General features: G+C 34.6%; 1 pseudogene; it reads left to right on the forward strand.

Annotated features, from left to right (window-relative positions):
- The first annotated feature begins 44,478 nt into the window (after positions 1-44,478).
- LOC100735356 (chromobox protein homolog 3-like) lies at positions 44,479-45,031 on the forward strand (annotated as a pseudogene).
- The last annotated feature ends 27,058 nt before the right edge of the window (positions 45,032-72,089 follow it).

Here is a 72,089-nt window from a genome sequence, read left to right on the forward strand (position 1 = left end):
CCTAGAGCCCATGACAATGCCTCCCACAAGTTCAACTGGAGGTCTAGAGCCCACAAGAAGGACTCACACCAATCTGTTTTACAGATCAATGCTGGGAAGGCCCAAAGGTCAGGGGTGGAAGCTAGAAAGTCTGTGTCAGCAGGGTGAAGGAGCTGTGCTGGTAGGTTGAGTGTTCTACACTGGAGCTGAGAAATCATGCTCATAATAAAGACCAGGGCTGTCTTGAAAAGCCCCACAGTCACTCTCAACACAGAATTCTCAAGCTCTTCCAACAGTAAGAAAATTGAGTACATAGCAGAAAGCCAGCATGATGAGTTTGTCCTGGAAATTAAACAGCAGGTGTCTTCCCCTCAGGAGCCAGGAAATGATGCTTGGTATAAGGACCAGAACTCCCCCAAACTGAATCACATCCACTTTCACCAACAGGTCTCGAGGTCCTCCAATAACAGTGGTCGAAATCACACTGGAGAAGTTAACCATGACAAGCTCCTCCAGGAGGACCAATGGCTCAAACAGCAACACAAAGAAGTCACAACGCTTAGCTTCTCCTCCACCTCTTTATTTATGTTGGCAACTTTCCTAGGGGGACCATCTACCAGAGTACATGGTGATTTAAACGAGCTGGCCCTAAGTTGACAACCAGTTTTTAATCCATAACACCTGCAAATAATGATAATTTAAATTCTTTCTTTCCTATTCTTAGTCCCTTTATTTCTCTCTCTTACAAATTGCTTCAGATAATATTTCTCAAAGCATATTGAATAGGAGTGGTGATATTAGAGATCTTTTCCTTGTTTGTGACTTTGAGGTGGAAGATTTCAGTTTTTGTCTATTTCATACTATGTTGACTGTCATAGATGTCTTTTATCAGATTGAGGTAAAAATGGGCATATCTGAGATGAGCACACACTTCTCAGATAAAGAAATATAAGTAGCAATTAAATATATGAGAAAAATGGTCAACACAATTTGTCATTCAAGAGATGCAAATTAAAACAAAACTTGGATTTCATTTCACTCCAGAAATAATGTCTATCATCAAGAAATCAACCACCAACAAATGCTGGAGGGCTGTGGGGAACAAGGAAACTTGGTGGGAGTATAGGGTTGATGCTATCACTGTGGAAATCAGAATACTAGGACTGGAAATCCGATTTGACCCAGATATTATCCTTCTGAGTATTTTAATGTAAGAGTTAAAAATATCATACCACAGCAATATAATGCACCCATGGCTATAAGGGGACTGTTTGTAATAGTTAAATCTTAGAAGCAACACAAATGTCCATCAGCTGAGGAATGGATAAAAAAGATGTATTATATTTAAGCAGTAGAGTACTTCTCAGTTATAAAGTAAGAGAAACTTGAGGTATTTATCAGGAAATGGATGCAACTACAGAACATATTCTAAAGAGAAATAAATTAGACTTGCATGTGTAAACATTGTATTGTGTCCTAGTATAAGAAGTTGAAAAAGTAAATGAGATGCAATATTTACAGTAGATATTGTGAAATGGAAAGAAACTGTTCAAAAAGAAAAGAAAGTGGAATGGAGTAGAGGAGAAAAGAAAGAAAGGAAAAGGAAAAATATATAAATTTATATATATATATATATATATATATATATATATATACACACACAATCTAAGGTAGTTACACTATTAATTGCTATTATTTCATACAGTGGGAAGCTTTGTGCCTAGATTTTTGATCAATCATTTGCCTGTGTTTTGTAATCTGAGCTATTTTGAAAATAACAATGCACAATAACCATTGTTACTGTCCTACAATTTTGTTTTGAAATTTTGTTCAACTGTTTTTTCTCTTCAATAAAGAAATAAAAACAATCTAACAATTTAACTTTAAAACTTCTTGAGTCTTACTTTTCACCTACTAAATTTCCCTATACATGCTTCCTTTTACAAGGAGGTTTAATGTTATGTAAATGTTTCCTATCTACAGCAGATTACGACATATAAAATATCTACATATAAGTCTTCTATATTTTTATGCTAGGAACAAGAGTGTCTAAGATTCACTAACATTTATAAGAAACATAGATTTAATAAGTACTTATGAAAGCTTAACTTACAGCTTTGGTAGCCTCTCACATTACTTGCATACTATGCTCCAACCAGTGTTCAATACATGAACACATCTCCCTAAACAGCTGGCCCTGTGGGGAACTTACACAACTGCTGATAACTATCCTTTCTCTGTTGTTATTTCTGTGGTTTTATAGTTTCTTTTGGTCCTGAGCTCTGAAATTTTTCAATAAAAAGTTTCAAAACTCACATCAAATAGCAACCATAAGCATATTGACTTTCAGGAACTTTTAATAGTTTATATCAAAGATAATCTGTTATATAATGTCTCCCTACCATAAACTTTAACTAAATAATTCAATTGATTATGGAGTAATTATTGGTACAAACCAGGATCTACACTTTCTGTATGAAGAATTTGCTAGTATTCACCAATATTTTAAAATTATATATATTATAGTACTTTTTGAGGTTAAAAGTAGAGGAGATTGATGTGTGCTTCAAATGTTTGATGAAATAGCTGGAAAATTGTCTTTTTTCTTCAATATAAGAAGATATGAATCTTTTATTTTGCTCCCAATATAGTAGTTATTGCTTACACACAATGTAGCTTTCTCTCCAAAAAGATTTAGACCTTGATAGGGAGACTGAAAATTAAATTCTATGAAATATAAAAATGTAAACCATATATAATTATAATCTTCATGATTATGACATTGTACATGAACTTCAGATAGATCCTATAAACTTCTATGTCTGACCCATATTTATTTCTGAACATTTTAAATATAATTTACTATTCATCTTTTATCTACAAATTTGTCCCATTAATTACAAAATCTTCTAAACTATCCAGAAATAAAGTCAAGCATTTATACAATATAAGAACTCATTTATTGTGTATGTATAAACATATATATTATAATCATGTCTTTCTTTGGATTCAGAATTCTTTAAGAACATTGGTTATGTGTTAATATTTATTCATGATTGTTTTTCAGATTTAATGATCAGGGCTAAACATTATCCAGAATAAACAGTAAATAGAAAGTCTTGTTTTACATAAATTTGATACAAAGCATATTATAACACTAAAATATTTAATGATTATTCAGATTACTTTAGAAATGTTTTGCAAGTAAGTTTTTTTTTTTTTTTCAGAACTGGTCTTAGGATACAAAAGTAATTGAATAGTTAAATGAGGATCAGAAAGAAACCACAATACATTTCTCAAAACTTTAGCTATGTGTAACACATTACAAGTCCCTCTGTATCAGTCAGTGCTCACTGGAAAAACCAAAATAGGGTAAGATACGGATTTACAAAGAGTACTTACAGTGGCTGCCTGTAGATTCAGGGATAGAAGAGTGCAGAAGAGCTCTCTGTGCACTGGAGACCTAAAATATCCAGCCAAAAGTTAAAGACCTGGAACTCACTGCACATTCCTGTGAAGAAAAGCTGGAGTCTGCATTGTAAGGCTGAAGAGTCTGTGCAGCAAGGTCAGAGGGGAAAGTCCAAGGTGAAGGTGAAGACTGATCCTCCCCCAAGTGAACAAAAGCAAGCCTTCTTTCTCCTTTCTCCTTTTCATTCCATTCAGGTTACAAGCCTATTGGTTGGGACCACTCACTCCCACCGTGTGCCTTTCACTTTCAATACACCCACTCAGTGGCACCCAGAACTATTGGAAGCTCATTAACTGCTTGTTTTGTACTCAATAGACTCTGCAGTTAAGTATCACACATTTTATATCATTTTGCTTGACTCAGGTTAGAAGGTGGGGAAGAGGCTTGATACCTACATACATTGATAGCTTCCTGTATAAAATCTCAAGTTATTCAGGTCACAGCCATTTGTTCTAATAGAATGTAAACACAATTGCTTTTCTAAAGCCAGTTCCCATTTTACCACTTCCCATCATACATTTAATTTTGTTCTTCAGTTAAATTAATTAGAACTTAGTTTGTTCTTATCCTTCTGTTTTTGAACAGCACCGTTTACCAATTTCTTTATTCTAAGTTGCTGTTCCATTTAGTGAAAGGATAAAAGTGTATCTATCATATTTTTATCTCATATATTGGGGTGTAGCAGAATAAAGCCTCAATGTTATCTTTCTTTATAGCTCAGGCTTTAGTCAGTAAATGAATACAACATGAGTCTTGCTCATGGATAGAATGGTTCAGAGTCACATGGATGAATACTGTGTTGTTTGAGCCAATATGGTAGTTACTAATCCACTATTATCTTGTTTTGAAGTCCTGTACTGCTTCTGCTGTTTTGTTTGTATTGGTTTTATTATGTACTGTTTTGTTTGATTATATTATGCCTGATGGTATGGGAAGTTGTTTTGAAGATAATAAGAGGCATTATGGTAATTATTATTGATTTCCTTGTATTTTGTTTTAAAGTCATGTACCATCTTAATTACTTTGTTTTGATTGACTCTATTCGTTTTCATTTCATTTGGTTCTATTCTCTTAAAAAAGCTCAGCAACTATCAAGACAACTTATGACACTGGAAGAAGTGTGCTGTGATAGTTACCAATAGAAAGGAGACTAAAAGAATCATTTGAATGCTGGAAAATCTAACATATTTACTCAAGTTTTGTTTGAAGTAGTGTATAAACTTTGTGAAATTATATCAATTTTTATTCTGTTTCTCATATTTATACTTTTCTATAATTCACAACAGTAATTTAAAGACAACAATATTTGTTAAAAAAGAAAATACATTTTTAGGTGTATATTGTTTTGGTTTGTTTTGCTCTTGAGACAGAGTCTCACAACATACTTCAGGCTGGGTTTGAACTCATTGTGTAACCCCTGCCTGCCTTGACCTCACAAAGAACCTTCTGTCTCTTGTCCTGAGTGATGGGATTACAGGGTAGCACCACCATGCTCAGAGAAGATTAATTTTTCAATGAATCAGAAGGAAATAGAAAGACAGAACTTGAGGAAAAACTGATTATTAATGGTATAAAAATTCAAAATTGCAATATCGTAATACATAGTAAAGAAAGAAAACAGAGTGAGCACTTATAATACTATTTTTTATATCACTAAGTAAAAGGGAAAATATCCACAAGAATTTCTGAAAATAGGCAATTCAAAGAAATAAACAAAGAAACGCTAAATATATGTCTAGAAAGTAGAATTAACAACCTAAAGATACAAAAAAGCCTGAAATTCTGGTGATGACACAGATATAGCTAAAATGACTGTCTTTTCTCTGTTCTATGCTTGATACATTTATGATAAGTTACTGAAATAAATTTGGTTTCAGTGAATTCATATGCACCTGAACATATCATATATTAATGTATTTATATGAAAGATAGCTTCCCTGGTGTATGAAAACTTTTAAAATTCCAATCACATTCACTCTTTAAAGCTATCAGGATTGATTAGATCAGCCCCAGAGAACATAATCTCCATACTTTAAGGTCAAGTAATTTGGAATCTTGACTACATCTAGAATAATGCCCTGATATGTTTGCCAAGATTGGGTTTGGGAGAAATAAATAGTTATAGGGTAAACCAAAGACATGAATTTTAGCGATCATGTTAGATGTTCTCATATCACAATTTCTACAATCTAATTTCAAGATCTGATGAATCTTTAAATCTCTTTTCTGTATTTTACATTTTAAAACTCTTTTCACCTTTGTTGTAATATTTTTAGGCATGCCCAGAAATTTTTGACTGAATGCTCATCAATATAATGTAATAAAAAATAAGGGCCACAGATAACAAATTATATTAAATCATATAGGATGACTTTAAATATATTTAGTATGAGGGACTGAATTGTGTGCACAATGTCCAAATTTATATGAAATCCTAGGCCTAAAGCAATTGTATTTGGAGAAGGAACTGTGGGAAACTTAGATTTGAATCAATATCATAAGAGTAAAGTTTCCGTGATTACAATAGTGCCCTTAAAATAGGGACATAGACCTCCTGACGTTATGTAGGAACACAGAAAAGCTGTTATCTACAAGTTAAGAATAAAAGAGACTCAGGATGCCTACTATGGTTGAATAGGTGGTCCACAGATCTGTGAGAAAACGCATCTGCTTTTTAAGCTGGTAATTTGCTTTGACAAGCAGTGCTACAACCATTTCTCATATGTAGAAAGACTAGATGTAATCACTCTCCCTGGTTCGCAGAAGCAATCATCTATGGACTGGAATGAAAATGTGAACATTTGTTAATTTTATCAACAGATCTTCTAAACTTTTGGAATGGTAATGCAATAAAATGTATAATTTTACTTTCATTTTTAAGTTTCAAACAGGCCTAGGTGTTGCAAAGGGAAGAGATTTATCATTGTTTTTGATATTATCATGTAACTCATGATAATACTTAACTTAGATCCTCTTATTAAACCATATAGTTCTTCTTCATATCTTAGGCTGATTCTTCTGGAGTATGAGACAGTATTGAACCACCAGCCTCCAGCTTAATTTATTCCTATCTTAAGGGATTAGATATTCCTATGCTATGTCTTCTTATACAACAGATGGGTGAATTAAATGTTAAAAAGGGGTATCCCAGAATAGTTTTGAGGGCATATTTTAACTTATAACATAATAATAATTTGATTTTGTAATAAATTTTACATGATATGAAATTGATTATATAGTTTATATATTGTTATTGAATGCTACATTGTCTTATACAACATTTAGAAAATATGTAGATAATATTACGGTCAGGTAGTATTTAAAAGAATGTATTCATATTATTTACACATTATATAATTAGAAGAAACTCATATTAATAAACAGTTTGAATTATACTCCAGAATTATTTAAGAGTAAAATATATGGTGCAATATTTACTGCAATTCCAGTGACAAAGTAATCTGAAATTTATGTCAACAGTTGAGTTCAATTTCATTATAAAGATTATCTCAAGAAAATGAGAAAAGTTCTTAAAATAAGCAAAAGACTACATATTTGAAAAATATGAACTATCCACAGGATACAGGGTACATGTTTTTATATTTTCCATAAAAGTTCTCATCTTTTCTTCTTTGGTAGATTAAAAAAAATCATTATTCACACACCACACTGTGAAATTGCTTTAAGCACATTGTGAGGCATCCAAAAGAGATGTTGAAACATTCATGCAAACAAACAGATATAATAACCACCAGACTTTTATTAAGTAACATTAATGCTTTCTGTTTCCTCATTGTAATTTTATCTTCTTTCTTCAAAAATTGATTTTTACTTACATTATTTTTACCTTAGTTTTCAAACTATTTTATTGTTTGCATTGGTATATGTGCACTAAATAAAATTAATCAAAGTGATGGGTCGGCACACACACATACACACATAGTCTTTTCACATATATCTTTTACTAAGTGATCTGTTGAAAAAGTAAATTTGAAATCAAAAACATTATGTAATGATCTGATCTAATTTTTACAATGGTGAACTACTTTAGGTAGAGAGGCCCTGGATATACACTTCATGTTTGGTTTGGCTAAACTGTAGTAGAAAATGACTGTGGACATAGAAACATAGTATGACCACTGACATCCCTTGAGTAGGGAATGATTTAACAGTATAGTTAATTTGTGAGAAAATAAGAAAACCTTCATAAAATTAATCCAAAATTGGATGGGCTGTACCCATCTATGTTTATGCTATTTCTCTTTAAAAGTTCCAAAAAGAGGCAGACTTCAGGGGAAGTGAACAAGAAATCAACCAGAAGCAAGTCCTCCCTGTGAGTTGGCACCATGAGTGGGCCACTGCGGGGAGACTAAGATGCTGGCTTTTCCAATGAGTCAGCACCATTCTCAGTATGTGAAGCAAAAGAACAAGAAGTCAACAAGAAGGGAGCCTTCCCTGAGAGCTGGTGTCACTGAGGGAGAACCACATGCCAGCCCTTTCTGATATGAAGGCTAGGAGACAAGAACAGCCAACCCCTACCCTCACCTCACACCACTATCAGCAATCAGCTAATCCAAAGAAACACAGGTTGTGATGATAGTTATTTCAGTAAAGTACAATTTAATGTTTGCAATGTTTAGTGTTTCATGGGCTTTGCAGGTCTAAAGCTGATAGTCCTATCATTTATTCAGAGGATAACAATATGCAATGTAGCATCTATGGGGAATTGCTTTCTGAAGGTGGCAGCCCTTGTCAATTCTCTATTATTTTATTTTGAAGGCTTTTATCATTTTCATTATTTTCTTGGGTTGGGTTTTATTCTGTTTGATTTTATTATAGCCTATGTTGTGGGTAGACAGTTCAAAAATAACAAGATATATTATGGTGAATATTTTTAATTTCCTATTACCTTGTTTTGAAGTCTTTATCATGTTCATTGCTTGGTTTGTACTGGTTCTATTTGTTCTGTTTTGTTACTATGTCTGAAAGTATGGACAGGTATTTTGAAGAAAACAAGATGCATTATTGTAACCACTATTGATTTTCTATTATTTTGTTTTGAACTCCAGTATCACACAGTTTTATTTTGGTTGGATTTATTGTTTTATTTTGCTTGATTTAATTCTCTTTAAATAAAAATGTGGCAAGAGAAGCAAAAAATGTTTTAAAGATATAAACAAAGTTTTCTTTTTAAATTTTAATTTAAAGAGAATAAAACAAAAGAGGACAGAACAAAGCAGGTCAAAACAAAACAATGTAAGCAACCCAGCATCTCACCAGAAGACAACCAGATATTAAGAGTAGCTACCATAATGTCTCTTTCTTTGAAATAGTTGAGCATACCTTCACATACAATAATATCAAACATAATAAAATAGTATAAAACCATTTAAGAGAATGAAAGTATTACAGGGCATTCAGAAATAAATAACAGAAAATGAACAATAGCTACTATAATATCTCATTTTACATAAAAATTTATTTATACAATTACACATATTAAAATCCAATAAGGCACAACATGATATAACCAATGGAGATAGAAAAACAAAAGCATGGTAAGACTTCAAAGCAAACTGGTATTAAATCAGCAATGACGGCCATAATGTCTTGTTTCCTTAGAATAGCTGTTCATACCATCACACATAACAAGATAAAACAAAATTGAATAAAACCAATCCAACTCATGAATGAAAACTTTATAAGATTTCAAAGCAATGTAATGGGGAAGCATGATTACAATAAAATATTATGAATCATTACAATTTCTTACACTAGGGGGACTATACAGTATTCATATATGTGAGTTAGATTTATTTTGCTTATGAGTATGGTCGCAAGCTGCACCCATTTATTTATAAACATCTCAATGTGATTCTTCCTTATAGCTGAGTAGTACTCCATTGTATGAAAATACCACAACTTTTTTATCCATTGCTCAATTGATGGACACTTGGGCTGTTTCCAAGTTCTGGATATTACAAATTGTGCTTCTATAAACATGGGTGCACATATATCACTGTGGTATGATGTTTTCAGTTCTTCTGGGAATATGCCTAGAAGTGAAATAGCTAGAACAAATGGGACTTCTAATCCCAGCTTTCTGAGGAAATTACGTTCTGAACTCCACAGTGGTTGCACCAGTCTACGCTCCCACCAACAGTGCAGGAGAGTTCCTTTTTCCCCACAGCCTCTCCAGCATTTGCTGTTGGTAGTTCTCTTGATCCTCACCACTGTTTCTGGAATGAGATAGAATCTCAGTGTGGTTTTAATTTGCATTTCTCTAATGACTAACAATAATGAACAGATTTTCAAGTACTTATTTGCCATTTGTATTTCTTCATCTGAGAACTGTGTGTTTGTCTCAGATGCCCATTTTTGGCCTGGGTCATTGAACTTTAGAGGTCTTATTTTTAAAATTCTTTATATGTTCTGGACAGAATTCCTTTGTCTGAGGGACAGTTCACTAACATTTTTTCCCAGTTTGTGGGTTTTCTTTTTCCATTCTGGAGATTTCTTTTGAAATGCAGAAACTCTTTAATAAGATGTGATCCCAATTATTGATTCTGTGAAGTATTTCCTATGTGCTTTGATTCTTGATCATGTATTCTCTATCTTCCCCTGTGTCTTCAAGACTTTTACCCAGTTTGTCTTCCAACAGATTTAGTGTTTCTATTTTAATATCTAGATCTTTGATCCATTCAGATTGTAGTTTAGTACATGGTGATAGACATGGGTCTAGTTTTACTTTTCAGCATATGGAGAGTCACTTTTTCCAGAATCACTTATTAAAGAGAATGTTGTTCTTCCAGTGAACATGTTTGGCCCCTTTATCAAGGATAAGGTGGTTGAGTGTGTTTGTAGTTGTGGTTGCATCTTCTAATCTATTCCATTGATCTTCAAATCTGTTTTTATTCTACTACTATGTTGATGTTATTACAGTAGCTTTGTCATATAACTGCCAGTCAGGGATTGTGATGTTTTCTTTTTGACCTTGCTGGTTAGAATTGCCTTTACTACTTTTCTGGTTCCAGATGAATTTTAGGAATGATTTCTCTAGATCTATGAGGTATGTTCATTGGGATTGCACTGAATCTGTATAACAACTTTTGGGAGAATGGCCATTTTCACTATATTTATGTGTCCTATCCAAAGCAAGGTATGTCTTCCCATTTTCTAAGGTCCTCTTTTTTTCTTTTTTCATGGCATTATAATTTTCCCTGTAGTGTTCTAGAGGCTGGGTGGCCAGGTGTAAGTGCCCCCTGCACCTTCCCATGGAGTCTAGCTAATTTGGAACCCTTCCTTGGTCCTGCATGGGGAACTTTGTGACTTCCAGGTGTGCTCGACCAGTGCAGCAGGTCCTGAGTGGGCCTGCAGTGGCCTCCCCACTATTGGCCATGCGAGGTGGACTCTGGAGTTCTGAGCAGACAAGCAGGTGCCATCACTTCCAGAGGCTGGGCAGCCTGGTGTAAGTGTGCCCCACACGGTTTCCTCCAAGCTCAACTAGTTCGGGACCCTAGCTCAGTCCTGGAGAGGGAACTTTGTGGCTTCCTTGTGCACTGGACCAGGGTGGCAGGACCTGGGTGGGCCTATGGCCATCTCCTGGTTTCCAGCCATGCTGGCAGACTCTGGAGTTCTAAGCAAGTAAGTGGGTGCCATCGGTTCCATTGGCTGGGCGGCCTGGTGTAACTGCCACTCGCACATTCCCCAGGAGTCCAGCTAGTTTGAGACCCTTGTCAGCGTGGACAGGGAAATTTGTGGCTTCCGGATACGCTGGATTAAAATGGTGGGTCCTGAGTGGGAACCCGGCAGTGCTTGGAGGAATCTGGAGTTATGGGTGAGCAGCCGCTATCAATTCTGGGAGCTGGGCTTGGGCCAGCCTGCCCCACCCCAAGTGACCCTCTCTCAATCCAGGGATCTCTGTGGCCAGAGTCGCAGGAGCTGAGGGCATAGAAGAGGATCTCCAACAGACCCTGGGGAAGTCTTGAAATAATATTTGAAATACTTGAAACACAGAGATATAGGAAAATGACAAAACAAAAGGCCACATTACAGTCTCACACTTCAGTCCATCCAAAGAAACCTTAGGAGGGATGTACAAAGAACAAAATATATGCCATACACCTGAAATATTGGACATAATAGCAACTGGAATAAAGGCACAACTACAGGAAGCTCTAAAGAAATTCAAACTAGAAATAATCTCCCAGGTAAAAGAAGAATTGATAAAAGAAATGAAGGAGATGCTGAACATATCTGAAGAAGGCACAGTCAAAAAAATAGGAGGAACTAAACAAAAAGATTGACTCCCTGCATGAGCAATATAAGAAATAAACAGAATACAAACAAAATAAAGCAGATACACAGAGATATAAAGAAAATCAAAAATTCCACTGAAAGCCTGTAAAAACTGCCTCAATGAATGTGAAGATAGAATTTCAGAACTTGAAGACAAGATTGCAGCCAGTAAACAGGAAAGGAAAGATCTTTTAAAAATAAAAAGGAATCAGGAAATAACAATTCAAAAATTGCAAGATGATGCAGAGAAAAACAACATAAGATTGATAGGGATTAATGGAAAAGAAGGGGACAACACAAAGAATGTCAAGAGGATATTTAGAGAAGTAATAGCTGAAAATTTCCCAAACATGAGATCAGAAACCGACATCAAGTTCAGTGAAGTATACAGAACTCCAAACAGTCATAACCAAAATAAAACTATACCCAGATGTATAGTAATCACAATCCCAAAAATACAAAATAAGAATAGAATATTAAAAGCTGTCAGACAGAAAAGACAGACCACTTATAAAAGAAAACCTACCAGAATTACAGCAGACTTCTCAGCACAAACAATAAAGTCAAGAAGACAATGGAGTGAAGTATTCCAGATCCTAAAAGAAAATGATTTCCAACCTAGCCTGATGTATCTTGCAAAACTGTCCTTCAAAATGGATGGAAAAATGAGATACTTCTATGACAAAGAACAGCTGAAGAACATCATGAACACCAAGCCAACCATGCAAAGAATATTGAAAGACAGTTTAGATACACTTAGGAAAAAAAAAACACTAAGTAAAACAGACAATTAAATAGAACCAAAGATAAAGATGCAACAGCAGAAAAGTAACATGTCAACAATAAATAAAAAACATGTAACAGTAATAACCATTAATGTCAATGGTCTCAATGCCCCAATTAAAATAAACACACTGGCAGAATGGATTAAGAAACAAAATCCAAACATATGTGCTCTACAAGAAACCCATCTAACCCAAAAGGATACTCAGAGACTGAAAGTCAAAGGATGGAAAACAATACTTCACACAACAGTAATCCCAAAAAAAGCAGGAATTGCCATTCTGTTTGCAGACAGTGTGAACTTTAAACCAATAATGATCAGAAGAGATAAAGAAGGTCACTACATACTGGTTAGGGGAAAACTTCAAGAGGAAGAGTAACTATGTTAAATATATATGAGCCAAATGCCAGAGCACTCAGTATGTAAAACAAGTATTAAAATAAATGAAAAACCAAATCATCAGCAACACAATTATAAAAAGAGACCTTGCAACATCATTGACACCTAGGGATGGATTCCCCAGACAGAAAATCAGCAAAGAAATAACAGAACTGAATCATACCTGTGAACAAATGGACTTGATAGACATATACAGAGTGTTCCATCCAATAAAGTAAGAATACACATTGTTCTCAGGAGTACATCAGTCATTTTCTAAAATAGACTCTATGTTAGCTCACAGAACATATTTAACCAAATGCAAAAGAGTTGAAATCATGCCTTGCATGTTATCGGATCATAGCGCTCTGAACATGGAAATTAATGATAAAAGATACTGCAAAAATCCCGCAAACACATGGAAACTGAATAACACATTATTGAATAAACAGTGGGTCTCAGGGGATATTAAAGAAGAAATTAAACAATACCTACAAGCAAACGAATATACAAACACAAGCTACAGAATCTGTGGGATGCAATGAAAGCCATCCTCAGAGGAAAATTTATTGCACTGAGTTTCCACATCAGAAAAACAGAACAAACACAAATAAATAACATGATGTTAACTTCAAACATCTATAAAAAGTAGAGAAATCAAGCCCAAAGCCAAAAGAAGAGAGGAAATTATAAAAATCAGAGCAGAAATCAATGCAAGAGAGACTAAGAAGACAATCCAATGACTCAAAGAGTTGGTTATTTTAAAGAATAAATAATATTGATAAGCCCCTAGCCAACCTTATTTTAAAAAAGGCATAAAAAGCTCAAATTAATGCAATAAGAAATGAAAAAAGTGAAATCACTACAGACTCTATAGAAATGCAGAAGATCATCAACATCTATTTTGAAAACCTCTACACCCAAAGATTTGGTACAACAGAAGAAATAGATAAAATTCTAGACACGTATGAAGTACCAAAGCTAGGTCAAGAAGATATAAAACTGATGAATAACCCAATTTCTATTAAAGAAAATGTAATTAAGTCCTTACCTACAAAGAAGAGCCCAGGCCTAGATGGATTCACTGCAGAATTCTACAAGAAATACAAAGTAGATTTAATGTCAACACTCCTCAAACTGTTTAGTGAAATTAAGAGGGAAGCAATCATTCCTAGGTCATTCCTGGAAGCAAATATTACTCTTGTACAAAACCTGAGAAAGCCCCAAATAAAAAAGGAAACTATAGACCAATCTCCCTAATGAACACAGATGTAAAAATCCTCAATAAAATATTGGCAAATAGGAGGCAGCAAATCATCAAGAAGATTATACACCGTGACCAAGTAGGATTCATCCCAGGCATGTAAGGATGGGTCAACATAAAAAAAAGCAAATTTGGCAATTTGTAATAGCCAAATCTTGGAAACAACGTAAGTGTCTATCAACTGAGGAATGGATAAACATGTTGTGGTATTTTTATCCAATGGAGTACTACTCAGCTATGAATAATGATCTCAAAGAAAAAATGGGTGCAGCTTGAGACCATACTCATAAGTGAAATAAATCAAACTCACATGTATGAATACCAAATAGTTTCCCTAGTGTAAGAAATCATATAAATTCATAAAAGAATATGGTAATCATGATTCCCCATTATATGAATTTGAAGCCTTATAAAGTTTTCACTCATTAACTGGAATGATTTTATTCTGGGATGTTTGATATTATTGTCTGTGATGATATGAAGAGATATTTTGAAGAAGACAAGACATCATAATAGCTAGTGCTGACTTAACATCATGTTGTTTTCAAGTCCTATCAAACTGTTGTTCTTCTGTCTCCATTGCTTTTATCATGTTGTATCTTATTGGATTTTATTATATATGATATTATAAACAAAAATTTTTATGGGCAAAAGATTATATGGAAACCATTGTTCATTTTCTGTTAGATGGTTCTAAATACGCTGTAATACTTTCATTCTCTTGTATGGTTTCACACCGTCTTGATATATTTGATGCTATCGTACATGAAGTTTTGTTCTGAACTATTTTGATCAATTTTATTATACCTGATGACATAGGCGATTCTTTTTAAGGTAGCAAGAGGCTTTATGGTAACCATTGTTGATTACCTTGTATTCTACTTTTACATCATGTACTATGTCCACCCTTTGTTTTGACTAACTGCTTCATTTTGTCACATTTGGTTTTCTTTTCTTTTTTTTTTTAATTTTATTTAAAAGGAAAAAGAGGAAAAAACAAAACAAAACAAAGCAGTGTAAGGGTACAAGTAATACAGGACTACAAAAAAAAAAAAAAAGCAGTAAGAAATCACCAGTTAATAGATTACATATTATCATCTCAGAGATAGTTGTTCAAATCACAGTATCAAAGCATACAAAGTGGACATTCAAACAGTGAGACTGCAAACAATTGTGTTCAATGATCTAACCAAAAACATTAATATGGTCAGCTATTTAACACCCCTAAACACACTTGTGGTTGTATCCTTTAGAGCTCTTTTTTTCCCTCTCTTTTTTACAACAAAATTTACACATTTTGGGTTTTATTACTCCTTAGTTCTTACTACTTTTTTTTGGGAGAGAATAAAGTCAAATATGGCAAAACAAAGCTGTCAGTCAAAACCAAGGATAGACATAGCACATGATGTAAAACAGAGTAAAGGTTATCAACAATGGTTATCAACAATGTCTCTTGTTTCCTAAAAAAAGAATTGTCTATCTCATTAGATATTATAAAGTTGGACAAAACAGTAGAGAACAAGACCAATAAAACTTAAGCATTGTAAACATTACAGGACTTCCAAAGGAGACAATAGTCAAACCAGAATGGGTATCTTAGTGAATCTTATTGCCTTCAAAGTAGTTGCCTATACCCTCAAACTTGATACTATCATACAGAATGGAACAAAGTCTAATCAGTCAAAACAAGATAGTGCGAATATTACAGGACTTCAAAACAAGTTAATAGGAAATCAAAAAAGTTACTATTATATATCCTGCTAATTTTTTAAATTCTCCCCTTAATTAAAAAAAACATAAAAAATAACTAAATAGTTTTTTTAATGAATAAGGGAGAGATTGAGTTAAAACAGGACATAACAATATAACAATACAGGTCAAAGCATGACTGTTTCAGCAACCTAGTGTTTCACCACCAAATAACCCGACTTAATAGTAGTTACCATAGTGTCTGCCTTTTTCCCTGAAATATTTGAATAAAACTTCATATACTCTAGCTTCAAATATTTCCATATCAAGAAGCCCAGAATAAAGCCTTTCTGATTAATAAGTGAAAACTTTATAAGGCTTCAAGGCCACATAATGGGGAATCATGATTACCACATATTTTTATATATTTGAATCATTACTTATATTAGGGAAACTATTTGGTATTCACACATGCGAGATTGATTTATTTCACTTATGAGTATGGTCTCAAGCTGCACCCATTTATTGATAAATATCTCAATGCGATCCTTCTTTATAGCTGAATAATACTCCATTGTATAGAAGTACCACCTCTTTTTTATCCATTCCTCAGTTGATGGACACTTGGGTTGTTTCCAAGATCTGGCGATTACAAATTGGGCTGCTATAAACATAGGTGCACATATATCACTGTGGTATGATGCTTTCAGTTCTTCTGGGAATATGCCTAGAAGTGGAATAGCTGAAATAAATGGGACTTCCAATCCCAGCTTTTTGAGAAATCTCCAGACTGACCTCCACAAAGGCTCCACCAGTCTACCCTCCCACCAACAGTGTAGGAGAGTTCCTTTTTCCCCATAGCCTCTCCAGCATTTGTTGTTGGTTTTCTTGATCCTGGCCATTCTTTCAGGAGTGAGATGGTATCTCAGTGTGGTTTTAATTTGCATTTCTCTAATGACCAATGATGATGAACATTTTTTTCATGTATTTATTTGTCATTTGCATTTATTCATCTGAGAAGTGCATATTCATCTCAGATGCCCATTTTTGGATCGGATCTTTGAATTTTGGGGGTCTGAGTTTTATTAATTCTTTATATGTTTTACAAAAGAGTCCCTTGTCTGAGAGAGAGTTCACTAAAATCTTTTCCCAATTTGTGGGTTTTCTTTTCACTATTCTGGAGATTTCTTTTGACATGCAGAAACTGTTTAATAAGAAGTGGTCCTAGTTATTGTTTCTGGGAAGTATTTCCCATGCGATTTGAGTCCTGTTCATGAATTCTCTACCTACTAATATGTCTTCAAGGTTTCTACCCAATTTGTCTTCAAATAGATTTAGTGTTTCTGTTTTAATATTCAGATCTTTGACTCATTTAGATTTTAATTTAGCACATGGTGATAGACATGGGTCTAGCTTTACTTTTTGGCAAATGGAGAGCCAGTTTTTCCAGCACCATTTATTAAAGAGACTGTCGATTTTCCAGTGAACCTGCTTGGCTCCTTTATCAAAGATAAGGTGGTTGAGTGTGTTTGTAGTTGTGGTTACATCTTCTAATCTATTCCATTGATCTTCGGCTCTGTTTTGATTCCAATACCATGTTGATTTTACTACTGTTTCTTTGTAGTATAATTTCAAGTCAGGGATTGTGATGCCTCCTGCTTTGTCTTTGCTGCTTAGAATTGCCTTTGCTATTCCAGGTCTCTTCTGGTTCCAGATGAAATTTTGGAGTGATTTCTCTAGATCTATAAGGTATGTTTATGATATTTTTTTGGGATTGCATTGAATCTGTATAACAGTTTTGGGACAATGGCCATTTTCACAATGTTTGTTCTTCCTATCCATGAGCAAGGGATGTCTTTCCATTTTTTGAGATCATCTTCAATTTCTTTTTTTCAGTGTATTATAATATGCACTGTATAAGTCTTTCACTTCTTTTGTAAGAGTAATTCCTAAATATTTCATTTTTTTTTTGCTTGCTAATGTGAAGAGTGTAGTTTCTCTTATTTCCCTCTCTGTAATTTTGTTGTTCGTGTATAGGAATGCTATTGATTTCTGAGTATTGATTTTGTATCCAGCCACATTCCTGAATTCATTTATTGTATCTAAGAGTCTTTCAATGGAGTTTAGGGGGTCTTCTATGTAGAGTATCATGTCATCTGCAAACAATGATAATTTAACTTCTTCTTTTCCTATCTTTACCCCTTTTATTTCTCTTTCTTGCCTAATTTTCTGGCTAGTACTTCCAGTACTATATTAAATAGGAGTGGTGATAAAGGACATCGTTGTCTTGTGCCTGATTTTAAAGTAAAGGCTTTCAATTTTTGGCCATTTAGTATGATGCTGGCTGTTGGTTTGTCATAAATGGCCTTTATTATATTGAGTTAAAGACCATCTATTCCAATTTTCTGTAAAGTTCTTATCATGAATAAATGTTGGACCTTATTGAAGGCTTTTTCTGCATCTATAGAAATGATCATGTGATTCTTACTTTTGGCTTTATTGATATGGTGGATTACATTTATTGATTTACATATGTTGAACCATCCTTGCATTCCTGGGATGAATCCCACTTGTTCATGGTGTATAATCTTCTTGATGATTTGCTGCATCCTATTTCCCAATGTTTTATTGAAGATTTTTGCATCTGTGTTCATTAGGGAGATCGGTCTATAGTTCTCTTTTTTAGTTGGGTCTTTCTCAGGTTTTGGTACTAGAGAAATATTTGCTTACAGGAATGACTTAGGAAGGATTGCTTCCCTTTCAATTTCATTGAATATTTTGTGGAGTGTCGGCATTAGGTCTTTTTTGTATTTCTTGTAGAATTCTGCAGTGAATCCATCTGGGCCTGGGCTCTTCTTTGTAGATAAGGACTTAGTTACATTTTCAATTTCATTAACAGAGATTGGGTTATTCAACAGTTTTACATCCTCTTGTTCTAGCTTTGGTACTTTATATGTTTCTAAGAATCTGTATATTTCTTCTGTGTTATCAAACTTTTGAGAGTAGAGGTTTTCAAAATAGGTGTTGATGATCTTCTGTATTTCTATTGGGTCTGTAGTGATTTCAACTTTTTCATTTCTTATTGCATGAATTTGAACTTTTTCTTCCCTTTTTAAAATAAGGTTGGCTAGGGGCTTATCAATTTTATTTATTCTTTCAAAGAACCAACTCTTTGATTCATTGATTCTTTGGATTGTTTTCTTAGTCTCTATTGCATTGATTTCTGCTCTGATTTTTATAATTTCCTCTCTTCTTTTGGCTTTGAGCTTGACTTGCTCTTCTTTTTCTAGCTGTTTGAGGTGTAGCATCAAGTTATTTATTTGTATTTGTTCTGTTTTCCTGATGTGAGAACTCAGTGCAACAAATTTTCCTCTAAGGATGGCTTTCATTGCATCCCACAAATTCTGGTAAGTTGTATCTGCATTTTCATTTTCTTTTAGGTATTGTTTAATTTCTTCTTTCATTTTTTCTGTGACCCACTGATTACTCAAGAGTGTGTTACTCAGTTTCCATGTGTTCACGGCATTTTTGCAGTATCTTTTATCATTAATTTCCAAGTTCAGAGTGCTATGATCTGATAACATGCAAGGGATGATTTCAACTCTTTTGCATTTGTTTAAATATGTTCTGTGAGCTAATATATGGTCTATTTTAGAGAATGATCCATGTACTAATGAGAAGAATGTGTATTCTGATGTTGTTGGGTGGAACATTCTGTATATGTCTATCAAATCCATTTGTTCGCAGGTGTGATTCAGTTTTGTTATTTCTTTGCTCATTTTCTGTGTAGTTGATCTGTCCCTTGGTGTCAATGGCATATTAAGGTCTCCTGTTACAATTGTGTTACTGATAATTTGAGTTTTCATTTCTGTTAATAGTTGTTTTATATAACTTGGTGCTCTGGAGTTTGGTGCATATATATTTAAGATAGTTATCTCTTCCTTTTGGAGTTTTCCCCTTACGAGTATGTAATGATCTTCTTTGTCCTTTATGGTCATTGTTGTTTTAAAGTTCATGTTGTCTGCAAACAGAATGGTGTTCTCCTGCTGCATGAAGTATTGTTTTCCATCCCTTGACTTTCAGTCTGTGAGTATCCATCTTGATTAGATGGGTTTCCTGTAAACAGCATATGGTTGGATTTTGTTTCTTGATCCATTCTGCTCGTCTGTTTCTTTTGATTGGTGCATTGAGACCATTTACATTAATGGTTATTACTGTTAAATGCTGGTTTATTGTTGACATGTTATCTCTCTGTTGTTGGATCTTTATCATTCTGTTCTGTTTAATTATCTGATTTGTTTAGTGGTTTTTTTCCTTTGTGTATCTAAACTGTCTTTCAATATTTTTTGCAGGGTTGGTTTGGTGTTCATGAAGTTCTTCAGCTGTTCTTTGTCATGGAAGTATCGTATTTCACCATCAATTTTGAATGATAGTTTTTCAGGATAGATCAGTCTAGGTTGGAAATCATTTTGCTTTAGGATCTGAAATACTTCACTCCATTGTCTTCTTGACTTTATTGTTTGTGCTGAGAAGTCTGCTGTGATTCTGATAGGTTTTCCTTTATAAGCGATCTGTCTTTTCTCTCTGACAGCTTTTAATAATCTATTCTTGTGTTGGATTTCTGGGATGATGATTATTATATGTCTGGGTGTAGTTTTATTTTGGTTATGACTATTTGGAGTTCTATATGCTTCACTGATCCTGATGTCGGTTTCTGATCTCATGCTTGGGAAATTTTCAGCTATTACTTCTCTAAATATCCTCTTGACATCCTTTATGCTGTCTCCTTCTTTTTCATTAATCCCTATCATTCTTATGTTATTTTTCTTTGCATCATCTTGCAGTTGTTGAATTGTTGTTTCCTGATTCCTTGTTATTTTTAAAAGATCTTTCCTTTCCTGTTCACTAGCTGCAATCCTGTCTTCAAGGTCTGAAATTCTATCTTCACTTTTATTAAGGTGGTTTTTACAACTTTCAGTAGAGTTTTTTATTTCCTGTATATCTCTGTACATCTGCATTATGTATTCTGTTTGTTTCTTATATTGCTTGTCTAGGGATTCTATCTTTTTGTTTAGTTCCTCCAATTTTTTATCTGTGTTTTATTTAGATATATTCAGAATCTCTTTCATTTCTTTTATCATTTCTTCTTTTACCTGGGAGATTATTTCGAGTTTGAATTTCTTTAAAGCTTCTTGGACTTGCTTGTTACTTTCAGGAGCTATTGTGTCTGATATTTGAGGTGAATGGCATATATTTTCTTCTATATACATTGCTCCTAGGGTTTCTTGAGATGGGCTGGAGGTTTGAGGTTGTAATTTGGTCTTTCGTTTTGTCATTTTCCTATATTTCTGTGTTTCAAGTGTTATTTGAAAGCTTCCTCAGGGTCTGTTGGAAATCCCCTTCTATATTTGCAGCTCCTGAGACTGGCACCCCTTTATCTCCAAGCCACTGGGCCTGCAGAACCAATGGCCCTCCTCTGCCTGTTCAGAACTATGCAGTTCCAGATAAGCTGGGCCTCAGGGACACTGTGCGCCCACCTGCCTGTTGGAAGCTCCACAGCTCTCCAAGCGCAGCAGGGATGCGGAGGTGGATGTAGATGCCTCAAACCCATCTCTCCACTTCACTGCACCCAGAAGCCTGGAGGGACCCGAACAGTCTGGGCTTTGGGCAGAGTGTGCTGAGCACTCACCACAGGCTGCAGGGCCTCTGGAACCTGCAATGCTCCACTGCCCGCTAAGACATCCACAATCCTCCAGACACACGGGGTGGCTGATGCAGGCGCCCCAGATCCACCCAGCCCCTCCTCTGCACACTGATGGTGAGGTGCAGGAGTCTCAAACAGGCTGGGCTCTGGGGATAGCATGCACCCACCCACCCATTGGAAGCTCCACAGTTCTCCAAGTCTGGTTTTATTTTCTTCCAAAAAATAATAACAACTGTAGGAGTAATAAAACCCAAAATGTGTAAACGTTATTGAAAAAAGAGAGGAAAAGAAAGTGCTCTAAAGGACACAACTGCAAGTGTGTTTAGGTGTGTGAGATAGATGACCATATTACTAAGTTTTTGTTGGAACTTTGAACACAGTTGTTTGTAGTCTCAGTTTGAAGGTCCACTTTGTATGCTTTGATTTTGTAACTTGAACAACTATTTCTAAGATGACAATATGTAATCTATTAGTTATTTCTTACTGTTTATTTTTTTGAAATTCTGTATTACTTGTATCCTTTTACTGTTTTTTTTTATTTTTTCCTTTAAATAAAATTTTAAAAATTCACTGTGCAGAACTTTTACCTCTTTTGTTAGATTAATTGCTAAGTATCTCATTATTTTGAATGCTAGTGTGAAGGGTGTGGTTCCTGTTATTTCTCAGTGATTTTGTTGCTAGTGTATAGGAATTCTATTGCTTACTGAGTATTGATTTTGTATCCAGCTATATTGCTGAATTTACTTATTATATCAAGGAGTCTTTCAATGGAGTTTAGGGGGTCTTCTATGTAGAGTATCATGTCATCTGCAAACAATGATGGTTTACTTCCTCTTTTCCTATCTTCATTCCTTTTATCTCTCTCTCTTGTCTAATTCCTCTGGCTAATGCTTCCAGTACTCTGTTGAATAGGAGCAAGTGTGAGGGACATCCTTGTCTTGTGCCTGATTTTAAAGTAAAGAACTTCTGTTTTGTCCATTTAATATGAAACTGGCTGTATGAGGTAAAGACAATCAATTCCAATTCTCTGTAAGGTTCTTATCATGCATGAATGTTTGACCTTATCAAAAGCTTTATCTGTATCTATAGAAAGGATCATGGGATTCTTATTTTTGGATTTATTGATATGGTGGATTATATTTATTGATTTACATATGTTATACCATCTCTGCATGCCTGGGTTGAATCCTATTTGGCCATCCATCTTCTTAAAGATTTGCTGTATCCTGTTTGACAATATTTCATTGAAAATTTTTGCATCTATGTTTACTAGGGAGACTGGCCTGTAGTTCTCTTTTTTGGTTTGGTCTTTCTCAGGCTTTGGTACTAGATTGATTTATTTGCTTCCAGGAATGACTTAGGAAGAATTGCTTCCCATTTGATTTCGTTGAAGAGTTTTAGGAGTGTCGGCATTAAATCTGCCTTTGTATTTCTTGTAGAATTCCACAGTGAATCTGTGTGGGCCTGGCTTTTTCTTTGTAGGCACGGATTTAATTACATTTTCAATTTCATTAATAGAAATTGGGTTATTCTCAGTTTTATATCTTTTTGACCCAGCTTTTGTACCTCATATGTTTTTAGGGATCTGTCCATTTCTTTTGTGTTATCAAACCTATGAGAGTAGAGGTTTTTGAAATAGGTGTTGATCTTCTGTACTTCCACAGAGTCTGTAGTGATTGCACCCTTTGCATTCTTTATTGCATGAATTTGTATTTTATCTTTCCTTCTTTTGATAAGGTTGGCTAGGGGCTTATCAATTTTATTTATTCTTTCAAAGAACCAACTCTTTGATTCATTAATTCTCTGTATTGTTTTCTTAGTCTCTACTGCATTAATTTCTGCTCTGATCTTTATAATTTCCTCCCTTCTTTTGGCTTTGGGCTTGACTAGCTCTTCTTTTTCTAGATGTTAGAGGTATAGCATCAGATTGTTTATTTGTGTTTGTTCTGTTTTCCTAATGTTGGAACTCAGTGCAATACATTTTATTCTGAGGACCACTTTCATTTCATCCCACAGATTCCAGTAAGTTGTATATTTATTTTCATTTGCTTGTAGATATTGTTTAATTTCTTCTTTAAGTTCCTCTGTAGCCCACTAATTGCTCAAATGTTTATTACTCAATTTCCATATGTTTGTGTGGTTTTTGCAGTTTCTTTTATTATTACTATCCAGTTTCATGATGCTATGATCTGATAACATGCATGGAATAATTTCAATTCTTTTCCATTTACTTAAATATGTTCTGTGGCCTAGTATATGGTCTATTTTAGAGAACGTCCCATGTACTTCTGAGAAGAATGCATCTTCTGATGCTGTTGGAGGGAACAGTGTATACGTCTGTCAAATCCATTTGTTCACAAGTGTGGGCCAGTTCTGGTTTTTTTCTTTCTTTCTTTCTTTCTTTCTTTCTTTTTTTTTTTTTTTTCTTATTTTCTGTCTGGTTGATCTGTCCCTTGTTGTCAATGGCATGTTAAGTTCTCCTGTTACAATTGTGTTATTGCTTATTTGATTTTTCATTTCTGTTAATTCTTGCTTTCTATAGTTGGGTTTTGTGGAATTTGGTGCATATATATTTAAGATTGTTGTCTCTTCCTCTTGACATTTTCCCGTAACTTGTATGTAGTGACCTTCTTTATCTCTTTGGATCATTCTTGGTTGGAAGTTCATACCATCTGCAACAGAATAGCTACCTCTGCTTTTTGGGACATTCCTGTTGCATGAAGTATTGTTTTCTATCCTTTGACTTTTATTCTGTGAGTTTTCTTTTGGGTTAGATGGGTTTCTTGTAGACAGCATTTGGTTGGATATTGTTTCTTGATCCATTCTGCTAGTCTGTTTCTTTTAATTGGTGAATTGAGGCCATTTACATTAATGGTTATAACTGTTACATATTGGTTTGTTGTTGACATGTTATCTTTTTGTTGTTGTATCTTTAACTTTCCATTCTGTTTACTTATCTGCCTTGCTTAGTGGTTTTTACCTACCTGTGTCTAGAAAGTCTTTCATTATTCTTTGCAGGGTTGCTTTGGTGATCATGAAGTTCTTCAGTGTTTCTTTGTCATGGAAGTATCTTATTTCTCCATTCATTTTGAAGAACAGTGTTTCAGGGTTCATCATCCTAGCTTGGAAGTCATTTTCCTTTAGGATCTGAGATACTTCACTCCGTGATTTTCTTGACTTCATTGCTTGTGTTGAGAAGTTTGCTGTGATTCTGATAGGTTTTCCTTTATAGGTGATCTGTCTCTTTTCTCTAACAGCTTTTAATATTCTGTTTTATGTTGGATTTCTGGGATGGTGATTATTATATGTCTAGGTGTAGTTTTATTTGTCTATGGCTATTTGGAGTTTTATATACTTCACTAATGTGTATGTCAGTTTCCATTCTCATGTTTGGGAAATTTTCATCTATTGCTTCTGTAAATAGCCTTTTGATATCATTTGTGTTGTTCTCTTCTTTTTCACTTATCCATATTAATCTTATGTTGTTTTTCTTTGCATCATCTTGCAGCTGTTGAATTGTTATTTTCCAATTCCTTGTAATTTTTAAAAGATCTTTACTTTCCTGTTCTCTAGCTGCAATCTTGTCTTCACAGCCTGAAATTCTTCTTTTTTTTTTATTGGCACCAGGGGTTGAACTCACAACTTTTGTTATGCTGCTGAGCTAAATCCCCAGCTTCTAAGCCTAAAATTCTATGTTCACTTTTTCTGATACAGTTTTGGCAACTTTCAATGGAATTTTTGATTTCCTGTATATCTGTTTGAATCTGCTTCATGAATTCTGTTTGTTTCTTATACTGTTCATTCAGGGATTCTATTATTTTCATTGTTCCTCTAGTGTTTTAACTGTGCCTTCTTTATATGTATTCAGCATTTCTTTCATTACTTTTTTTATTTCTTCTTTTAGCTGGGAGATTATTTCTGATTTGAGATCCTTTAAAGCTCCCCAGAGTTGCTTCTTTATTTCAGTTGATATCATTTCAAGCATTTCAGGTATATGGCTTATATTTTCTTCTATGTACATGGCTCCAAGGCTTTCTTGGGATGGGCTGGAGATTTGAGGTTGCATTTCAGTCATTCATCTTGTCATTTTCCTATATTTCCATGTTTAGAGTGATGTTCCAGAGCTTACCCTGTGTGTGTTGGAAATCACATTCTGTGTCCTCAGCTCCTGGGACTGAATAAATGTTGCTGAGTGTGGACTACTAGGACTGTAGGACCTCTTGTGCCACCTCTGGTGTTTGGGGAAGCTGGGCATGCTCTTAACCACTGGGAGTAATGGTCCAACGTGTCTCCAAGCTGTCACCAGAGCACTGGAACTCATCTCCCTTGCCCTTAGCTCCCTGGATTGAATGAAGGTCACTAGGTATGGTCTAGTCAGGCCTGTGAAACCTTGGAGCCTAGTCCAGTGTTTCAGGAAGCTGGGCAGGCACTTTACCATAGGGAGAAATGATCTTAAACTCTCCCCAGCCAGCACAGGTACACTGGGACTCACCTCACACGGCCTCAGTTCCCCAGATTGCTAAAGAAAGTTTTCATCATGCATATCTTCACAGAAGTAATGTCATATTTAATTTTATAAAATTTGCTCACATTTTTTGTAAAAATCAAGTAATTCTCTAATGCTATCATATTTTAACCTAGACACTTCATCCAAGTCATGTATCTTTGTCTTAGTATAAAATCCAAACAATCATTGATAAAACTGAAATAGTTTCAAATGTGCCTCTTAGCATGCATGCACACACACACACACACACACACACACACACACACACACACAAACACACACATGTATTTCAAACATTTAAAAAGAGTAGTGAAATTATATAGTATAAGGTAGATGAGATGTGAGCCAGTATAATATTTGATACTTATAACCAGTGTTCATTAATGTCTTCTTAAGTGTCACTATATAGGAACTTATTTTCCCATATCTTCAAATCCTAAATAATTTTGATTCCTAAAACATATAGAAATTACAGTCAGCTTGTATTATCTTAGTCTCTAATGGTTGAGTGCTTAAAATATATGATTTTAAAATACATTTGATGTTTCCTGCATGAATTATAATATTCTATGCCTCTTTTTGTACTATGCATTTCTATCTTTATGAAATGCTTTCTTAAATTACCATTTCTTAATTTATTTCACAAATATTATAAAATGTACAGTTAGAAAATTTCCAATATTCATTATTTTTATCATTTTACAGTTATACTCACTTATCTTGATAACTGATTTTTTTTTAAATAGCAGTTTCTATTTATTTACAGCCTAGAATTTTACTTTAGTTATATTGGCCACATGGGAAATTGTTGAACTGTGTTGGGCCATTAAAAAAAAAATAGCATTTCCTCATCAGCCTTCCCAAAGAGACTTTCATAATCACTAGCACACATAACAGATGACATTTTAATAGTGTTTTCTTTCCTCATTCTTGTCTTACATGGTCTGTATGTCTATGGGTATGTGTGTATACACTCAGGTACAGAGTGACACTGTTAAGTTTTGAATCAGAGATTACTGAAAATTTTACCATGCCAGTGCTCATTATGTATCAACAGTTTGTATAACTAGGTCACTTAAAGTTTAGAATCTCATTAAAACTTTCATACAAGAAGAAGGAAGAAGTATTGATTTGCCTTCTGTTTTAAATATAATTGAAAGTTTTACAATGTTTTCTAATTTGTGTATAGAGAAAGGCTTACCTCTAGTATTTACTTCTCTACCTGCTTTTCAAGGATTGTCAGAAGAATGTAAAATGTCTTTATTGACATTTAAAAGTTACTCCCTGGCATCATTATTTGCTAATGAATTTGTTCTGGAACATTTGCAAGTTTATGAGATGGGGCACCATTTTATTATGTGAATAATGTCACACATGTTATTTAATCTATAAGAGGATAAAGGTCTCCTTGAAAGGTGAAACTATTAACTACATTTCATCTAAAGCCTGCTTTAAAACTATACAATAACACCTCAACTTGGTGTGATTCCTCCACCTTAAAAGATGGAGATGGAGCAATTGTCATGCAATACCAGGAGGTGGGTTAAGGCTGGGAATCCTCCATCCATCATGTTAAATGGTTTACGTAGGTGAATTTTTGAGCATGTAAAAAATCACACAATTAGAAACAAACACAGTTTGCAGAGGAAAGAAAGTCTTTCTCTATCATCTTTAAAGATTCCTAGAGAGCTGTGAGGTGGGAGTCTCTATAGAATAAGTATAGTATCTTTAGATGCCAAGAGTTGAATTTTAATCTTTAAAGAATTAAGAGGTTTGAGAGTATTTAGGCAAATCTCAGAAATTTTCCAATTTTTATTTATGTTATTTTTTTACTACTACAGAATAAGTGAAATGGAAAAAAATCTTAAATGGAATGGAAAAAAGTACAGCTTCCATTTAAGAAAATTTTGGTCTTTTCTAGTATAATGATATTCCTTTCTGCCAAATGCATTAGTCTCATTACAATCATTTGCAAATTGGTAAAATTGACTATTATGTTTTCATATAAGTGGAATCATAATTACTATAATGCAATGTTATATGTGAGAAGAAGGATAGAAAGGGGAATTTTTCACTTTATTTGTTTTAGAAATGGATTTTGTCACAATCATGTCAGCATTGTCCTAGGAAATGAGTAGTATTTTGAGAAGTAGATATAGGGAGTGTTATAATTATTTCTCAGCAATTGGGAAAGACCAGCTGCACTCATTTATGTCTCCCTAGAATGCTTTGGGAAAACAAAGACAATGAATTGTTTACATACAAGATGATGGACAAGGGAAATGTAGCTTCTGTAGTCAGCATGGTCCATTTGTGGCACCCTGACAAACTATTACTGAGTAGGCACTTTATACAGAACAGTCATTTATATCTCAGCGTTCTTGAGACTGAGAAGTTTCAAATCACTAAACTGGCAAGTTCACTAACTGGTGAGTACCTGATGTCTGCTGCTGAAATCTTACCTTGAAACATGTCTTCCAGGGAACAGGAGGCTGGGTTTATACATATCGAGAGGCAGTAGGGAAACAGGGCATGAGCTGTCTCCAGTCTGCCATCTCAAGAGGGCTTGTTACTCCATGAAGGAGGAGCCTTCAGGGTCTAATTACCTTTGGGAAGCCCCGCCTCTGAATACCAAATATGGCAACACCTGAACTTTGGAGTAGGCTCATCAAATTATGACTGATTGCCACAAATTCTTTTCCTTCTCTTTTCAGGGACCTGTGTAAATTATAACTTGTCAGGTACAAATGGAGAAAGGGAGCAAAGGAAGATGCCAGGAGTTCCAGTGGTATTGTGGTCTGCTTGATTCAGTGGTACTGCGGTTTACTGAATTGAACACTGCAATCTGCTTCATTGTGCATGAAACATTCCTGGGAGGAATTTTGCCCATGGAATCGGAGGCCATCAAATTGCAGGCTTCACAAACTTTTCTGCCCTACTCTGTGTCCATGTATGCATCACAAAACTTTTTTGGTTTTATTTATTGGCTTTTCAGTTTTTATTTCTCATTAATACATGTTTGCATTATGCAATGATTACATTTTGTAGATATCTGTGCATGTGCACAATGCATTTCAGTTCTTTTTTCATCCCTGTCACTCCCCAAACTCCTCTTCCTCTGTCTCCTGATCCTTTTCCCATTTGAAAAAGATCTATCCACCTACTTTCCATTATCCACAATTTTTTAGTTTTTCTTTATATTTTAGATTTCTCATATAAGAAAAACTCTGAGGCATGTAAACTTGTGTGCATGTTTTCTTCAGTTAATATTAAGGTGTGTACATCTCCTACAAATTATGTCAGTTTATCCTCTGTGGGAAAGCAGTACTCTATTGTATATAAATATATTTTCTTTATCCATTCATCTGTTGATTGATATATAGGCTGCTCCCAAGGTTTTGTTACTGTGACTTGTACTGCTATAAATATTGGTATGCTTGTGTTACAATGACACGGTATCTTTGACTCTCAAGAAAATATCTACCAGAGTAATAACCTATAAAATAATATTTCTAGTTTTATGTTTTGAGAAATCTCTGCACTATTTCCATGTGTGAAAATTTAACACCCCCAATAACAATAACAACAACAACAACAACAACAACAACAACAACAAGATCTCTTTATCCATGCAGCCTCACCAGCATTTACTGTTGTTTGATTTCTTGGTGAATATTTTGGAGGAATAAGATGAAATCTCACCATTTTAAAAATTTTTCTAAGGACTAGTGATGTTGAACAAATTTTCATATATTATTGGCTATTTTTACTTCCCCTGAGAAGTGTCTATTCATTTCAGTTGTCCATATTTTGATTTGTTGTTTCATTGAAAAAGGAGTCTTTTTTGTGTTCTTAATATATTCTAGATATTAATCCATTGAGGAACAGTTGACAAATCTTCCATTCCCCTTCTGCAGGTTATTTCTTAATTCTGTTGGTTGGTTCCTTTGCTGTGCAGAGGATTTTAGAGTTGTATAATCCCTTTTGTTGATTCTTGGTACTATTTCTTGCATATTCCTATCTTAAAGGGTTTTAACTATTTTGCCTTCCAGCAGATCAAGTTGATCCTTTTATGATTTTATCTTAGTATATGGTGACAGAGATGTGTCTGGATTCAATATTCTGCGTGTGAACAGCTAATTTTCCCAATGGCATTTGATTAAGAGTCTATTTAACCTTGGTGTGTGTTTTTTGGATCCATTGTTAAAATTCAAATAATTGAATGTGTGTGGGGTTTTTTCTGCATCCTCTAATCTGTTCCATTCATCTTCATGTCCCTTCCTGTGCCACTGTCATGCTGTATTCAGCCCTGTAACTTTGTAATATAACTTTAAATTTGATATTGTGAAGCCTCCTACTTTGTTCTTGTTACTTACTTAGGATTACTTTGCTATGCTAAGGGTCTGATTCCATATGTAATTTATCACAGTTTTCTATTCTTCTATAAGGAATGCTGTTGTTATCTGCATTGTGCTTGTGTTAAATCGACGTGATGTGTAACCATTTTGGATACACTGTTCCTGCCTACCTAGAAGTAAGAGTATTTTTCTATTTTCTCATATGTTATCGTTATAGATGGAACAGTTGTGGTCAACTTAACACCAGCTGGATTATATCAGCATGGTGCTGAGTTTAGATGTCCCACCTGAGGTAAGTTGCCAGCATATATACAGACATGGAGAAGGAGAAGCTATGCATTGAGGTGTGTTGAGGCACTGAGGCATTGTAGGTTCTCCTACATATTGCTGTTTGAGCTATTATGTTCTCCTGGAGAAGCTCTGGTCCTCACATTGAGCATTGCTTCCTGGCTCTGGATGGGAAGACTTGTGCCGCTTAATCTCGAGGATGAACTCATCACACTGGTTTCCTGGCATGTGTTTCCTCCACTGTGCTTATTGTTGGAGGAGCTTGGGGCCTCCTTGTCACTGAGGATGGATGTGGTGCTTTTCAGGACAGCTCTGGTCTTTGGTGTATGACTTCTCAGCTCCAGTGTAAAACCCTCAACCTACCAGCACAGCTCCTTCACCCTGCTGGCATAGACTTTCTAGTGTCCAGCACTGATCTTTGGGCCTTCCAACATGAATCCATAAAAGAGACTGGAGTGAGTCCTTCTTGTGGGCTGTGCACATCCAGTTGGACTAAACTCTGGGTCTTCATCTAGACTCATGTGGGACATTGCTGTGGGATTCAGGCCCTTGGCTAAGTTATTCTGTGTCTTTATTGTTGTGGATAGATTTCTTGCATTTTCTTGTATTAACTCTGGGTGAAAGCATAAAACACTATTATAAACTCCATGACCTGCTTCTAATTGTTCTCTGCACAAACCCTGACTACAACAGTTCTTCAATCTCTTTTTCAGAGTAGTACAGTATTCTCTGTAAATCTTTCACTTCCATGGTTAGGTTGATTCCTAAGTATTTTAATTTTTCTTCATGCTATTGGGAATGATATTTTTGTTAGTGTTCCTCAATCAGTTCGCTTAGATGGAATTGCAACAAACTAATATCTTTCAGAAGGGCTAACAGAAATAAAGCACAATGAAATGACAGAGTAAGAGACAAAAGAAAACCAAAAAGCTAGACAAGATGGCTGACAGAAAATCGAAGGATAGAATGCTACCCACATGTATTTACCTCAACTCTGCACAGTGACGACACTGGAACTCAAGAGAAGGAAATATTAGGTCCCAGAGATGATACTTAAAGGCAGGGACAGCAATAACAATATAAAGAGAAGTCACCTTAAAGAGCCCACAGTTGCAAAATTAACACTCAAAAATCTCTTCTTTCTGGGGAAATATTGTCTAGCCCTTGAGAAGAGAAAAATGAATGTAAAGAATGAGTTTGAATGTTTGCTTAATTTTAAAAAATATTTCACAATCATATTTATTTGAATGAAGATATTCTTTGTAAAGACAATTTCAGAAGCATAGACTGCATTTGAGTCTCAACATTCAATTCTAAATCTAGCGTCAGATTTTACATGTGTGTGAGATATACAAGTTGCAATTGAAAATTATATAGGTAAATATATAAAGAAACTTACCTTTTTCAGTCAGGAGATTTTAATAAGAACACACAGAAATGCAAAGGAAAGAGCAAATAGCACAATACAGTGATGTTGCTTCCTCTAATTCCTCAGACTGGTAAGATGCACAAAATGTATTTGTTCAAAAGTGACTTAGATTTTATGAGTAATGAAGATCATCATTTGAACAACTTTAACAATTGTAAGTAAAATTATGTGTTCATACTTTACCAAATTGGACTTAGCGCTACATGTTTAGGCTATGCACAATAACTGTTAACCTTTATATTTGATTTTCACATTTTGTTGCTAATTTTAAAGAGTGAAAGCATCATCTCTTCAGATATAACACAAGGAAGTTTCTTACAGTGTCAGAAACTGCTGTGTATTTTACCTTTACATGCCATCTTATTTTAATATCCACAGGAAGTATTATAGTGCTGTTTACTTGCCTGTCACAATTTACAGGTGGTTACACAGAAACCCAGAGCTATTAAGCAATTGCTCTAATAGACACTGGTGTTACAGCCAAACCTAACCTGAAAATAGACTCCATCAAGACTACCATTGCTTGTGGCACATAAGTCACAGGCTAACCAACTTAGGGTAGCTCATTATGACTGCACTCTAATTATCAAATACAATGAATCCTCTAAAATTGTACTGCTCACAAGGTAGACCTATATTATTAAAACAAAATAAACACAGTAAAAATCATTCAAATATTTTAAAGGCTAAATTGTGTTTTTATCTTTAAAAACATAATTGAATGCATCTATATAATTAAAAATGTGCATTGAGACCTCTCTAAAAGTTATTTATAAAAATTTAAGACCGACACAAACATCCTCAGTTACATTAGGCACTTAACAGTTAGGGATTGCATCTGGATAGGCCAAACAGAAAACAGACAAACACAAGAAGGAAGAATATTTTAAGGAGCTATCATTAATTATATAAACACAAATATCAGTTCAAACTTCATAATAGTAAAATCTATTTTTTCGTTATATGAGTACGTTAGATAACTATGTTTTATTTATTATTACCTACTGAAATTATTATGAATAGAATATAAATCTGGTCCATGGGCCTCAATAATTTCCTGGGTTGGAGTGAATTCTATATGCTGAAATTCAATGATTTTTATATTGAAATATTTTGGGCAACTTAAAAACACTAGAGGACCAGATGTATTTTATCTGGTATTACTGTCAATCTTTGGCTTATATGTTTCTATATCTTTAAAGATTTTTTCATTATACAGAATGCAACACCACATGCAAAGTATTTTCAGTTTTTAAGCTAAATGTTGTATTTTTAGGTATAATATTTAAAGGTTATTTCTCAATTTCTAACAATATACTTTGAAATTATTTGCCTTGAATTCAGTAATACATTTTACACTTCAATACTAGGAAAACTGAGATGTATGAATAGCAAACTGCACATTTGTAAGTAAATTGATTATTAATGTTTTGGCTCAACAAAATGTATTCATGAAATGTGAGTTAGGAGATTTTTTTCTTTTGGTTCTTCTGAAAGAACTTTTTCTGTTTTTTTCGAAGTATTTATTACTGCAAGAAAGCTGCATAGAATGACGGCCTTTGCTTTGTGATATTATTATGTAAAATAATTGCTGCATACTTCAGTTATGTTCAGACAATTACTGCTACCTCCACTCCCCCTCTCCTCTCCTGTTACCTCTCCTTTTCCCCCTGCTGTCCTTTTTCCTGTGTCTCTGCCTCTCTATGTCTCTCTGTCTGCCTTTCTCTCTCTCTCTCTCTCTCTCTCTCTCTCTCTCTCTCTCTTTCATACACACACACACACACACACACACACAATTATGCAAATGTAAGAGCAATATTTCACTTTCTCCCTTTTGCTTATCTTACTTCCCAGTAAGATCACCTGAATTTCTTAGTATGGTGGCAAATCTATACTAAGTAGCATATTACTTTACATTAAAACAACTTACTTCTTAAATGTATGGACTAATTTTCTGTCTCATTTACAAACCTGTCTACTCGCCATGCCATTATGAGAAACCACCATTGCACAAAATAAACACATTTCCTTTCATTATGTGCTCAAAAGTACTCTCAGTAACAAACTGCCTTGGACCTTGATCTTGTTATTTCAAGTCATCTTTGTCACCGAACCTTCTCCTTACATTCAGGCAGCATAACTAATTAGTATAAATTGCTTTCAATCCTCAAAGATATGTTGAACACAAGGGATTGTTGTTCTTTAAAATTTGCCTTCTTTGGTGATAAATCCTCTCTCAGTTGAAAGCTATAGATCCTGAAGTAAGATAAATCACAGTTTGAACCAAATGTGCAAATCAAAATAAAAAAAAAAAAGGAATATTTGAGAGTAATGAAATGGAACCTGTTTTTGATGATCCAGCTACAAAGCTTAGGATGATAACAAATACAGAGTGGAAGCTCAGTAACTTTAGGGTAAAGGAAGAGATTTATGCTGCTCAACATATTACCCGAGTGACAGCCTTTCTGACGTATTTAACCCTTATGCAGTTCTACTTAATTTTTAACCAAATTAAGGAGCAAACATGATTTCAAACAAAAGTGGTATCAGATCTGAATAGGAGCTATGTCTGAGCTGACCTTCTTCTATCCGCAAGGCCTGCTTGTTTGGTCATCATTTTCATTTTCTTTTCTTTTTAGTGTTCACTCTGTTTTTCAGATAAGGTTTTATGACTATTTCATAATTTATGTGTTTTAGCAATGTACAGTGACTATGATATTAGAGAATTTCTGTTGTTGTCAGGGGTTTTACACAGAGAAAAATTCAGATCAGGACATGGAGTTTATAATATTTTTATAATGGTCACCAAAAGTTAACACAGGAAAATGCAGGAAATCTATCCGCAACACCAAGGCATAGATTATTTAGTCAAGAGCCTAAACCCCAAGGCAATGTCCCACATGAGTCCAGATAAAAACCCAGAGCTCAGAACAATGCCTCCCACGAGTCCAATTGAAGGTCCAGAGCCCACAAGAAGGGCTTACGCCAGTCTCTTTTATGAATCCAAGCCGGGAAGACCCAAGGGTCAGCTGTGGAAGCCAGAAAGTCTATGCCAGCAGGATGAAGGGGCTGTGCTAGTGGGATGAGGGTTCTACGCTGGAGCTGAGAAGTCACACTCAGAACAAAGACCAGGGATATCTTGAAGGCACCACAGCCATCCTCAGCGATATGGAGGCCCCGAGCTCCTCTGACTACAAGCACAATCGGGTATGTGCCAGAAGGTAGCGTGATGAGTTCATCCTGGAGACCAAGCAGCACATGTCTTCCCCTCCAGAGCAAGGAAGCAATGCTCGATGTGAGGACCAAGGCTTCTCTAGGAGAACAAACAGCTCAGCAGCATCTCATAGGAGATCCCACTATGCCTCCTTAATATCTCAACCCCTTAACACCTCCCTTCTTTTCCACCTATTTATCCTGGCAACTTTCCTGGGTGGAGCATCTTCACTCAATGCCATATTGATGTAATCCAGCTGGCATTAAGTTTATCACCAGTTCTTAACCGGTAACAGTTTCTTCTAAACTTCAATATTACTTCCATTTTCTTTCATTTTACCAATATAAATATATTACTGTTTTTGATCATATAATCAATGACTACTTATTGTGAAAATATTAATGCTTGTCATACCTCACCCAGAAAATTTCTTGTCTTATGAAATTTAAAACAAATCTCTGGATTTCATAAACATATATTCATTATTTTTGAGTAAGAAGATCTAATCTCTATATTCTGATTTTCTGAGCCTGTTATAAAATGATCACAAAGCAACTTTACTAATACTTTTTATTTTCTATTCCTTTAATCTTCCCCGAGGTCTTTGCTGTTTCTTCCTTTCAGAAGTTTACTGAGCAAGAAAAGAGAGAAGCACTTTGGATAACAGCATGTTCTGAAATAATGTTTTTTTGTTTTTTCTAAAGTTGTGCTAGGTAGTTACTTCAAATATAAATTTGTAGGTGGGAAATAACTTTTTCTTAGGATTTTCAAATCATCTTCCATTTTTTTGTATTTTGCTGCTTGTAAGATTGATCCCAATTGAATCTTGGTTTTCATGTCTAATCTATTTGTTTTCTCCATGCTTATACAAGGTTTTATGATTTTCTTTACTCTTCTTGCTCGGATGAGTCTTTGAATTAGCCAAAAATTCATTCACTTTAGTTGGTAACAGTGTTCACTTTAAATCCACAGAATCTCACTTTCAATATGGAATTTTTAATTATTCTTTTTTTTCAAAATATTCTTCTTAATTTTGTCTCTGGTTTAGAGTTATGCAACTTTCAGTGGTTGCTTATTTGGGTATTGGATAGCATAACTATTATTTTTCTTATCTTTTTTCATTTTTACTATTTCCTTATTTTTACTATATTTTCTCCAAAATTTTCTAAGTATTATCTTCCATATCATAAATGACACATACAAATCTATATTTTAAAATGCTTATCATTTTTCTGCATATAATACTACCCTAGTTATAAAAATGTATTTCTTTAAACTTTAATATTACTTTGTTTTCTCTTTGAAATTTTTCTTTTGATCTCAGACTTATCTGTCTCCTCCAGTTTCCCCATTCCCACAGCGGGTTGCTTTTTTTTTTTTTTTTTTTTTTTTTTTTTCTATTAAAGCCTTTCAAACTTTTGACATCCCTAACTTTAACTCCCTAACTTTAACTGACATAATCCAGCAGTAAAAATCCAACTGACAACATTGTGGATTTGTGCGTCTGTGCATTTTTGTGAATACTAGACTTTACCAAAGATACCTAGGTGGATAGAATGAAGTCCTTGCCCCTTGCCCTTTGCCCTTTGCCCCTTGCCCCTTCCATACCCTTCCCTTCCTTTGTTTTCCCTTCACTTGTCTTCTCTTCTCTCTTCATCCTTCCATGCCCTTCCTCTATAATAAACACACCAGAGTAGATATACAATATATGAAAATAAATTTTGTTGACTTTATTTCTAAAATGTGGATCACCCACAAGCAACCTGGATTTTTATGACTGATACAAGATGGTGGATATATTGTAGAATATAGAGAAAGAAACTTCAGAATTAGGGCTGTGTGAGCAAAACCAAGATGTAATCTTCCTACCTGCCCTCTCGGGTGCGGGGCCCACCTGTCTACCACCACTGATGAGCACATTTACAATTTGAAAGTGAGTTTTCCTGCAAAATGTATCCATGACCAGAATGTATTTATCAATAGTGTTCTGATTTTAAAATGTTCAATTACTGTGCTTTTCTTGTTCACGGGGTCTGTAGGAGGCTTTGGGGGCTGCCTTATCTGTAATCCATATTCACCTGTTAGCAGTCTCCTTAAAGCTGTTTTCTTATGGGTCTTCTGGAGATATTGGGTTTTCCAATACCAGTATCTAATTATCCTATTAGAATAATCAAAGAAAATAATGAAAGAAAGTTAATTAGGAGCTTTTGACCCTTTAATTTTTTAGAGACCATTGTTATGCTTCCCTTCTTCCCTTCATAAATTTCCAACTCGTTTTACCTGCTGTCCAATTCTCAGTACTTGGTTAATTTGATTGGCTCTCCCGAGGGTCTCTTTCTGCCCACTAATTCTCTTCCTATTGTTCTGATTCTCTTTCCTTTCTCATCAAATCTTTCCAAAAGTTTCTCTAATGCACCCTTTAGACACAGCTTTGGTTAGTATCTTAGGTTATCACAAGTATGGGCCTGAGTGCAGTCTTTATTCTGGTTGAATTACTTACTTATGATTTGATTTAGGATTTGTTCTATGCCTGCCCTTTAGGGTAACACACCTGCTGGGCAAATCAAGGGTGGAGTTGCGCCAGGGTTTTTCAAGTGTTAGATTCATTTTCTGCTGCCATTCAGCTTTTGATTATTAAGACTGACTTGATTGGACACATTTACTCCATACGAGTTTTCTTGTTGATTTATTTAGATAGTTAACTATTGTTGTGCCTTTCATGACTTTTGTTCTTTGATATTATTTTAGTTTTCTCTGACTAAGGTCTCCTTGGTTCCTTTTTAATTCTCTCAAACTTCAGTGAAGAATTTCCTTTTATGAGACAAAACTATACAAGTCGGAACCACAGTTTAGCATTTATTGTGCTTAATGTACTTAACTGTGTGTAGCAAATACTTAAACTGATTTATCAAGATGTCTGCCCACTAAAAAGTAAATGCTGATGGGCAACTATTTCAATGCTTTACAATAATGACTATTAAATACTAAATATTTATCCAGTTTGTACATTCAGGGGTCTTTTAAAGACACATTTCCTAACTCTAGGTTATTAACCAGGTGTAGGGTACACACATGCAATCTTAGCTCTCAGGAGGCTGTCGCACAAATTGCAAGTTTGACTCCACAGCAAGACATATCTCAAAAAACCTTTCTATATTGTTAAATTAAATAGAGCATTAAAATATTTTTGCTTAATCTGGAGAGTATGAATTTTCACTTTTTAAAAATTTTAAATGGAGGCTTACTCTTTTTTCATTAAAATTAGTCATAACTTTAAATTCAAATGACAAAAAAAAAATAAAAACAAAACTCACCTGGGACCACTACTGAGATAATAACCTAATCACAAAGATTAGATAAGCTTAATTATTATACCAAAAAGTTGGCTTATATTTTGCCATGTCAATTGTGGAGTTTTAAAAATATTTTGTCATCATGATTTTATTTGATTTCTTTGCATATTGCAAAATATTTTAAACTTAACTTTAATAGATAAAGTGTATAACTATTATAAGATGTGGAATTATTCTTGTGCAGTGAAAGTGTCATGTTCAAATCTGGAGAATGGGCCTTAGAAGGAAAGGCAAGTGTGGAATCACCACAGTGCAGCTTTTATAAGAACAGCTTGAAAGCCAGTTGATGTATTGGGAATGTAGCAAATCAGAGAAAATAAGAAATAAACAAATTCAGAAGGAGTGACAGGGATTGTAGAACTGTAGCCTTGGTAACAATTAGATGGAAATCTTCAGAAATGTGTTGATCAAACGTGTGGCACAGTTCAATTTATACTTAACAACTAGGAGAAAAGACAAAACCTAAGAAATACAAGACAAAAAGCAAAAAAAAAAAAAAAAAAAACAGAAGGCTGGCAGGCTAATTCAACACTGTAGGCCAAGTGCAATGACAACTAATTCCAGATTGCACGCATTGGAGCAGTAAGTCATTGGAGCATGATGACGGCATTTTGCAGAGAAAGTGGGCAAAGTGCTCTGCAGTACATCATATTTCTTTGTTATTTACTTAAGTAGCTTTCCAAGGTATCCATGTGTGGTCGAAATTTTTCAGTACCTGTTGTAATAGATGGGATTTCAAAGTTGATTTCTCCTACAAGATTCCTATCCCTGGGTAGCATCCTTTTAATAGTATCCCGCCTCCAGCTCTCAAAGAACTGGCATATTTAACAATATATTATATTGGTGGTAATGTTACTAAGTGTCTGCCTTTAGTTTTATCAAAATGGAGATGATCTTGGTGGAACTGACCTGATCAGTTAGCCATTAACTGGGAAGGACCTTACTTGAGGTCAGTTCACTCCTGGCCTTGCAGACGGAGCTCTGGGATTTCCATTGCTGCTTCCAAGAATGTAAATTCTGCCAACACGTAGGTGATCATAGAATGGCGCCCAAAGGTTTAACTAAAATTATGAATCTGGCCTTATACACTGCTTGCAACCTGGTGAGTCTGTAGGAGTGAAAGGAAAGGTTTCCGTTAATTGATGTTTTATTCTTGGAAGCCAAGAAATATATTTGTATTCTTTCAATTTGTGATTTTTTGACAATTTGTTAAAAACAAGAGAAAACTGATGCCCAAATTCAAATAGTGCTCATTGAATTGTATAGAAGCACTGAAATATAGTTCTTCATGCACATATAATTATTTTTTTATATTTTTATACAGTCAGGAATTTTTTCATAATTAATTAGTTTTATAATTTTGCAGCTTCCAGTTACAACTTTGAATATGAAATATCTGCTATCTCATTAATTTTAGAAGTGTTATACATGGCAACATCACCTATAATATGGACATCAAATTATAGCTTCCTCTTAGTAACATTAAAATATTTGCATTCAATATAGGTGTAGTATGACAATTTTAGTCTTAAAATTATTTCTCAATTATATTCCCCTAAAGGTTTGCTTATGTTTGCATTTGTTTATGTTTACCCATACAATGGTTGGTATTCTCTGAATATAGTAATATATAGATTACATTTATCTAAACAGAACTTATTTTAGACTTCATTCTCTGGTTTTTCTTCTAATTAAATACCTCCCACTATGAATTTAATGAAATTGTAAAAAAAAAGCTGCTCATATTCTGTTGAAGTAAAGATGGTTAAAATATAACAAGGCATGTCATCAGAATCAAAAATACTTCCTTAAATATGAAATTTTGTACACATTTGTACGTAGTTATATCTGAAGTTATTATAGCTTTCCTGACCAAAAAAAAAAAAAAAAAAGAATGGCATTTTAAGTCTCGTGATGATTACAGTTTGGGAGATAAAATGAATCACATCAGCAAAAATGATTATGGCAAATGAATCACAATAAAGAAGAAAAAGAAAACAAGCACAAGTAAAATGTTAAGATAGGAGTAAACATGACCTGTACATATGATTTTATAAAATACTTATTAAATTCTTGTCAAGCTGTCAGCACAGCATAGAAGTAACTGAGAATTTTTAAAATAAAAATTAACACATATTTGCTTCCTCCAATGATTACATTCTTTGTGGAGGGTTGGTACCTATACTTAACACATCTTTATTCTTTTTAATTCTCCACTCCCCTCTCCTGCCCCACTCTCTCCAACTTTGCTTCCTCTTCCCATTTGTGAAAGATCTATCTCTAGTTTATATTATTGTCCTTTATTAGCTGCATCCTGAATCTGCTTACACATTTTCATTTATAGTGAGTGCAGTGTCTCAAGAAAGTTTGATGAATTGTGAATGCTAAAAAGAGCCTGAAGATATGCAGACTTTTACTTCACCTTGTGAAAAAGTTTAAATATGCAGAAAAATTCAAAAACTCACAGTACACTGCACAATCTCCACACACCACACACTCACACATACATGCACACACACAAACATTTTTCTCTAAATGATTTAAAATTCAGTTGTCATCATAACCCTCCTCCTAATACTTCAACATATGGCTCCTAGAAACAGGCATTATACCATTTTTATATCTAAAATATGTATCCCTGATAAAATATTACCTATTTAACAGCTCATCATCTTTTTTTTTTTCTAATTGCAAAATGTCATTCACAATCTTTTAAATAATATATGGACAAGGGCTGGGGATTTAGCTCAACAGTGTAAGTACCTTGGTGCAGGTGCGAGGTCCTGAGTTCAATCCCTGGTATAAAAAGAAAAGAAAAGAAAAGAAAAGAAAAGAAAAGAAAAGAAAAGAAAAGAAAAGAAAAGAAAATGAAAGGGAAAAAACATATATACACACAAATAAAGAATCATGTGTTGTACTGGAATTTCATGTTATTTTTAGTCTGTCTAGTCAGAGTAACTTCCTCCTCATATTTTGTGTTTCACATTCTCAACATTTTAGAGAAGTCTGAGATAATTGTTCTCTAGACTGTCTCAGTGTTAGGATTTTCTATTGTATTTCACTTGTTTTGTATTTCACTTGATTAAGCTTAATGATTTTCACAAGAATACAATGAAACTCATATTGTGTAGCTTCCATTCCATGACTAAATTGGGAAATATTGACAATTTCACCAAATGAAATACTCAATTCATGTAGTTTCTGTGTATGTTCTCCATTACCAGGTGTTGCTATCAGGGTTTGCAAGGAAAACAATACAGGACACATAATTTACAGAATTATTTTGTAATAGTCACCCAACAAATCAAACACAAAAAAGTGTAGGAAATCTGTTCATACAACTAAAGACCCAAAGGATCCAGCTGTAAGCCCAGGAACCACAGCAATGTCCTTCATGAGTCCTTCTGAAGACCTAGAGCCTATGACAATGCTCTCCATGAGTCCAATTGGATGCCTAGAGCCATTGCATTGTCTCATGTAAGTTAGTTTCAGGGATCTGCTCTTAGAAGGCCAAAAGATCAGCGGTAGAAGCTACAAAATCTGTGCCAGCAGGATGAAGAATCTGTGCCGGTAGGCTAAAGGTTCTGCACTGGAGCCAGGAAGCATCACTCAAGGACCAAGAGCCCTCCCTGCAAAGTACCACAGCCTTCCTCATTGACAAGGAGGCCCCAAGCTTCTCTGATGGCATGAGCAGCTGAATTTATATCAGGAAATAAGCTCAAGAAGCTTCTCCAGGAAAAGCAATAGCAACAGGAGAACCAACAACAACACTCCTTCCTCTACAGTTCTACTTTCTATGTTGCTGGAAATAATCTTCAGGTGAACCCTCCACCCCCAAAGCCACACTGATTCAGTTCAGCTTTGCGTTAGGAGTTGACCATCAGTTGTCAAACCAACTTTCCCTTGTTGATGAACAAGAATCTTTAGTTAGTATGAGTACGCTGAAACTCTAGGTATCCTTCCCCATCAAACTCACACCAGTTATTTTAGCATGCATTGAGAATTCCTCTCAGAATTGATTACTGCATTGAGAATTCAAAAATTATCATCTTCTAATCTATTGCTTGTTTTACATTTATTGGGAAGCACTTTGTTATTTGAAAATCTTTAAATAATTCACTCTCCTTTTCTCTCCCTTTTCTGCTCTCTCCTTTCCTTTTTGTCTCCATCATTTGTCTCCATTATAAAATCCATCATACTCGCATGTCTATCTCAGTAGCTTTCTCATCACTGAAACCATTCATCACACCTATGACTTAAAAGATGGAAGCTCTGCTTTGGCTGATGGTTTCAGAAGTTTCAGCGCATGAGTGGAAGGCACAAATGCTGCAACAAGATGGGGCAGACACCTGCCCCATAGAGGCAAGCTGCTTAACTTAGGGGCTCACAAAGCAGGGAGAAGAGATGAGCCAGCCAGGGAGACACTGTAAGCATGTCTACATGTTCTGCAAGGGGCCCTGCCACTCCCTAGTTATGAATTAATCAGTGGATTAATCTACTGATAAGTATAGATCAGACTTTTTGCAGTCAACTTCCAAATCCGTGAGGATTTGGGGGGGGGTATAACTAAGATCTAAAAAATAGCAAGAATTAAAGAGATAAGTAATATGAGAATCTTAGTGATTACTGCAGAGAACTTCTTTCAATAGAATTCAGTACACATTACCTAATAGAAGGAGACTTAACAGGTATTTCCTTAGCAAAAAACATATACATAACTAGAATCTGCATGCAATATTGTACTTAAGATGTCAGGCTTTAGAGTGAGGAGGCTCTGAATGTTTTTTTTGGGGGGGTTAAACACTTATTTATTTGGTAATCTTTGAAAATAAAGAAAATTCTCTTATTTCATCCATGAGTTGAGCTAATAGACTTCACCCGCTTCATTGCATATGAGCAATATTCTATAATTATCAGTCGATACTGTTTCTATTATTATAATTACTATTAGAATGATTTCTCTCCCAGGGATTATTTCAGAAGATGACCTAAGATTACAGTCCTCTATTAAATTAAGTAACTTTACTTTTATACCAAAATTATTTGATTCAGAGATAATTAAACTCCTTCTTAAATGATACAAGCCACTTCTGATCCTTGAATGCAGGCTGTAACCTTACCCCATCTGCACTGCCCAAGTATGGGTGGATGACAAACCCCACACCTGGTGCCTCTCAGCCATGTAAAGGAGAAATGAAGAAGGCAAGGATCTCTAAAAAGTGAAAAGAAAGATATGTTATTATGAATGCAGAATGTTCCAGGAAGAGTCTTGTTTTTCACAGCAAGAGATGCAGACAGGAAGTTTAGTGTTGAATTTTTTTTTTTGCCTTTATTTGTCCATATAGAGAAATATTTTCTTTCTTTTTTTTTTCTTTTCATAAATTTTATTTATGGAAAAACAGTAAAACAAAATTTCATAATAAAATAATAGTAGAAAAACAATAGTTAATCCATTCCATGTTGTTATTTTTAAGGTAGTTACTCAAGGTACAACACATGGGCATAAAAATTTGTCCAATCAATAGTACGTATTAGCCCAAACCTTCCTTTTTGAGGAACTAAGAAACATTAATTGTATAACTGACATGTGGTACAGCTTCTGGCAAGTGTGAGGTCCTGAGTTTGATTCTCAGTACCAAATACTACTACTACTACTGCTACTACTACTACTACTAATAATAATAATAATCAAGAAATAAACAAAAGGGATCTGCAGGCTCACAGGCAGTGAAGCTGCAATAGCTCTTCAAGTCTGCAATAAGAAATGGCATCCAATAAAGCTACACTGCAAAAAGTGGGAAAGAAATCAAATGGAAGCAGTAAAAAAGTTGAGGAAGCAGAGCCTGAAGAATTTGTGGTAGAAAAAGTACTGGATCGAGGTGAAGTGAATTGGAAGGTGGAGTATTTTCTGAAGTGGAAGGAATTCACAGTTGGCGACAGTACATGGGAACTTGAAGAAACATTAGATTGTCCAGAGTTAATTGAAGCATTTCTTAATTCTCAAAATGCCGATCAAGAAAAAGATGGTAGAAAAAAGAAAATCTTTATCTGACAGTGAATCTGATGATAGTAAATGAAAGAAAGAAAAAGAGGCTGCTCACAAGCCTATAGGCTTTGCTAGAGGTCTTGATTCTGAACGAATAATTGATGCAACAGACAGTAGTGGAGAACTGATGTTTCTCATAAAATGGGAAAATTCAAATGAGGCTGACATAGTGCAGACAAAACAGGCAAATACAAAATATATTCAAACTGTAATTACTTTTTATGGAGAAAAACTAACTTTCCATTCTTGTCCAGAAGATGAAGCTGAATAACTTATATCATTTATGCAAATTAGATAGATACATACATAGACAGATAGATATAATTATATTTATCTATATATACAATGGTTAATATGGGACTTGTTTTTGATTCCAATGAAAATCAAGTTTAATATGCTGGTTTTGAAAGTAGAACTTGGGACAGTTATTTGATTTTGTTTTGCATCCACAGCACTCATTTCTTTGAATGAATAAAAGCTTTTGTAGTTGCTTCCTTTGTCAGAAACAAGCACTTGATGGCCTAATATATTTCCTCTGATTTTAAAAAGTTGGGGGAATTGTCCCTAGTCAAACTCAGTCAGAATTCATTTTATACAACTTGTGTGCTTAGGGACCATTCTGGGTTTTTTGTTGTTGTTGTTGTTGTTGTTGTTTGTTTGTTTGTTTGTTTTGAGTGTGTATAAATCAAGTGCTTTTTAAAAAAAATTTAGAAAGACTAAACAAAACAGAAAATGGGAAGAAATAATACATATGTTCAAAGAAAAAATAAACAGTAAGAAATCACTGGTTGATGATTACATACTGTCCTCTTACAAATAGTTGTACAAGATACAAAAGTGGAACATACAAAGTGGGCATTCAAACAGCGAGACTGCACAGTTCTGTCAACTATCTAACAAAAAATTAGTAATATGCTTATCAATCCTATACACTTAAACATACATGCAGCTATCCAAAGCAGGCTAAAATCACTCTGCACTATGAATAATAGTATTGCTGGATTTCACATCATGACACTATGTGACCAGCACTGGGTATTGTAGTGTCTCTTTTTCTTCAAAGTATTTGTTCATTTCATCATGTGTTATAAGATCAGTTCTTGTAAACTGTTTATAGGTTCTACGCATGCACAAGTCTTAACCTGTATTTCTACCCTTTCTATATTAGAGGGAGAAGCAAAACAAAGCAAGAAAAAAACAAAACATATTCCTATAAACACATGAAATGAAAAATACATATAAAACCACTGTACAAGAAATTCTACCATGCTTACTGTGTTGTCTCGTTATCTTCAATAGAATTGGCTATATCATCAGATGTAGTATAATTAAATAAATCAGTGCATACCAGTTTTAATAAAAACACAACTTTTTAGATAGTGCAAAACTTCCAAAACAGGCAGTAATCAAACCAGAATGTATATTGTAGTGAATCTTGTTTCTTCAGTATAGTTGCCTATACTCTCACACTTGACACTATCAATAACACTTTTGAATAAAACCTGTTGATACCAAACAGAAACAAAACAAACCAGATTGAACTAAGATCAGTCATGATAAAACAATATAAGTTATACATGGCTCCAGATTAAATTAATAGGAAATTAAAAATGATTACTGTATTGTATCCTATTATTTTTGGATTAACTATCTGTGCCCTCAGATCTAGTACAATTAGACAAACTGGGACAGAATAAAATCTATCTAAGCAGAGTAGAGTGAGTAATATGAGATTTAAATCCTGATGAACTATTAACAATATGTTCTGCCATCTTTTTTAAGACTACTCTTCTGCTTTCAATCCACCAGGGTAAACTGTGCTTTTTGGTTCTCACCAACACCCTCAGTTTTTAGATTGGGTGGGCAACCTGCTACTTACCTAAGTGGCTCTAAACCTTCTCCCTCCTGAACTTGATCTCTAGTTGTATTCCTTTATCTATTAAAGCCTGTCTTTCCAACCTATCCACAAATACTGGTATAGTTACCTCTGTTACTCTGTGGTTCCCTGTCACATAGAGCATTGTTTTCTCATATTTGATTTCAGTTAATTTTATTTTCTATTAAGAGCATCTCGGTGGACCCTACCTCCTGATCTACTGTGCCTGTATTATTTTTTCTTTTTCTTTTTTTTTTAAGTGTATCAAGGCCATATATATTACAGATTATAGCCAACCTTCTATGCCTCATTTCTATCGTGCTATTTTTCTGACATTAGTTGTCTATTTTTCTTCTTCATTTTGCTTTCTAGAGATAGTTTTTCAGGGTAGATCAATCTGGGCTGGAGGTTATTTTCTTTCAGGGCTTAGAAAATTGCTCCAAGCTCTTCTTGATTTGATGGTATGTGTCAAGAAGCCTGCCATGATCTTGATGTGTTTTCCTTTATAGGTGATCTGGTTATTTTCTATGATGGATTTTAATATTCTGTTCTTATATTGAATTTCTGAGATCTTGATTGTTATATGCCTGGACATAGCTCTGTTTTGGTTGTAAGTGGCTGGAATTCTGTATGCCTCATACATCTGAATATCATTTCCTTTTCCTACACTTGGAAAGTTTTCCTTAATTATTTCTGTGAATAGCCTTTGTAGTTCCTTTGTTTGTGCCCTGTTTCTTCATTCATATTCTTTATTCTTATGTTATAAATCCACTTGATGTTTTCTAGTCTTTGTATTGCTACCGCTTGTTTCCTTGTTATTTTAAAGAAATTTTTCCTTTCATAACACATTGCAAACCTATCCTCCAATTTGGATAATCTACCCTTAGTTGATTTAAAGCAGTTTTGCCAGCTTTCAATGGAGCTGGCATTGAAATGGAGTCCCCCTGCCCCATGCCGGTAATCTCTTTAAACCTGCTTCATGTATTCTGTGTTTTCTTTACATTCCTCATCAAACATTTCTGTCATTTTTGTGCTCCTCCATTCTTCTATTTGTGTCTTATTGAGAGGTGCTTAGCATTTCTTCTATTAATCTATTTGTATCTTGCTTTACTTTGTTAAATATTTCACTTTTGAACTCGGCTATGATGTCCCAAAGATATTTCGTTATGTCTATGGTAACTACTATTAAGTCGGGTTATATGGTGGTGAAGTACTAGGTTGCTGAAACAGTCATGCTTTGACCTCTATTGTTATATTGTTATGTCCTGTTTTATCTCAATCTCTCCCTTATTCTTTTAAAAAAATTATTTAGTCATTTCTTATGTTTGTCTTAATTAAAGAAAAAATTTTAAAAATTAGGATATATAAATAGTAACTCTTTTTGATTTCCTATTAACTTGTTTTGAAGTCCTGTAATACTCCCACGATCTTGTTTTGACTGATTAGACTCTGTTCCATTGTATATGATGGTATCAAGTTTGAAGACATAGGCAACTACTTTGAAGGCAATAAGATTCACTAGGATACCCATTCTGGTTTGACTATTGTCTTCTTTGGAAGTCCTGTAATGTTTACAATGCCTAAGTTTTATTGATCTTGTTCTCTACTGTTTTGTCCAACTTTATAATATCTAATGAGATAGGCAATTCTTTTTAAGGAAACAAGAGATAACGTTGATAACCATTGTTGATAACCTTGTACTCTGTTCTACACCATGTGCTATGTCTATCCTTGGTTTTGACTGAAAGCTTTGTTTTGCCATATTTGACTGTATTCTCTCCCCCCAAAAAAAGTAATAAGCACTAAGGAGTAATGAAATCCAAAATGTGTAAATTTTGTTGTAAAAAAGAGAGGGAAAAAAAAAGAAAAAGAGCTCGAACGGATATAACAGCAAGTGTGTTTAGGGGTGTTGAATAGCTGACTATATCAATGTTTTTGGATCATTGAACACAGCTGTTTGCAGTCTCCCTGTTTGAATGTCCACCTTGTATTCTTTGATACTGTGATTAGAGCAACTATGTTCAAAATGATAATATGTAATCTACTAACAGGTGATTTCTTACTGTTATGTTTTTTTTTTTTTTTTTTTTTTTTTGTAGTTCTGTATTACGTGCACCCTTACACTGCTTTGTTTTGTTTTGTGTTTTTCTCTTTTTCCTCTTAAATAAAAAAAAATTTTAAAAATTTAAAAAAAGAAAAAGATATTTCATTATGTCCACTGATACCATGTCTGATATTGCATGTTTGCTGTCCTGAATCTCTTCTGTATTTTTCTCTGCTGGATCAATGTTCTTAGGGATGGGAGCTTGGGGCTTTTTTGTTGCTTCCTCTTCTCATGTTTTTGGTTTCTTCCATACAGGTATATAGAGGAGGTTACATTTCCTTTCCTTGTTGGTTATGATTCTTCTGAAGTGCGCTGGCTAGGTAATCCTGCCCACTCCAGTGTGTTATTGACGTGCAAACAGGGGCAGCATATGCTGGCTCCTCCACTCTGGGTCAGTCAACCTGCTGAAGCCTTCACTGCATTAGTGTGTGCCATGCTTAGGAAATTGGTTTGGGACAACTTATTGGGTCTCAGCCAGGGACATGACCCAGGCCAAGCATACCCCACCAATCTCATGTGGGAAGGGAACAACTGACTGAAATCATTGCTGTTCCTTGTTCTTTAGTCCTGCCTGATTCCAAAATGTCATCCCCTTGGTGTCCCTTTCCCATGAAATCGTTTTATTCCTGGTACTTACTGCAGGTTGATGCAGGTCCCCTGCCAGCTCTGTTCTCCATTGGGCTTGTTGACCTCAGACATCAGTGTGACTGCACTTCAGTGTGACTGCACTTCAGTGTGACTGAGGCTCCCGTGAGTTGAAGCCGCCGGAAGTTGGGTGTACTGAAACACTGTTTCTAAGATGATAGCGAGTAATCTATTAACTAGTGACAGCATACTGTTTTTTGTTTTTTACTTTTCTGTAGGTCTGAACTACTTGTTCCCTTACACTGTTTTGTTTTGTTCTGCTTTTTTTTTCTCCTTTTCCTTTTAAATAAAATATTTAAAAAAAAAAAAAAAAAAGAGCACAGAATCTTAGCTGCCTCACTAGTAGTCCTGGAGCTCCATGTTTGACTGGTTCTTTTCACTTTAGTTTCTTCCTGGGTCAAGAGGATCCATCCCCCTCTGTCTGGGACTCCCCATCCTGTGTTATTTTGGCATCTACGTTGTCTGTCTCTCAGGGAGCCTCTGTATTCTGCTCTTATCTATCCACCATCTTTACCAGGACCCCCTAAATAAAGTACTTATGTAAATGGTTTTCGTTTCATTTTTAAACAGCCACTAAAGCAAAAACTATAAGTGATAAGCTCATGTTTGATATGCCATCATACTGAGCAATCTAAGAAATAAATCACTTCCAGTTAAACTTTTCCTTAAGCCATAACCTTTCAAGTTAAATAGATAATTCTGTGTTAATTGGACAGTCTTAAGAGGCTATTTTCAAAGCAGCCATATCAGAATCCATATCTATGCCTTTAGCCACATAAAAGCAGCACTTTACTTACAAAATCCCTGAAAAGATAAATTCTTATCTCTACCAACAACTTCCCACCCAAATAAGGTAACAAGTCAAAACCTAGTTTGTTGGAATTAGCTAATGAAGATTTGTTAAGAGAATATTAAAGGTTACTCATGACTCATTGCTTTCCAACAAGTTGAACTCTATACTCAAAAATCAGAATTTGTGGATGTCTAAAGACTCAGATCACAGTATTATACTGCGTGGCTATAAGTGTTTACAATTTAGGACCTGCTAAAACAATTAAGTGAACAACCTTGTAATCTAAATTACTGACCTGCATTTTTTTCATACCAACATGTTCTATACATGTAGGATCAAACTTCTCAAGTTACTGTTTTCAGCATAAGCCAGGAAAATAACTTTGTAGTAGTCAGAATATTATCCTACCTTACATTGTTTACTTTATGATAAATAATGGTGAGCACTGGTCAGGAAATAGTTTTATATTCTTTTTTAAAAAATAAAGAACATATTAGGTAGCAACTTTTAATTTTTAAAAAAGAATAAACCTTAAAGAGAATAAAACAAAACAAAACAGAACAAAGTAAATCAGAACAGAACAATGCAAGAAACACAGGACTTCAGAACAAGACAATAAGAAATCAATAGTGGTTACTGTAATGTCTCTTGTTTTCTTTGAAATAGTTTTCTTACCTTCACACACAATACAACAAACAAAATAAAATAATATAAAAATAACCAAAACAAAATAATTTAAAAAATTATTGGATTTCAAAACAAGACAAGAAATCAATGACTGCCCTAATGTCTCTTGTTCTCTTCAAAATAGCTGTACTTATCCTCATACACAATGAAATCAAGTAACAGGAAACAAACTAAAACCAATCAAAATAAAAGAATGAAAGCATTATAGGACTTCAAAACCAAGTAACAGGAAATGAACAGTAGTTACTATGCCTCACTTTCTTCGAAATAGCTGTTCATACTTCCATACATAGTAAAGTAAAAGAAAACCAAATAGAATAAAACCAATTAAACAAAAGAATGGAAAAATTATGATACTTCAAAGTTAGATAATAGGAAACAAAGCATGGTTACTATAATACATTCCTTTATGTTCAAGATAGCTGCCCATACCTTCAGACACAATAAAACCTAACAAAACAAGACAGAACAGAATGAAACTTACAAAACTGTGAAAACATTACAAGAGTTCAAGATAAGACAGTAAGAAATGTAACACGGGTTATCACTTTCTCCTAGATGTTTGCTCTCCTATTATTTTTATAATATCTACTGTGTTTTTGGATCCCACCATCTCCTTCTGTTTTTTATGCTAGTATTCACCTATATGAGTTCAAAATGTTTTGTTCATGAACATAATCTCCATTTGCATGCATTTACCTAAAAGTGCCTCAAGATTATACTACTTTATAGCTAGGTAGCCTTCCAGAGTATGGAAATATCATATATTTCTTATCCATTCTGTGATTGATGGGCAAGTTATCCTTGCTTTTTTTCTGGTCTCCTGTCACATGGAACAATTGTTTTCTCTTCTTTGATTTTCAATCTGTGAATTTCCTTTCCAGTTAAAGCTGTTTCTTGTATAGAGTATATTGATGGATCATGTTTCTTGATCCACTTTCCTTGTGTTTCTTTTTATTGTTGAATTGAGGCCATCTAAATCCATACATTGGTTTGTCTCTGCCATGCTGTCTTCCTGATGTTGCCCCTTCGATTTTCCCTTCATTCAATTTCCTGTCCATTTGGCAGTCCTCCTCTGCTGCTGTTCCTGGAACCATGATCATCTTTATCTTTCTCTGCAACATCCTTCAGCACTCTCTGTAAGATTGGTTTGCTGGTCATGAATTCCTTCATCATGGAACTAATCTTTTTCTTCCATCAACTTTAAAAAACAGTTTCTCAGGGTCCACTGATCTGTGTTAGATGTTGTTTTCTTTCAGGATTTGAAACACTTAACTCCAAATTCTTGACTTGATGGTTTATGCTGACAAGTCTAACATGATTCTCCTGTATAGGTGATCTGTTTCTTTTCTCTAACAGGTTTCAATATTCTGTACTTGTGTTAAATTTCTGGGATCTTGATCATTGTATTTCTGAGTGTAGATTTACAGTGTTATAGCTAGCTGGAGTTCTATATGTCGCATTTATCATTATATTAGGTCCTTTTCCCACATTTGGGAAGTTTTCTCCTATTTCTCCTGTAAATAGCCATTTTATTTCATTTGTGTTGATCTCTGCTTTTTTCATTGATATCTATCACCCTTGTTATTTTTCTTTGCATCATCTTGCAGCCACTGAATTGTTATTTCCTGTTTCCTTGTTATTTTTAAAAGATCTTTCCTTTCATGGTAGCTAAATGCAATCCTGTCTTTAATATCTGAAAGTGTATCCTTGGTCTCTTTGAAGCAGTTTTGCCAGTTTTTGGTTAACTTCATTTTCCTGGATATCTTTTTGAATCTGTTTCATACATTGAAATTCCCATGTATACTGTTCATTACATTTTCTATCATTTTCCTATGCTCCTCTTTTTATATCTATGTCTTCTCTAGATATGCTGAGTAATTCTTTCATCATATTCTTCCTTTCTTCTTTTATCTGAGAAATTATTTCTGATTTGATTATCATAGAGTCTCAAGAAGTTGTTTCTTTACCTCAGTTTTTATCCTCTCAGAGGTTCTGGGTGTGTGGCTTCCATTTTCTTCCATGACTGTGTCTCCCAGACTTGTTCTGTGTGGGCTGGAGTTCTCATACTGCCTTTTGCTCCTTGGTCTTGACATTCTTCTGGATTACTCACCACAAGCTTGTTGTGGGGCCCCAGGCACTTCCCACATTGTCTGCACCTCCATGGTGTAGGGGAATGGGACAGGGATCTGTGTTCCTCTGACCCCAGGTTTGCAGGCAGTTAGCAGGGTGTGTGGCAGACTTCTCCAGACCTGTGCACATACACTGAGGCTTCCCCAATAGCCAGTTATGTGTGGTGATGGGGCTGTTTCTCTCAGGCTCTGGGTCTACAATGGGACTTCTCCATTGGTAGCAGCCACACAGGGGTGTGTTTATGATCCTGCAGGTGATGGTTGTGCAAAGGAAGCAAAAACCTCCAATGGGAGCCTGTCGGTGTGATGCATGTGGCTTACTTGGCTATGTGTCCCTGTATGCAGAGTGTTCAACTGTAGGCAGAGACTGATCTGTGGTTCTCTCTGCTGGTGCTAGCTGCCCTCAAGAAGTACTCTCATGGTGGCAGTGACTGGCAGCTAGGTAGAAATTCTTTTAAAGAAACTACGATGGGTGAAAAAATCTTTTTTTAACAAATGTTTTGTGCTATAACCCTTTAACAATGAAGTATAATTGAACGCAAAAAATGCTGTATGAAGAATACAATAAATGCACTAAACTTATTCCCTGCGTTAAACTAATGCTACTACTTACAAGTTTAGGGAACTAGAATTGAATTTAGTTTGTCATATGATTTTTCAAAGCAGTATTATTCATATATATATATATATATATATATATATATATATACTGAAAAGGAAACATTTTTTAGCCTGAGTTTTCTGACAAACATATAAACTTATGTAATCAACAGTTCCCAGAATATAGAACTTTTAAATCTCATTCTCAGTTTCTCAGTTTCTACATCTCTAACTGCAAGTTTTTAACCTTTATACAAAACTCTAGGCAAATTCATTTATAAAATTAAAATTTCATGAATCATCTTTCTATTATTTGCACAATCATTGTATTTGAGAACAGAAGAAATTACCTTTGTTCTTTGAAATGTAAATCCATCTTTTCTGAGTATCCTAGTGTAGAACTGCAAAACTTTTCTGAAAACTAAGATAATGGATTTGGTTACCTCTACAATAATAGAACAGATATATTCACTCTGAAGTAGCAAGAAATATATGAAGTTTGTTTAGATAAATTTTATCAATGAACACAGTAGTTTTTACTCATCTTTGAAATAAATCTATAAATTATTACATTTTATCAAATATTTGATAATTTTATCAGAAAGATTCATCTATAAGATGTGTTATGTGTTTGTTCTATTCTTATTCTTGTGTTAATTTGTCTAGTTTATTTAATAGATCATAGGTATGATCACATTTCTTCTTTGCTTTCTATATCATTATGCCTCATTTGCTACTTTGTTAAAATGTGTTTATTTTCATGGAACCATTTGTCTTACATTTTCCTTTTTTTTAGTTAACTCTGTAGCTTTGCATGGAGTTTGTAAAATGAATTGAGGGTATATTCTCACTGTTTACCACTGGAAAAGTTAGTATAATTTTCTATTACATTATCTATAAAAATTTGGAGCTGTAACTGTTTAGCCAATCCATCAAGTTTCCTTTGTGTGAGTGTTAGTTAAGAATTTTACCTAATTGGAAGAAATATAAGTATCCATATATGTTTTGTCCTCCTTTGTAAATTGTGTCTTAGAAAATACCTGTATGACATATTATTAGCAAAATAATTGGCATAAATTTGTGCATAAATTGCATTCCATTTATTCTATTAAGTCCTATAGGGTTTAGAATGGACTTCTCTTTTTATTCATGATATTATCATGTTTGAACTGGCTTATCTAGTTAAAAAGCATTAAGAATGAAAGAGCAGACATATTCAGTAAGGCCAAAACCTCACCAGTAAACTACTCATTGGAGGGGCCTAGAGATCATTCTGCTTACCAAATGATGTGTGATGAACTTATAACAAATGCTGCAGACTCAGTAATTCTTTCATCCTCAGGATTTAGCTGGAAATCACAACTGCATTCAAGGTCTTTTAAGACAGGAGAATTATTTGCATTCTACTCAAGTTACTAGCTAAATCCCTACAACACACAGCATCGAGGATGGCAGGGAGCTACATTAAAAGTAGAATATCTGGCAGTTTTTAGATATTTTATCCCAAATTATTTGTTCAATATTATCCCAATTATTTTTAATTGGTAATATTTCTACATATTAATGGGGGGTGTGGTACAATTTTTCTATTTTTAGGTAGCTATGTATTGAGTAATGAACAACTCAAGCTAATTAACTTACTATTACCTCCGATCTTCATTTCTTTAGGAGGACTATATTCAATATTCTAGTCTCTAGCTACTTGAAATAAATGGTGCATTTTGTCAGCTATATTCACTCAATTTTGCACTATAACCAAAATTTATACTGAATATTCTTCCTATTTACCTACAGTACTGAGTCTGACTTTTGGTTTCTATGCATACCCTTTAATCACCAACTTTCCCTAGTTACATACAATCAAACAGAAAATGCTATAATTCACCACAACATACATGGACCTCTTGTTATGTAAAAGAATTCATGCACAGAAGGACAGATACTGCATGATCTCATCATCTCACTGTTACAGAAGTCTCAGAAGTTAATTTTATATACTCCTTGTATTATATAAAGCTAATTATCTCATATAATCTTGCCTCAGCCCTGCCAATATAGAAATATGAAAATATTCATAGAGCATTGTCTTTAATATGACAAAGACTATTTGAAAGCTATGTAGCTGACAATTATTACATGAACATTCATTTTATTATTAAACAAGATGTGCATGTATGTTTTTATACTGTTGAATATATAACAACTACTATTAAACATAAAACTTGTAAAAATAACTAAAATATTAAGGAATCACTAATAATTCACGAGATATAAATGTTTGCTTTAGTATTTATTTTCCTCTAATTTATAAGTATATTTATATATGCACATATATAGGAAGGGCACTGATGTATAAAGTGAATATACATAAACACAAGCAAAATGGAGTTCTTATAAAGATGGTGGATAGATAACAGCAGGCTACAGAGGATCCCTGATATAGTCAACTTAGATTTCAAAATAATACAGCATGGGGAGTCCCAAACAGAGAGATTTGAATATTTTTGATCCAGAAAGAAACTAAGATGAGAAGAACCAATCAAACATACAATCCTGGTGCTACTCTTGGGAATAGCTAAAGGCTTGTTGCTCCGGCTGCAGCACCAGTACTCATGTGGCTGTGACTTACAAAGCTGCCAGAAATCCTGATGCTTCCACTCACTGGAAACAAGTCACACTGAGGTTGGGGGTTGGTGGGCCAAACAGAGAGCTGAGCTGGTGGGGAACTTGTATCAATCTGTGGTGAGTGCTGAGAATAAAACCATTCCACAGAAACAGGGGCTCCAACAGATGACATTCTAGGATCTGGCAGACTGGCAAGAGCAAGGAGAAGCAGTGACTTCAGTCAGTTGCTCCCTACCCAAACGGAATTGGTGGTGTGTGCTTGACCTTGATCATACCCCTGGCTGAAATCCAATAGGTTATCCCCAAACAGTTTCCTATGCCCAGCATACACTAATGCAGCGAAGACCTCAGCAGGCTGACTGACCCAGAGGGGAGGGTCTAGAATACACTGCCCTTGTTTTTACCTCCATAGTACACTGCATTTGGCAGTACCATCTAGCCAGCATGCTTCAGAAGAAGAATTATAACCAACAAAGAAAGAAACTGGGTCCTTCTATATACACCTGTTTTGTAGACAGAGGTTGTGCAGAGAACAATTAGAATCTAGACTTGGAATTTATAATATTATTTTTATTATGGTCACAGGGAGTTAACACAGGAAAATGCAGGAAATCTATCCACAACACTGAAGACAGAATATTTAGCCAAGGGCCTGAATCCAACAGTAATGTCCCACAGGAATTCAGATAAAAACCCAGAGCTCAGGACAATGCCTCCCACGAGTCCAACTGGAGGGCCAGAGCCCACAAGAAAGACTCATGCCAGTCTCTTTTACAGATCCATGCCAGGAAGACCCAAGAGTCAGTGGTGAAAGCCAGAAAGTCTATGCCCGCAGGATGAAGAAGCTGCTAGTGGGATGAGGGTTCTATGCTGGAGCCGAGAAGTCACACTCACAACAAAGACCAGGGCTATCCTGAAAGGCACCACAGCTGTCTTCTGTGACACAGAGCTCCTCCAAGCTCCTCCAACAACAAGCACAGTCGGGTACGTGCCAGGAAGCAGCATGACAAGTTCATCCTGGAGACCAAGCAGCATATGTCTTCCCCTCTGGAGCCAGGAAGCAATGCTCCATGTGAGGACTAAAGCTTCTCCAGGAGAACCAACAGCTCAGACAGCAACTCGTAGGAGGACCTACAATGCCTCCTTAACATCTCAACCCTCCACATCTCCCTTCTTCTCCACCTATTTGTCCTGGCAACTTTCCTCAGGTGGAGGATCTTCACTCATGCCATGCTGATGTAATCCAGCTGGCATTAAGTTGATCACCAGTTCTCAATCCATAACAACCTGTATGGAAGAAACAAAAAATATGAGAAGAGAAAGCAACGAGAAAAATCCCTCAACCCTCATCCCTGAGAACACTGATCCAAGAAAGGTAAATACAAAGAAGACTGAGGACAGCAAACATACAATATCAGACATGGCAAGAGTGGGCATAAAGACATATATTTGGGACCTCATCGATCAGTTCAAAAGTGAAATATTTAACCAAGTATAGCAGATATAAATACATTAATAATATAAATGCTAAGCACCTCTCAAGAAGACACAGATGGAAGAATGGAGGGACACAAAAAAAGGAGAGAATCATTTGCTGAAGAACATAAAGAAAACAGATAGTGCATGAAGCAGGTTTAAACTGATTATCAGGAAACTAAAAACTTCATTGAAAGCTGGCAAAACTGCTTTAAATCAACTAAGGATAGATTATCCAAATTGGAAGATAGGTTTGCAATGTGTTATGAAAGGAAAAATTTCTTAAAAATAACAAGGAAACAAGTGGTAACAATACAAAGACTAGAAAATGTCAAGTAGATTTATAACTTAAGAATAAAGAATATGAATGAAGAAGCAGGGTACAAACAAAGGAACTACAAAGATTTTTCACAGAAATAATCAAGGAAAACTTCCCAAAAGTAGGAAAAGGAAATGATATTCAGATGTATGAGGCAAACAGAACTCCAGCTACCTACAACTAAACAGAGCTACACCAGGCATATAATAGTCACGATCCCAGAAATTCAATATAAGAACAGAATATTAAAAGCCATCAGAGATAAAAAACAGATCACCTATAAAGGGAAACCAATCAGAATCAAGCAGACTTCCTGACACAGACCAAATCAAGAGGAGGTTTGAGTGAAGTTTTCCTAGCCCTGAAAGAAGAAAATAACCTCCATCCCAGATTTATGTACCCTGCAAAACTCTCTCTAGAAATTAATGGAGAAACAAGATGCATCCAAGACAAAGAGGAACTGGGGGATTTTGTGACCACCAATCCAACTCTACAGAGAGTTCTGCAGGACATTTGTGTGAGAGAGAGAAAAGCACCATAATTCCAGGAACAGTGGCAGGGAGGCCTAAATGAATGGAGCCGAAAGCGAAATGAAGAAGACAAACATACAACTAATGATGGAAAAACAGCACAACAGAAATGAGGCAGAGAAGATAGGCTATAATCTCTAAGATAGATGGCCTTAATACACTAAATTAAAAAAAGAGAGAGAGAGAGAAGCACAGGCAGAGTAGATCAGAAGGTCGGGTCTACCGAGATGCTTTTTGTAGGAAATATAATTGACCTGAAAAAGGGTATATTGACCGAAAATCAAGTATGAGAAAACAATGCTCTATGTTACAGGGAACCAGAGAGTAATAGGGACAACTAGACCAGTGTTTGAGGATAGGTGGGAAAGACAGGCTTTAATAGATAAAAGAATACAACTAGAGATTAAGTCCAGGAGGGAGAAGGTTCAGAACCACTTAGGTAAGTAACAAGTTGCCCCCCAGTTTAAAATCGAGGGTCTTGGTGAGACCCCAAAATGCAGAGTACTCCCTGGGGGAGTGAAAGGGGGAAATAGTCTTTAAAAAATGCAGAAGATATTTTAAATGTTATATTAGGAATCCAAACCCATATTACTCACACCACTCTGCTTAGATAGAAATTATTCTGTCCCAGTTTGTCTACATGCACTAGATCTGAGGGCACAGATAGCTATCCCAAAAATATCAGGATATAGCAGAGTAATCATTTTTAAATTCCTATTAACTTAATCTGGAGCCCTGTATAACTTATACTGTTATATCATGAGTGATCTTAGTTAAATCTGGTTTGATTGCTGTTTGTTATCAACAGATTTTATTTAAAACTGTTATAATTGATGATAACGAGCCTAAGAATATAGACAACTATATTGAAAATGACAAGATTCACTATAATACCAATTCTGGCTTGATTACTACCTCTTTTTGCAGTTTTACACTCTCTACAAAGTCGTGTTTCTGTCAATACTGTTATGTAATGATGCATTCTATTTTATTATGTCTGATGATGTAACCATTTCTATTGAAGATAACAAGAGACAACACAATAAGCATGGGAGAACTTCTTGTAGAATCGTTTTATATTTCTATTTTGTTTTATGTGCCTATAGGAATATGTTTTGTTTTTTTCTTGTTTTGTTTTGTTTCCCCCTCTAATATAGAAAGGATAGAAACACATGTTAAGACTCATACATGCGAAGAACCCATAAACAGTTTACAAGAACTGATCTTATGACACATTATGAAATGAACAAGTACTCTGAAGGAAAAAAAGACACTATAGTACCCAGTGCTGATCATGTAGTGTCATGATGTGAAATCCAGCAATGCTATTATTCTTTTTCTAGAGTGATTTTAGTCTGCTTTGTCTGTTTAATCTCAACGTAAATGAAGATATGGATAACTGCATATGTGTTTAAGTGTATAGGATTGATAACCATATTACTAAGTTTTGGTTGGATAGATGAATAGAACTGTTTGCAATCTCATTTGAATTCCCACTTATATGTTCCACTTTTGTATCTTGAACAATTATTTGTAAGAGGACAATATGTAAACATCAACTAGTGATTTATTAGTTTATTTTTTTCTTTGAAAGTATGTATTATATCTACCCATTTACTGTTTTGCTTAGTCTTTCTTAAAAAATAATGCAAGCAAAATGTTGAAAACAACTCATTTTTGTCAATACTTTTCAGTACTACGGAAAAATATTGATACATATTTAATTTAGATTATAGATTGTATTTTATACTTTAGTGCCTCTTTTACTTTTGTAAAACATAGCAAAGATAAACGTTGTGCTATGCATAATATATAGCATAACTACTAAGTGGATATGTCATGAATTGTGGAAAAATTCATTACAGAAATATATCATTCATATCCATAAAGAATGTTTATGGGGGATTTCCTTAGCAAAATGGAAAAGTGGTCTTATTTTGATGTTTCACATACCTTAATGGCCTTTACTAGAATTAAATTACATTTGAAACTTTCTGGCAGGTTGGTTACTTGTTATCTGGGTGAAAAAAATCTCAGTCCTTCAATTTATGAACTTTTTTGGATGCTATGCTTATTGAAGGTGGAGTGATTTTTGTTGAAATCCAAAAATAACATTCACCTGAATGCACATGGCTGAGAAGGACTATATGGGTCATAACTGGCAGAGATTCAGAAGAATCAATTGCTCAGCTCTCCCTCTCAGTAAATGGACCAGAGCTGATGGTCTAAATTGAAGGTAATGACTGGAGCCTTCTACAGTGGCTCTGCTCCAGAGCATTTAGAAAACCTTCACTGAGTGGTTTAAGCATTGGCCAATTACAACAGGCTATTCAGCTGATATCTTCCTGAACTTTCTAAAAATTCATACATTACATTTCTAAGACATAAGTAATGAGTCACATTTATCATTATCTGAACCATTATTATGGATATTTTGTCAAAAATTCTATTCTGGTGTGAAAACGTGTTGCTAGCAAAAAATTAATGAACTAATTATAGTGCTGTAATAATGGTCTCTTATTGTTTTTATCTCTATGTTTAGATGCCAAATTAATGTACAGGATTGTCATTCTAATATCTGCTTTACAACAAATGTAAAAGTTGGAAGAATGCATCTTCATGTAGTTTTATTTTGATATATACCTTCTGACATATTAAAATGTCCATGGATTTTTGTTGGAGTGATTTGATGCCTAGAATATAAATCACCCGTGATTTATCTTATTAACTTTTTTCTCCCTTCCTTTACATATGAGCTGTTTTATATGCGTTGCTCATGTATATATCCTTTTTATATCAAGTACCACATTGAAATTATTTTGCCATGGTGTATAGAAATGTGTATATGCTTACTTTCACCAAATATAGCAAAATCAAATTTCTTGTTTTCATTTTTGTGTTTGGAAAGAAGAATATACTTTGCAAACAATGACATCTATGTGAGTGTTTTTGTTGTTGTTGTTGTTGTTTTTAAGGTTACATTCATTAAGTGAGTAATGCTTTAGAAGTGAGAAAGCACAACACATTCAGCTGAGCACCAGCATGAGTATATGGCAGGGATTCTAATTGTCTTGTTTTTTGTTGTGGACTCAGCTCTTAGTTAGTGTCTGACAGGCCACATACAACCCATACACATTTGTTAAATGTTGATTGGATAAGAAATGATGAACGAAGTTATTTCTGTTTTAATTCAGGGACAGAAAACCTGGTTGCTACAGAAGACAAACTACACTGACTTATTTAGTCAAAAATTACTTGATTAACTAATGTGGAAAATTCTGCTTAGATGAAAAGGTGAATATAAAAAGGCACTGAACTGAGGTATCTTCACTTTAATGGTCAAGACAAGGATTGATACAGAATGACTATCCAACAATTATGTAAATATATGGAATAGTAGAAACAAAATAAAAATAAATGGTGGTGCAAGAGGTCATTCTTGCATGTTTGGGAAGTTTTAACGGGAATTGTAGGTGAAGATGGATCTTTCCAATCTAGGATTAGAGAAATGAAAAGGAGAAAAATCACAGACAAAGTAGGTAAGTACTTGATGAATGTCATGGTTTATGTTTGTGTCCCCCAGGCCTCATGAGTTTGCATTGTTCATATGTGATGGTTCATTGTATAGTGCTTGGATTGATGGTGTCAGTGCTCCACCCACATAGGGGTGGAGCCAGGATGTGATGTAATGGCAGGAAGAAGGTGTGTTTTTCTCTCTTTGCTGGTTCCAGTTTGCTGCTGGCGGCCGCCATGAACTGTGGCCCAGCCATGCCTGCCTGTCTTGGAGACAACTGAGTGTGGACTGAAACCTCCAAAAACTGTAAGAAATAAACCTTTCCTTTCCCAACTTTGGGCTTCAGGTATTTTGTCTCAGCGACGAGCATAAAGTAACTAAGATAATGAAGGATGGATAGACCCAAAGATACAACAGATAAAGAATAAGACACGTGCCTTCAAACAAAAGATCTAATATACACTCTGACAGAATCATATCAATGTACAATGATCCCTTTTGGGTAACTTACATATGCAATTAGTGGCCAGGTGGCACATTTTAGATAACATTATGAAAAATAAACCTAACCAAAAACAGAAAGGAAATTTCTGTAAACTATAATATTATACCTATTATTGCCAAATGTTCCAGGAAACAGAGCATGTTACCATAACATAAATTTCTTTTTACCTTAATATCTTTAAGATATCATCCGACTAAATTTCTGAAATTCATTCTAAAAATTCATGCAATGAAGTAGTATACCAATTATTTAGAGAGAACTGATTTTATTTTTTTTCAGTTTTGGAGATTGAACTCAGTGTCATGTATACATCCCCTACTTTCTAATAAGGCAATGCAAAGGCAGTATTTAATTAAGTCTCTGTCATTCACAAATATTGTGGGTCTCAAAATACCCATATTTAACACTTTGAATACAAAAAGGTATACAAGCAAATTTTAATTGATAACCCTCAATAGAGCAAACATAACACTGACAGGTAGTTCTATTTGTTTTGGTTCATAGAACTACAATCTATAGTAAGCATATTCCAGAATCTGGTTTCTTTGTTGCCCTGCCTTTTCCGTTCTGGTCACAAAATGCACTGCTTTTAGTGCTGCACACTGCAGCATTTATTCTCAATTAAACAGTAGATTTCAGTCTTAGCCTTTCCCAGACTTTACCAGGAAATATTTTACTTTTCTCATTGTTTTTGTATCACTCTTGTATATCCATTGTCTTTGGAAACAAAATATATCATTCTGTTTATAACATCAGTTTTGAGTAGTGGTATTTTTATTTATAAATCGTATTAATTCTCAATCGCTTGAAACTGAATGAATGCTGGCAGTTAGCTGTACTATTTTTTTCTAAACAGGAAATGAGTTTAAATAGTTTCACAAAAATATGTTCAGAAAACACTCTGTTTTGTAAATTGGCCAAGCCCTGGACAAATTCATAATCTACAGCTAATCTACACAATTTGCTTTCATCAAGACTGTGAATTTAGACTGAGTAATTCTAGTACGAGGATCATGCGTATGCATATAAAATTAAATCAGTATGACAAAGACAGTGTCCTAGTCATCACAGCTTTATTCACTGTAGACAACATAGGAATCACCTGTGTCCCATCAACATGAAATCTGTTAAATGCATGCAAAAATGCAACACTATTGCTTATTTATTGAGGAAAAACTGCTCTGCTTTTTGACAACGTTGCTAAAATAAAGAATCATTTTACATGTATTGAGATAGATACCTACACACACACACACACACACACACACACACACACATACACACACACACACACACACACACACACACAACATGTCTCATACTTAGGTGAAACAGAAAAAAGTTGTACTCATAAAAGTCGAGGTGGAACAAATGAATAGATCTATTTCTGTGATATGATGACTATGGTTAATACTAATACTTGGTATCCCTAAAACATTGCTAATGGATTTTATATGTTCCATAAAAAGATAAATAAATGAGGAAATATATATGTTTAATACATGTACTTATGATTTCACAGCATACACATTATCTAAAACGTGCACAGTAAATATATATTATTTTGCTAGTCAAATAAAATAAGTGATAATAGAAAAGCAAATTATTAAAAACATTTTAATTTATAGTTACCAGTGAAGAATTCTGAGCTTCATAGACTGGCAGAATCACTAGCTGCAAGGAGACTGGACCAATCTGTGTCTGATCTGCAGAAGGAAGACAGAAAGGGAAGCACATCCTGGGAGAGAAATTCAGCAACCAGGATACAGGGGCGAGAAAACCAGAGAAGTGAGAAGTTACACTGATGACTTCCCCTGAGGCTGGTGCCCACATTTCTTAAAAACTAGTCTTTTTTTTTTTCTTTTCTAAATATCTATTTTTTAACAAGAATCTTTTGAAAGTTCCCTAGTTTCTCATCATTTAACTATTTATTTTTAAATCTTGCTTATTTTTTATTTTTAAAGTGAGAAATGAATAAAACCAATGATGTAATTTCAAAACACAATAATACATTTAGAATGGTTAGTATATTGTGTAATGCTATCTTCAAAGTAGTTTTTCAGATTACTGAAAGAGTAAATAAGATCCAAAATAACCAGTTTTATCATGTTTTTTCCTTCTGAGTTAAAACCCTCTACTTATAATCCATCATTAAGAAATAGTTTTACATATTGTTTTATGTGAATGAATCAAAATACTGGAAGCAAATTTATTTTCAGTACAATTGGTTAAATAGTACAGAATTTATTTACAATATTTATTTGATGGGTTGATTGTTAACCATAAAGTTGATTATTATTGCAGTGTTTTTGCCCATATGCACGTAAGCTGTATTTAGTATGTTTGTATTTGTGTGTGCTTATGTAAAAAACATGTGTTTCATTCAATGATCAATGTAGTTGAACTATATGATTCAGATCCTTGACCGTAATATGAAACTCTCTCTATTTTATTTGATGGATCTTTTTATTATGCACTGAGCAGAGGGATTTCTGGTCTTAAATTCACCTATAAAAGTTTCCTAGTGTGTACATCCATGGACATTCTTTTGAGTATGGATCTCTGTTCCATTGGTTACAATAAAAATGATTCCATAAAAATATAATTGCCACATATACCTAAACATATCAGTTTCAAGGTGAGTGATTCTCTCAACAGTATTTGAGGTTGGGTATAGAGCTCAGTGGCACAGCACCTGCCCTGCAGGTGGGAGGTTGTGAGTTCAAGTATCAGCACCAGAAAAACAAAAAAAAGTATTTAAGATATTTTAGAATGACATTAGCCTTTCATTATTTTGTTTTGTATCATTTATGTCTCAAGTAACAGCTTCAAGGAGATTTAGTAAGTTTTTGACCAAAAGTAAATCAATACAATCTAATATGGTACACACTCCTAACACATAAACTTTGTTTATAACACTAATGATTTTTCCAATCATCATCCCTAGAAGTGCAGCTTTTATTAATGATGTTGATTCTGTGTGTGCTAGGCTGGAGGTTTTACAAATCCTTAGGAATGAACTTTTGAACAAAAGGAAGAACTCATCAGAGTTTTACTTGGAAATAAGAAGAAGGAGAATAGCTCTAGAATTTTCTGGAGGAATCTGGCATAGGGCAGCTGCATCTCCCCCATCTAAATCTAATTATAGACAAACAGCACAAGCATTGCCCTTCATTTAGTGATGACCTATCACAGATGGCTCTGTAGATTTAAAATAGCCAACGGAACTCAAGTTTTTAACTCAGATTTTTTAGTATGAATTTTTTGCAGGATATTGGAATATCAGAAAGCAAAGGTCACTTTATGTTATTATTTCTCAAAATTTAAGAACTTAGGAGGGAGTGGCTGAACCCTTCTTTAGTAGGTGCTGGCTGAATTTCAAACCACCTGAGGAAGTTCACTCCTTGTTCCAAGTCTAGTTTATTGTGTATTTTAAATTTTAGCACCCCACTGTATCTCAGGATTTTTCATTAGTTATCTGCCTTATTCTTAAGCTACAAATGAACTTTTCAACAATGTGGCAAAAGAATTGCAAATCTGATTAGTTAAAGGAAATCAAATAACACAATTTCTTATGTTAATTTTCAGTAAGCAGCAGTGATCTCTATGGAGGAAAAAAATGAATTGTCTTTAAAATATCTTTAGTGACACACAAGCAAAGGGAAATTTGGTCAAATTTAATTTCATGACTGAGTCTGATGGCACATGCTTATAAATTTAGCACTTGGGAGGCTGAGCCAGAAGGTTCTTCATGAGTTAAAGACCAATCTGGACTGCATAGCAAGACCTTCTCTCAAAAAACTCAAAGCAAACAGATAAACAAATATCTTTGATTTGATTTCATCAGTGTGAGTAAAAACACAAATGCCAGGAGGAAATAAAAATTAGCATAAAAGGCACACTAGTGTCACCTATTTATCCATAGTACAACAATGTAATATTTCAGTCCATTAAACTGCAACATTTTATAAAACTACATATTTAGCAGTTATATTTTCACTTATAATAACTTTAAAAAGAAACTGTGAACGTTGGGTTTTAAAACTTACAGGAGCCCTGGAATTAGGTTTATAATTACAAGCTCCATACTCTCTTGGCACAGTATCTTTTGAAATTGAGTGATTTCATCTAAATGCTTTATTAAAATAATCTATGTGGTTGATCAATGAAAAATTGAGTTGTGATTTAGAAGATATAAAAAGTAACACACAATTATACTATTGAGACTATTTTCATGAAAGTTGATGAATATGAAACCTTTAAGAACACAATGGCCATGTGTGATTGTAATCAGATGTATGAATAACTACATAGAGTGTAAGAGCTTGTATTTTATTATGCAGATTTCCAGTAGCATTCATTGCAAAACATCAAACTTGAGTGAACTAGGTAAAGTTTTCTTGTCAGAGATCTACAGGAAAGTCCACTACGATCTCAAAAATCCTTGATCAAGTTGAATTTATTATTCCATATGAAAACCAAATGCACAACCCAGGAAGCACTGGAGCCTCTCAGGAAGGTGTGTTAGAAAGACTGATTTCAGAAGGAGAGCTTGGGTTGGGTAATTCAGCTGCAGGAACAGGAGGCCGTGCTTCACTCCTGATTGGATGCAGTCAGGAAGCGGGACACTTTTATGATTGAGTACTTCAATAAATCCTGCACATAGGAAGGGCAGGCTTGGTAAGAAGCAGCAGTCACTCATTTCAGCAGACAGAGGAGGACATTTGAGTATTACATGTGTCACCGAGTGACCTTGTTTTGCCTTACTTTGTCATCCCTCAAAGTGACCCTATGCTGTGATGGGAGATGGTTTATGTTCACCAGGAGAACAGCATGGGTCTAGCTGAGAGAATCCAGCCAGCTTGTAATAATTCTGAGTCTTACTGTCTGGTTCAAACCATCCCATGTTATCAGGGGCTGTTGTCTTTATCAGTTCAGTGCAGCAGCTAACTATAAGCTATGCATTCAAATTCAAGTTCACAAAATACTACACTGATAGTCTTCAAAATGGTACAGATTTTAGTAGATAATCCATTCACATTTTACATGACTAAATTGCCAAGGAGAGTAGGTGAATTCCTAGTAGATTTTATCTGTTCTTTACAGAATCAAAGAACAAGCTAATTTCTTTTGATTTTAATCCTGACACTGTGTTCTTCAGTAGGGCATTCTCCCAAATTACCTATGTCTGTATTTTAATAATGTAGTTGCTGTGCTTTCGGATAAAGCAATCAGCAAATATTTCATGAATTTTGTTTCCTCTGCAGTGATGGCTGAGGAGGATTACAAAATTGAAAGCTTGCTAGAAAACTACAGATTTCTAAAAGAAATTCAGGGAGACAAGTTCAGTTTATCACTATGTCATGTAGAACATGTATGATGCAATATATGATGTTATATTTATGAGTATATATAATACTACTGATGTTTTATAAGAAAAATGTTTTGTTGGTTATAAAATGTTCACAGACAGTGCTACATACAATGAGATTTACAAGCTTCTATGATACTGAATAAATATCACATGATTAATATACCAGGAGAAATGTGGTAAAAAATAAGCATGATATTAGAATAAAGTTATTTGCAATAATCTATAAGGATATAGCAATTAAATTTAAATATTACATAGGTTAACTATGACAGAAAACTAATTGGCATATTTTACCAGCTCATTAATTTGATATACTAAAATCTTTACCAAATGGTACATGATATGTCAATATATTCTCTTCTTTACAGTTTATATTGTGAGATTCAAGTAACAATTATTAACTCTACATCTTCAAATTTCATTTATTTATCACAAGGGAAGTAAATACATTTTGTTATATGATTATAGTGAATTATGACAGCATGTGTTTAAAAGTCTATGCATTTATGGAGCCATTAAGAATTAAGTGTATGTGACTAGCCTTCTCTGAGGAAGATTTAGACAATTAAGGGAAAAATTTATGGACACATCAAGTTTTGAGAATCTAAATATATTTTCCTCCGTGAAACTAATGTGTAATGCATTTGTCAGGCCTTTCTCACAGCATGGAATATTTGTTAACCTTGAAGAAAAGAGTGCACAACAAATTTTGGGAAAAGATGGGAAGTTGAAATGCTTATCGATTAGGAGGAAGTCTTAAATATATGGAACAATTTAATTGTGCAAAACAATATTTTCCATGAAGACCAAAAGAGAAACTAGTCAGAGGTCAAAGCAATGCATTCATCCAATTAGGGAAATTACTACCATGTTATATAAAGTATATACTATAAAATTGTAATTAGTTTAAAATATAAAAATGTGGAACCATGTTGTACACTTAGCTCAACAACCAGCATAATAAAAATCTGGTTTCACAAAACAATATTGTTACATTTATTAATAGAATTTGATGAGAATATCTTAAAGAGGCTATGAAAAGGTGAATAACACAAAGCTTTTTTATCTTCTAATACTTTTTTAGAACTTCTTAACTTTGTCCAGCTACTGACCACTCAAATGTATTGTTTTATCTCCTATCTTTGGGATTCACTAAAAAAAAAAAAAAAAAATCTGAGACTCTCGTTGTTAATGTGGAGTGTCTGTGTATTCTGAGTTGAGGTAAAACTACAGGTAGATGTGGAATCTCGGCTTCATCTAGAAAGAATTGTTTTTGGGGTTCATGGCCTTTGCTTCAACCTGGGTGTTCCTCACTTTATGGCTGGAGAGGTATCTCCCTCTTCCCACCTTCTGACTTAAATATTTCTGCTGTGCTCTCTGGAATACATGCTTGACAGGAATAAAATCCCATATAATTTCTATGTATTTGGTTTTAATATTTTTGCCCATATAGGATGTGTGATAAGGACACATCTTTTTTGATAACTTATGAGTATTTAAATTTCTTTATTCTTTTGTATCATTAAAACCATTTATTCTCTCTGACTTAAATGTATTTCTTATTATACAAGGTCTAAAATACTGTTAAGTAAATACTTAAGCTTTTAATGCAATCAGATTTTTGTTCTGGACATTGCAAATTCCTAAAATTATGAAATGCTTCATAAGGAAAGTAAGAAATTAACATCTATATCCCACCATTTTCCTAAATTCTTGGATTAGATTTACCATTTGGGTTTCTATTTGTAAGCTTATGTTGTTTGTAAACAGGGAAAATTTACTTTATATTTTTCTATTTTAGTACTTTTTTTCCCCACCTAGTTGCTCTGGCTGGAACTTGCAGTACTATTAGAGAAAAGAAGCAGAGTGATTTGGTATCTTTTTTCTTATTCTAGAGCTTAACGAAAAAGTTTTTAACTCATTGCATTAAATATTTTTTTTACCTGTGGTTTTGTTGAATATACTATTTATTCTATTGAGATAAACTCCTATACAAACTGTAGAGATTTTTACAATTATGGAGTATTGGATTATGCTGATTAACATTTCTGCATCTATTGAATTAGAATAGAGAACAAAAATACAGTAATTTATATCAAAATTTATGGATTTGTATTCATGGAGTCATCCTTATATCCTGGAGACAGAAACCCCTTTGCTATGGTGGACAAGGCTGGGACTTAGGGTGTGAGGTGATCTGTGGTGGTGTCAAGAACTGGAAGAACTAATCAAGAAAAAGAATTTAGGGCTGGGAATGTCCGCACATCCCTGTAATCCCAGAACTTCAGAGGCTGAGATAAAAGGCTTGCCACGAGTTTAAGGCCCATCTTGGAATATAAAACAATACCTTGTCTCATCTCATTATGGGAGCCATTATTGACTTCCCCAAAATCAAGTCCTGAAGACCTAAAAAGCCTTCATCATCCTGTAATGATCTGATTAGTTCTATAATGCTCAGTATATATTCAGTGTGTGTGAAGATGGGGACAGCTATTGGGAAGAAAACTAGAGACAATAAGATAGGCAGTGAAAATCTCCAGTAAACTTGCTTTGAAATCTGTGTTTCTTTAAATTGTTTCCTTATGAACTGTTCTGTGCTGTATTGTCATGTTTAATCTTACCCACTTTAAGATAAAAAAAAATGTGTAGGACTGATAACCACATTACTAAGTGTTTGTTGGATAATTAAGCAGAACTGTTTGCTGTGTCATTATTTGAATGTCACTTTGTATGATGTAATTTTATAACTTGAACAACTATTTCTAAGATGCCAATATGTAACAGCAAGTAGTGATTTCTTACTGTTTATTTTTCTGAAATTCTGTATTATTTCTACCCTTTTTTCCCTCTTTTTTAATCTTTTTAAATAAAAAAAATGCCTTGTCTCAAAAAAAAGCAATTTAGGAATGAATGATTTTTAATGATATATTAAACAGGGTTCAAATAAGAAGTTAGAAGCAAGTGTGCACCCAACTCAAACAGCATCTATTCAGAAGAGAGAGATCTGGAAATTAATGATTGATTAATAATAAACTTTATTCAAATGAAGTATAATAATAAAAATGTAAAACTGCTTGGTTTACCATAGATGTTTCAATATTAGACATAGGTCAATAATGGACAAAACAAATTGTGCTATGATAAACTGAGACACAAGGAAAGGCAGGAGATAAGAGGAGTCACAAACAGACAGACAGAGAAATAAACTGAGTGATGCATGCTAATCACATGACAGCTCAGTAGTGTGTCAAAGCTGAAATCCCAGCAAATAATTGTCATGGCCTGGATGTGTGTTCCAAAAAACTTTCACTGAAGTTGCATCGCCAGTGCAGCAGTATTTGGAGGAGAGACCTTTAGGAGGTGAAGAGGCATGGAGTCCCTGTGTTCACAAATGCATTTAAAAGATCTTTTAAAATTTGAGTTCTCTCTCTGGGCTCTTTCACTTTTCTGGGTTGCAAGGAACGGTGTTTGTCTCTGCCATTATCTTTAGACAAGAGGGAGCCTTTAGCTGATGTTACCATTTATCATATGTCAGCTGCACTGGATTAAGCAGATTTGTAAAGCACACTTCTGAGCATGGCTGGGATTGTTTCCAGAGACAGCTGGTATCTAGGCCAGCAAGTTGAGGGGAGAAGAAGCTCCCTGATTGTGGGTGGCACTATCCAACTGGCTTATAGACTGGATGGAATACAATGAAAAGGAGGAGAAAGTTGAACCCATTGAAAAGCTCCATTCTGCTTGTGTGCGTGCATCTTTTGGTACTTTCATCCTCAGACCTGAGATTCTCACCACTGCTCTCCACGGAGCTTCCGGGATTTCCATCTGGAACTCGGGCTGCATCATTGACGCCTCTTATTCTGCTTCCAGATTCTTAGGCTTAGCAGCTTCTAAATCCTCTAGCTCTTTAGCATAGAGACAGCCACTGTGGACTTACCCTCCTTTATTCTGTTCCTCTAGAGAGCCCTACTGAATACTCAGAAACCTGACTTGCAAGGGTATTCACTATGCACTTTTATGTCTTTAGAAATGTGAGTCTTTAAAAACAAAAACTAGTATAAGCTATTCTACTCTAGCAGTACAAACTAGATTATAACAAAGTCCCTATGTTTTTTATAGAACACATCTAGTATAATTGTTATTCTCAAAAAC

Source organism: Cavia porcellus, unplaced genomic scaffold (assembly GCF_034190915.1).
Source record: "Cavia porcellus strain 051 isolate PalLab524CR breed Dunkin Hartley unplaced genomic scaffold, mCavPor4.1 scaffold_11, whole genome shotgun sequence".
Taxonomy (NCBI): domain Eukaryota; kingdom Metazoa; phylum Chordata; class Mammalia; order Rodentia; family Caviidae; genus Cavia; species Cavia porcellus.